General features: G+C 43.5%; 5 protein-coding genes across 5 annotated transcripts; 1 reads left to right on the top strand and 4 right to left on the bottom strand.

Moving 5' to 3' along the window:
- Positions 1 to 3,054: 3,054 nt before the first annotated feature.
- Positions 3,055 to 3,878, bottom strand: PtA15_10A251 (uncharacterized protein; the record flags this gene model as incomplete). The annotated part of the gene is made up of 2 exons (XM_053160409.1): positions 3,055 to 3,178; positions 3,802 to 3,878. 2 exons carry the CDS (start codon positions 3,876 to 3,878, stop codon positions 3,055 to 3,057), a joined length of 201 nt encoding a protein of 66 aa, XP_053024386.1.
- A 50,964-nt stretch (positions 3,879 to 54,842) lies between these two features.
- On the bottom strand, positions 54,843 to 55,507 carry PtA15_10A250 (uncharacterized protein; the record flags this gene model as incomplete). Its single annotated transcript, XM_053160408.1, has 2 exons — positions 54,843 to 55,380; positions 55,452 to 55,507. The coding sequence occupies 2 exons, from the start codon at positions 55,505 to 55,507 to the stop codon at positions 54,843 to 54,845; spliced, it is 594 nt and encodes a 197-aa protein (XP_053024385.1).
- Positions 55,508 to 56,203: 696 nt separating this feature from the next.
- PtA15_10A249 (uncharacterized protein) lies at positions 56,204 to 56,674 on the bottom strand (the record flags this gene model as incomplete). Its single annotated transcript, XM_053160406.1, has 1 exon — positions 56,204 to 56,674. The coding sequence occupies one exon, from the start codon at positions 56,672 to 56,674 to the stop codon at positions 56,204 to 56,206; it is 471 nt and encodes a 156-aa protein (XP_053024384.1).
- Positions 56,675 to 65,269: 8,595 nt separating this feature from the next.
- PtA15_10A248 (uncharacterized protein) lies at positions 65,270 to 69,356 on the top strand (the record flags this gene model as incomplete). The annotated part of the gene is made up of 6 exons (XM_053160405.1): positions 65,270 to 65,515; positions 65,591 to 67,336; positions 67,411 to 67,620; positions 67,685 to 68,024; positions 68,102 to 68,733; positions 68,829 to 69,356. The coding sequence occupies 6 exons, from the start codon at positions 65,270 to 65,272 to the stop codon at positions 69,354 to 69,356; spliced, it is 3,702 nt and encodes a 1,233-aa protein (XP_053024383.1).
- Positions 69,357 to 70,009: 653 nt separating this feature from the next.
- PtA15_10A247 (uncharacterized protein) lies at positions 70,010 to 70,480 on the bottom strand (the record flags this gene model as incomplete). Its single annotated transcript, XM_053160404.1, has 1 exon — positions 70,010 to 70,480. One exon carries the CDS (start codon positions 70,478 to 70,480, stop codon positions 70,010 to 70,012), a length of 471 nt encoding a protein of 156 aa, XP_053024382.1.
- Positions 70,481 to 72,089: the final 1,609 nt, after the last annotated feature.

Below are 72,089 nucleotides of genomic sequence, written 5' to 3'. Positions count from 1 at the left end.
TCATCAGCAGCATTGTCCATTCATGGGGATTAGTGCATGACATGCAATGATTTCTGATATTTTGCAAGACTGGGGCAGTAAGAATCTGTAAGATTTGTCCTTCACAGTTTTTGGTGGCCCTCCAAAATTGACAAAATTGTCTTTGGGCCATAGGTATAGGTGTCCCGGGGAGTACAGGGAGACTCGAGTTGCAGTTGGTGTGCAAATACAGGAGTGGCTGTGTACAATTTATGCAAGGGGTGCGTGCACGAGTGAGGCTGTGCTTAATTTATGCAAGGAGGTGCATAAATGAGGCGGGGAACAATGGGGTTGCAGGGCACAGCCGCAGGGGCAGTGCTACATGATGTAATGCAGATGGCAAACAAATACAAACTAATATATGCATTGGAGCTAGAGTGTAGCAGGGAAAATATGGGTGTGTATGTGTATAGTGAGGGAAAGGTGACTTGAGATGTGTCACAGGGGTTTGATGGGATGCTACAGGTTGTCCAAAGGGCTAACTTCCAGTGTAGTGGGGTTCTGGCTACGCTTCCAGTGGGGACTAGGGGTAATTTGGCCGTAGATTCCATTTCTGGGGTCCATCTGGTTGTACCGTGAGGCATTCTATGACTAATTATGCAAATGGAAGAAAAACTTTTGATTTTTCCCATTTTGTATACCACACTGGGTTGTCCTGTTTATCATCATCGTCTTCATTCTCCTCCAGAGAAGTTGGCAGTTTTGAAAATTAATGAAATATTCTTGCATCAAATACTTTTTTTTCATTGGTTGAGAGAGCAGCCCAAGAGTGGCCAAGGTGGACATTCCTTTCATCCCATCCCAACGATGTTCCTCTTGGAGGAACTAAAATCATGAATTATCAACAAGCTGTTCCATAAAATGAAATTTTAATTACATGCCCCCACCTGGTGTGATCGAACTTTCTCTGCTGAAAGCTACATATTGATTCCAATTGCTTTTTTGTCTTGGGGGCTGATCTTTTCCTCTGAGTAGATGTTTGATCAGTATCTTTGGAAACTTGGAGGTCAATGCAAGCAAACTTACAAGAAAGAATTGACCTTCTTCTCCGTAATCTTCCCAATCAAAGCAAGCATCAATTTTGTCTTGATGTAGCTCTTTTTGTGGAATAGGAGTACTTCTTGAATTTGAGTCGTGATTTTGTTAGAGAGTCTAGTTTGTTTTGCCATCACCTGGCGGAGTTGGTTCTTATTCCAAGAGGGTAGGTGGCTCTTGAAGTTCTCTAGTGTCAAATCATTCAGATTGTAATCTCCCCCCTCCTCTTCATCTGAAGAATTGCGTTCAGCCGGACCGCCACCACCTCCAGCACGACCACTGCCACCAGCTCCTCCACCACAACAACTGCCACAACCTCTACTGTCACCACGACCACTGTAACTTCCGCCACGACCGCCACGACCGCCATGACCGCCACCACAACCACCACAACTGCGACCTCCGCGACTGCAATTTACTGATTCGCCAGTTCCGGATTGAACTTGGCAACTTGATTGGGTTTGAGGCATGGTTGTATTTGAAATAAATGTGGGATGAATCAGATTTGGTGAGAGTTTTGAGTTGATTGGTGAGGTGATTTGCCGTTTGGTTCAGGTGAATTTGGGTGAGCCTAGGGGGTTTTTGGATTGAGTTGGTTGGTTTTGCTTTGAGGTTTGAGCACCAACTTGGAGTGTGACTTGAAGTTTGCCCCCCATCTTGAGCTCATTTTCCAAACCCCCTGGGCTTCTGTGTGAGAAATAAACCCCTTTATCAAGTGTAACATGGGGTGCAAACAAAGCCTTACTGCCAATTAAGGCAAGTTTAACCCAACATCTGCATGGATTTCATGCATTTGGTTCACAAATACATAAAATACACTCCAAATGATGTTACAGGACCTACCAACACAGCAAAGGCTACCCTGTGTTCAGCGTAGCGTAGCAAAAGCTCAGCGGATTTGGGACCGGCGCTATTAATAGCTGGCGGATTGCTACGCTTTTTACTAATGGGTTTGAGAAAGAAAAACCCAAAGGTTTGTAGCCAGCTATAGCTGACCGCTGAAATAGCAGATAATCACGCTGCTTTTCGTTAAGCAGCAATATTTGGTGGCTACATGTGCCTAGCGCCAAAAAGCGGAAATCATGCTGAGCTGAGAGCTGAAGAGCTGCAATTCTTGCTTATCCTGCTCTTCAGTGCACCAAAGCTCTGGTGTTCTCTGCGCTCTGGACCCCATTCTCAGGAAAGAGGGACCTGGTGCCCAATATTACTGCGGCACAGTGCACTATTAGCACTATTCTCAGTTAAAATTTGCTCAAAGCAGAGTTCAGCAGCAAAAAGAGTAGCGCCGCAGGGCGCTATTCACGCTATTTCAGCAAAAAGACGCTAAAAACCTTAAAAAGCTGGTCCAGCCGCTATCCTGCTTTTGCTGCGCTATTTTGTAGCAAAAGCAGAAAAAAATTGCTCAGCTTGCCAGAGGTCAATATTTGTGTAGCAACTTGTTCACTACGCTAGCGCTAAAAATAGCGGTCCCCTGCTACAGCTATTGCTAATTGGCTTGAGGAAGAGCAGAGCGCACTGCACTATAGCTAATTGGCTTGAGGGGTGCCCGGCTACACTACGCTATTTTGCCGCATTTTGTAGTGTAGCGTAGCACTTGCGGTGTTGTTACTACTAACTGCCATTTGATTGGCACATTTTTTTCCAAAGCTGTTATGATACTTCATTGCTTGGATGAAACCTTTGGCATGAGCTGGAAGATCTGGGATGGTGTGTGGCAGGTGGAGCTGGAAGAGCTGGTAATCTTGCCTTGGGCAAGAGCTGGAAGGGCTGGGATAGTGTGTGGTGGGTGGAGCTGGCTATCTTGCCTTGGGCCAGAGCTGGAAGATCTGGGATGGTGTGTGGCAGGTGAAGCTGGAAGAGCTGGCTATCTTGCCTTGGGCAAGAGCTGGAAGAGCTGGGATGGTGTGTGGCAGGTGGAGCTGGAAAGAGCTGGCAATCTTGCGTTGGGCAAGAGCTGGAAGAGCTGGGATGGTGTGTGGCAGGTGAAGATGGAAGAGCTGGCTATCTTGCCTTGGGCAAGAGCTGGAAGAGCTGGGATGGTGTGTGGCAGGTGGAGCTGGAAAGAGCTGGCAATCTTGCGTTGGGCAAGAGCTGGAAGAGCTGGGATGGTGTGTGGCAGGTGGAGCTAGAAGAGCTGGAAATTTTGTCTTGGGCAAGAGCTGGAAGAGCTGGGATGGTGAAGAGCTGGAAGAGCTGGGATGGTGAAGAGCTGGAAGAGCTGGGATGGTGTGTGGCAGGTGAAGATGGAAGAGCTGGCTATCTTGCCTTGGGCAAGAGCTGGAAGAGCTGGGATGGTGTGTGGCAGGTGGAGCTGGAAAGAGCTGGCAATCTTGCGTTGGGCAAGAGCTGGAAGAGCTGGGATGGTCTGTGGCGGGAGGAGCTGGAAGAGCTGGCTATCTTGCCTTGGGCGAAAGCTGGAAGAGCTGGGATGGTGTGTGGCAGGTGGAGCTAGAAGAGCTGGAAATTTTTTCTTGGGCAAGAGCTGGAAGAGCTGGGATGATGTGTGGCAGGTGGAGCTGGGAGAGCTGGCAATCTTGCCTTGGGCCAGAGCTGGAAGAGCTGGGATGGTGTGTGGCAGGTGGAGCTGGAAGAGCTGGCTATCTTGCCTTGGGCAAGAGCTAGAAGAGCTGGGATGGTGTGTGTGTGGCAGGTGGAGCTGGGAGAGCTGGCAATCTTGCCTTGGGCCAGAGCTGGAAGAGCTGGGATGGTGTGTGTGTGTGGCAGGTGGAGCTGGAAGTGCTGGCTTACTTGCCTTGGGCTAGAGCTGGAAGAGCTGGGATGGTGTGGGGTGGGTGGAGCTGGTGGAACTGACTCAGTGACTGCATTGGGTGAGCTGGACCAGCCATTAGGTCAGTGCTGGTGAGCCAGCCTCCCCAGCTCAGCAATGAATACGGTCCCAAACCGTAGATGAGTCCTTTTTTTTCTTGGTTTGGGACTGAAGAATGTGGATGCCAAAACTCATCAGATAGGTCATCTGCATCTGACTCTACTTCTATATTGTTGATGCGTTTATGGGGTTTGGGTCAATCAGGTCTCTTATGGCCTTTCTCTCCACAATTATAACACTCAATACTAGTTGGTCTTCTAGCAGGCACTTCTGCATTCTTTCTTTCTACAGCTGTGTTTTCTCCAGGAGCTTGATTACGCCTTTCTTTGTACGTCTTGGGTTGTCCAATTTCTTGGCCACAATAATTATTTCTATTGTGGCTACTAATTCAGACAAGTCCAGTCTGCATCTTTCAACCTGCACATTACATCATGTTCTAAGGAATTAGGGCACTTTTTCAAGATTTTCTTAGTGACAAATTTCTGAGCTGGTTGGTTATAGATACAATCAATCCTTTTCTTCTGACTCAGACACCATTTTTATGGATCATCTTTAGTAGGATCAAAGAAATCATTCTCATATGTGGCTAGCATTTTATCCTCCCAGACATCTGTACCAAACTGTTTGTGGATCAATTTTTTCCACTTTTCCCAGCTTACTTTTCCAACAGATTTCTTTTTTCTGACAAACCAGTCTAAATCTACGCCTTCAAATAACCTTGGCAATCTGGAAGTTACTACTTCATCAGTAGCTTTTTAGCACTCAAGGAGATGATCTACGTAGTCTATGAAGTAGATATGATCATATTCTCCTTCTCCGGAAAATTTAGGCCATTCTTTCATTGGCAGCATCAGTTTGCATTTGTTTACTGGGTCTAAACTATTCAAGAAAGAAGTAGTCTGTCTTGGTTGTTCCTGGTAAGGTTGGGAATCACTGGCCGCGTTTGGGCGTGGCAACCTGATTGGTTCCTCTTCTTTAGGAGGTAGAGACCTTTCTTGGCGTTGAAACACTCCGTTCCTGTTATTTAGTAAAGGATTGTTAAACCTGACTTCTTCTGTCTGAGCAGATTTGGGGTTATGACTCAGGTGCAGTGGAGTCTGTATTCCGGCTACATTTTGTTTAAGAGTTTTTATCTCTTGTTTCAGAGAGCTAATTTGCTCCGCCGTGGAGATGTTGATTTTATTTACCATTTACCATCTCCTTCATGTTATCTTCCTGATGACTCACTAATTCTATCAAAATTTGTAACTGGGCAGATTGATAGTCTTCACGCTCTCTGTTTTCTTTGATAACCTCAGTTTTCAAAGTAGACAACATTTGGCTTTTAAAGTCTGCCATATCAATGTCAATATCCGTAAGTTTGTCTTGTAGACTTTGATTTGTATCATCTATATTCTCAAGTCTATTTGTTATCTCACTTGTTTTACTCTTAATTTCTCCAATGTCTTGGCAAAACTCAGAGATTTTAACAAAATGTTCTTGAGACATTTCTATGGCACGACCAACAGCAGATTCAAGAGTGTTAATAATAGAAGTATGACATTCCACAATTTTCTTGTTTGTAAACTTATATTGGTTACTAGAGTTACTATACAATGAAGAAAAATTTCCATACAAGTTATCAAACATATGGAAAATAAAATCTCTATCAACTACATCTGGTTGTAGGCTTGTTCCAAGGTGTTCGCTGCCTTCATGACTTGAGCCCATCTGCCGCGGTCTTTGCGGAGCTGGTTGTTTTGATTGGTTGGAGGAGCTTTTTGTTTTTTCAAAGTCCTTGCTGGAGGGTTGATCTGTTTCTTCACCGTCCAGGGGTTCCAACCCTCCACAAAGGCCTCTAACTCCTTTTGAGAGAGAAACTTCTGAGCCACTTTTTGGCTCTCTTGAGCTGCGCGTAGAGCGGCTTTGAGCTCCTCCAGAGATCCTTGAGCCTGGAGAGAGATGCATTTTCTCCAGTTGGCTTGGTGGGCGTACACCAAATTCTGGATCATCTTGATCTGCTCCTCCTCCAGCTCTCTGGGAGTTTTTACCGGAGCTTTGGCTTTTGAGGTGCTCGGAGCTGGGTCCGTTTTCTTCTTGAACCAAAGCGGGACCTCGAAGTCCGCCGGATCCTCCGCCAACTGATCCTCCGACGACAGATCCTCTGATGGCGGACCCTTTGCGGCTGACTCTTTTCAGAGTGGCGAGGGGTCCTTCAAGGTCAGGTCTGGAAGAGCGGCTAGACATGTGTTATTAGTGTTTTTAATGTTTGTTAAGGGGTCAGTTTTTTCTTGTGAAAGAAATGGACTAACTTTTGACTTCCGGTTTGGAGTCGCTGACGTCAATGTCTGCTAGGTTCTCGGCGGGAGCTGGGTCTATTTCAGCTGCGTAGAGCGGAGAAATTGGTCAGTGATGCAGTTTTTATCTGCGAGTGATTTCGCAGGAGAGAGTTACTTACGGTGTCTCTTGGGTGGCGTATAGTACCGGCAATGTAGTTTGGTTTAGGAACTGGCACTAGTTACAGGGGCGCGGTTGTTAGCGCTGTGGATTTTTTTAGGAAGAAAGAAAGAAAATAGAGCTTACTCGTTGGCTTCTTTAATGGGACGTCTACCTCATAGAGGTCACTAAGTTTCCTTTGGACTGAGTTTTCCTAACCACTGTATAAAAAGGATTAGGATTAGCGCGTCTTATCAAGGGTAGCTAAGAAAAATCGGAATTTCAAGCTCACTTTTCCGTTCTAGACAAGCTTTAATAGCTTTGCGAGCGTGATGTTCTCATCAGAAGAGTTGAAATCAAATTTTTCCTTTGATGCTTTCTTTTTGTTTGCGTTCAATTTGGTTGGTAGCAATCTTGAGCTGCTCTGCTTACAAAAGTTTTTCCCAGGTGGTAGGGACATAGTTCCGGGCACGTTCTTCTTTCTGTTCTTTAAGATAATGGAGGTAATACTGAATCAGTCCGGGGTTTCTCTGTAACTCCACTGAAAAAAATGCAGAAAAAGGAGGTTTTGTCAGAAAAATTTTGTGATATTTCTGCGGTGAAAAGGTTATGTTCAGAAGGATTAATGGCTTCTGGAGATACGCGCAAAAAACGTGGTTTTGGTAGCGGCATGGAGCAAGGTTTAGTGACGCAAGAGAGTGCGGGGTTAGTTTTGCGTGAAGTAGCGCAAGTGGTCCACTACAGGGAGCAGGTAGAGCGCGTGTGAGTGCGCTGAAGGTTGCGGCTTAAGTTGCGCGAAGTAGAGTGTCTTTGGTTTGCACTAGGTAGCGCGGGTGGTGCGCTATAGAGAGCGGGTAGGGAGTGGTTACTAAAATTAATAGATTAAGTTTAAAGGGCTTATATTGCCTACTGCGCTTGGAGGGCAGGGGTTTAGACTTAACGTAAGAGTTAAGTAAGCTAAATTAAGCTTAAGAGTAGGTTTTGTCAGGTTTTAATTGTTGGATAAACAAAAAACTGAGTTTTTTTTTTATGGTTTTATGGGTTTAAAAGGGTAAGTTCCCGGCCAGACCCCCACCCCCAATTGTCAGGCGCGGTGATGCCAAGAATGGAGGACTTCCCTTCGATTTACACGGCCGTGTAAAGTCAGATCTGGCACTTGTAAAGCCAGATTTTTACACCCTGGTTTTACACGCACTTTTCAGCGGCTAGATCAAACCAGAACACCCCTCTCAATGGCCGGTACAGACCCGTCATCGAGAGGATTCAACCCTCTCGTAGCTGTCCGTACCGGCCATCCAGAGTACACAACCTCTTGATGACCGGTACAGACCAATCATCAAGAGGATTTAACCCTCTCAATGCCCGGTAGAGACCGGCCATTGAGAGTACGCAACCCTCTTGATGCCCGGTCTGTACCGGTCATTGAGAGGATTCAACCCTCTCAATGGTTGGCACAGACCGGTCATTGAGAGGATTCAACCCTCTCGATGGTTGGCACAGACCGGTCATTGAGACGATTCAACCCTCTCAATGGTTGGCACAGACCGGTCATTGAGAGGACAAAGCCCTCCCGATGACCGGCATGTGCCTCAAGATCTGTACAGGGTATCAAGAGGACGCTGTACCCTCTTGATGACTGGCCCGTACCGGCCATCAAGAGGGGTGTGTACTCTCAATGACCAGTCTGTACCGGCCATCGAGAGGGTTGTGTCCTCTCGATGACCGGCACAGATCTGACATCGGAAGGGGGGTGCCCTCTCTCTCAATGGCCGGTCTGTACAGGCCATTGAGAGGAATAGTCCTCTTGATGACCGGTCTATACCGGCCATCAAGAGGGATGGTCCTCTCGATGACTGGTCTATACCGGCCATCGCGAGGGTTGTGTACTCTTGATGACCGGTCTGCACCGGCCATCAAGAGGGTTGTGTCCTCTTGATGACCGGCACAAATCTGACATCGAGAGGGTGGTGCCCGGCCATTGAGAGAGATGAGGCCCGAGTTGCTGGAATACCTGGGGTTGTAAATCTGGCATCTCAAGCCTGCGGAAAAGCTTCTAAAGCTAAAAAATACAAGGTGAGTCAGATCTGGCTTTACAAGTGCCAGATCTGACTTTACACGGCCGTGTAAATCAAAGGGGAGTCCTCCAATATATGTATTCTTCTAGCTACACCGGTGACTGCGCAGCGGTGCGGTGGTGCGCGCGGTAAAAGCGCGGTAACAAGTGCAAAATGACTTTAAAGTTATTTTTAATGAACCCAAAAAGGGATTTAACAGAGGGGCCAGGAGCGCCTGGGGTATTTAAGTGCCCTCCGAAAATCTTACAGGTCCTGTGCACGAGATGCGCAGGGGTTCTTTTAGAACCTGTGACGTCTGGGGCCCAGTTAAGGGTGTTTTTTGAACGTTTAAAACGTTTCCCAGGAGATAGTAGGGATAGAATCCCAATAGAGAAAGGAAAACAGTGGACTTACTTGTTGAGGAAGTCCACAACAAAAACAAGCAACTCAAAAAACAAACCGAAGTCCAAAAGACGGGCAGGCTGGCGGACAGGTTGGCTAGACAAGAGCGAGGCTGGTGGTGTTCGCGAAGTGGTTGGTATGAATCTGGGGAGGCTTCTACTCACTCAGAAGCCTTCCTTTATATAATCTTGCGGCAACTGGTCGGGTCGCTGTTCCTATTACAAATTCCTTGCGGCTTCTCGGCCGGGGACATAGCTAGTTCGGACAGGAGTGATCTAGATTTCTACTACTCTGACCACTCCTGTTCATTCTTCTCATTGTTGAGTGTAGCTCTTCCTTGGTCCAAGGAATATTTTTACATTCAGGACGCTGTGGTGATCCAGATCTGTTGCGCACAACAAAACTGCCAAAACCTCAACTCACAGCCTAAAATACTTGCATATGATAGAATATTACTAGAGAAATAGATTCTACATACAAACTTAACCCTAGTCACTCACTTCAACTACCCAGCTAGCTCTTTTAGTATAAAAGTTAGTTACAATTATAGGTTTAGTACAGGCCATACCCAGGTGGAAAGTCATATAAATCATAAAAAGCATGCATATAGAGAAGAGTATAGTTAGATTTACTAGTTAGGCAGGCCTCCACTATTAGCTACAGATCACCTCACGCAACCTGCGCGTTGGAGACTGCATTAACTAGGCCTCCACTCAACAACTCAACAGATTTGCGCGGACCTTACATTGATGCATGCGGTCAGAAAGCCTCCACTTTGGCAGTGCAACCAACCTATGCGGCCGTTGCCTTAAAAAGTACAAATCACACATTGTCATGCAGAACATCAGTTTAAGTTATGCACCCCTTGCAGAAGGCAGTGCAATCCACAGGGTCACCACCAGCAGAAATGCCTCGAGTGCAGCCCTCACCAGCAAAAATAACTCAGAAAAGAATATATAAGGAGGCCCTCCTCCCACCATTTTTCCAGCATCACCCAGGCACCCCAGCTCAGTGGTCACCAGTCATCATTTTTGCCATCATCACGGAAGACACAGTAATCATACATTAACATAGAAATCTCATACCACACTCCATCATCACTTCCCTCTGCTGAAACCATCAAAACCCCAACAAAACATATTCTCACTTGATTATATTCTTTGCCCATCTTGCCATATAGAGGTTGTATACGCATCTTGTACTTGTTAAAACTGATCTAGGTCTGATAGAGACTACTACATACAAGTTTTCTCCGTCATAAAAGTCACGCCACAACAATAAATAAATTTGTTGTCAGAATTCTGTAGTATAATAGAGGGGCAGGTCTTTCAAACCACCCGTAACAGTAGTATTACTTAGCTGGAATATCATATTGTTATTTCCCCCTCAAAGGACTGCCAACCCATCCCAAAGGAGTTCTCACATCTGGTGTCCCAACAGTGGCTGTCAACTTTCAGAAAGATCAGCAACAGATTAAAAAAACCCCAGCAGAAACAACTCACATCCTGGATCAGAATCAGGAAGATTCCCCTCCAGCACATTCAAGCGAGCAGCATTACGGCCAGTCTGCCATTGGCGACAGAAGGAACACAGCAAGCAAACAGAGAAGGATTTGGTTCAACGGCAGTCTTACGGAACAAGAAATCGAATCACTTGAGGAGGTCGTGGAGAAGATTGAACAGGATCAGAAGCAGAGTATCAACATGTCTAATCACAAAGAATCAACTATGGATCAGTCAAATATAATTCAAGAGCAAAGGGAGCAGATTTCGAGGATGGAAAATTCGGTAGCTGAGTTAAGAGATCTGGTACAGACTCTTCTTGGACAGGACAGAGCCCCACGAAATGTACCTTTACCGGAGACACCGGTGCACAGACCGACAGCTTTGCGATTTGTAACTTCGACACCGTACACTAGGGGAACCCCAGGAGGGGACACTACCATTGGGGCAGGATTCAACTCTGTTTTGAATTCGGTTGCTCAGTCCCCAGCAATTGAGCAGTCCAGGCAAAGATTTGATATCAGTCTCCCAAACGAGCAGAAAGGAGTGGTCCTGGACACCAAAAAGACCAACTTACAATTTGATGGTACCGAGGTTGAATTATTTATCAAGCGGGTAGAGAAGGTGGCCTTTCTACAAAAAGCAGGAGGGATAGATGTTGCAGTCCAGCTACCATTGATAATTCATAACCAAAAAATCAGCGAAACCATTGAACAGATGGAAGGACATGAGAGTGGTGACTGGGAACTCCTCAAGAAGGAAATGATTAGGAAATGGGGTCGGGCTACTCCATTAAGAGGCTATAAGGAGGACGCAATACCAACACTGGTGCAGATGGCTCAAGCAAATGGCGGAATCAGTACCCGACAAGAGTATAAGAAATTTATTGGCACTTACGAAGAAATCATGGACTACTTTACAAGGATGGAATATAGAAACCTGAACTTGGAAAGTGGGGACCCCTTATGGAAGGCACTTTCCACAGAGCTGAAGAAGGAGGTTACTAAGGAGTTAGCCCACGCAAAGGAGCTGCATACAACAAAAGATGGGAGGAATATTGTTCCAAACCTAAAAACCCTTAAGCACTATGTGGAACTAGCACTGGTTATTGTGGATTTTGACGGCGACAATGAGGCATCGGTTCCCAAAGACAATGCAAAAAAGACGGTAAAAATACAGGAGCCCTCCTCCTCCAGAGAAGAACTTGAGGAGAAAATTACAAAGTTAACCATAGCATTGGAGAACCAGAAGCGGCAAGTTCCTCCACATTTTGGCAGACCATCATCACCAGGACTTCCCGAAGGGAGGGCAAGATTGGGTCCTTTAGAGTGTTTTTATTGTAAAGAAAAACACTTGGTAACTCAGTGTGAATACCTTCAGCAAGACCTGAAAGTTCGGAATGTATACAAACACCAAGGAACATACTACTATCCCAACAACTAGCCAATAATAATGGATAAAGACTCCTCAGTGAGGGATTTGGTCAGGCGGTTCGAGGAAGAACAGAAGAAACCTTCTTCAGAGACAGGTAAGGGAGAGAAGGCGGCAACCTCAGCAATAGCGGAAGTCAAAGAATGGGGATCATGGTTTCCACCACAGTTTAATGTGGGGGAGGACGATCTGGAGAATAATTTAGGATTTGGCCTCCGGAAGTCACAGCAACTACAGGAAAAAAATGGGACTTCTGGAAGCCAGCCTGTTGAAAACAAGGATGCAGAGAGGGAAAGTCAACCCAAAGCCAAAGCGCAAGAAGCTCAAAAAGAACCCAGTAGGCGGAAAAGCTTTCCTGGATTGTGGATGGAGGAAAACAAGGATGAGAGTGTCATTGTCCCTGTCAGGTCTAAACCAGTCACAGAACCATTGGCAAAGACCAAGAATCTCCGGCCAGAAAGCCCAAGAGAGCAACCAGAACTACAAATGGACAGGTCAATCCGAAACAAATTATTTTGTCAGACGTACACGCTTACACTGGAGGAGATTTTGAAGATTGCCCCTCACTTTCTCAAAACGCTTGGTGAAGGTCAAGCGGACCCAGCAGAGAAGGGGGTAAACAACGTCAAATTTAATGGTTCCACAAGTTTGGAAATGGAAGAGGATGATAAAGACTCAAGGCTCACGTATGCTTGTCCCGTCGGCATGGTGGACATGTCCATTAACAACCGGAAAATCAGAACTTCAGTTGATACTGGTGCAGAGATGAATATTATTCCTGACCATCTTGCAGACCAGCTAGGCCTTTTAACTACGGAAGTATTTATGCGATTACGAGGAATAGGAGGGCATTTCACACCAATCATTGGAATCGCGGAAAATATACCTGTAACGGTATTTCCAGGATATGTGCACTTGGCAAACTTCTTTAATGTCAAAGGTTTGGTGCATACCGTGTTAGGAAGGCCTTTTCTAGCGGATCATAACATCAGACTGGAGCTCTCCAACCAGAAGGGAGAAATCTTAAGCTTTATGGACTCAGAACAACGAAGGCTTTGCATCCCTATATGTTTACCAAATGCTCCCGGATGGCACAAGGAGCCACCCAAGTTAAGACAAGTTTGTGCGTTACAAGTAACAAACTGGGAGGCAGAGGAACCGAAAAATGAGGAGGAATCTATGCAAAGTCGAATGGAGCATTATCAGTCATTGCTTCCCTTTGAAATGATGGATGGGGATATGTGGAACATAACATTACCAGAACCAGTGGATTGGGCATTGGAGCTTGGAGCAGCACAGCTGGATGACAGCTCTTGGAACACTTATCATCAGATTAACTCAGTAGAGTGGGGAACAAATCTGGACCCGGAAGAGGACGCTTGGGGCTGCTACATAGCAGAAACACGAATAAAGCCACGATTCAAGGAAGTTTTCACGTGGTACGGGCAGCAAAGGGTCTTTAAAAGACTACCCGCCTGGTTGAAGGAATTGCCCGGAGGCGGGTTAGATCCTTTAGATTTTCTGCAAATTCTGACATCAAAAGGCGGAGCACAATACTTGAAGGTTGGTCCCTGGAGATCAAGATACGGGCCGGTCAGCTTGGCTATCCGGTACAAGTTGTATGGTGGGGGCGCGAAGAAGTGGTATAAAAAACATGTGTTAAAGAATCCTCAATACCAAGTTAACGCCTTGTATGGCAGGGCGCGGGTCTTCATCTGAAAAATGCACCCAAATTCACCCAAGTATTTTCTTTGCTTATCATCTCTTTCAACTATTTCGGGATTACTATACCAGAATTTTTCTGTGGCTCTCAAAGGTATTGAGACAGCACTTGTATACTAACGTCACTCTCCATTAAGAAGGGACTAGGGAAATCGCGGCTGCGCCGCGGCACAACAGTAAAATATGTAGAGCCAGAGCAGGAATACTTGACAAATGCGAATCAAATGATTCCGCAGAGCTTTGATGAGTGATAACCTCACCAGATAAAACAGCCGGAAAGCTGTAATGGTAATGGGTGGAATCTCCATATCTGTGTGAGGAATTGCGATGGAAGAGGTGAGCTGTTGTTGCAGGTTGCAATAGAGCTCATTGCACTATTGGTATTGATGTCGGGAGAGGAGGAGCTTAGAGAGTTTTCAAGATTAAGGTGTGGAGGGGCTGGAATAGATTGGCAAGAGAGAGAATTGGGAACGGCACGGGAGATTTGGAGGAAGAAGCCGTGGAAAATAGTTTCCAGTCCCGGTCTTGAATGAGGGACGTTATGAAGTAGGAACAAAGGAATTACTATGATTGGCAGGAATTGTAAAGAGGAGAAGATATAGAGCCGAGGAAACTTGAGCATGGCTTGCAAGAGTTCCGATACCGCTTTTTCAGGGAGGAGAATGATTTGGGAGGCGTCGAATTGCTGTGGCGAGCTGGAATCATAAGCGTGAGAGGTTCAAATGTCCGGATGAGGGATGTGCAACCTGTTGTTTTTATCAATATGAGGTACCTTCGGAGACCGGGAAAGGAAAGGAGTAGATTTTTTAGCGTTGCGGAAATGTTGCATCAGGGAATAGCGATTAGAAGAGGACTTGGAAAACTATAAATCAGGTAAAATGTGTGATAGAAGACACAATTTTGTGTCCGAATCAGATCGGGGCATTGTGAAGATGAACAATAATCAAACAATAATGTGAATATAGAGAACAATAAACATGAACAATAGTCTGAGAGGTACACAATAGGAGTGACGGAACAATAACGTGTGCGGCGGCGGTGTGTTCTGAAAGGTATAAATACAGGCTCTTGATGTGAGGAGATGGAGCAAGGCTCCGGAGTTTCAGGCTTGCTATGGAAGCCTTCAGCGGGGGGAAATGCTGCAGAAATTTTTCCAGAAACTGGGAAATCTCTGATTGGGATACAGCAATTTCATTTTATTTTTTTTCTCTGAGGTTCAGTTTCTATATAGGTAATCAATAACCAGAGAGAGGAAAGAATATACCAGTACAATGGTAGCAGAAGCCATTGTTGCTGACAGGGGTTTTTTTTAGCTAACACTAACATTTATAAGTAGAAAGCTGATAGTTTTTTTTGTTTCCACAAGATTTCTAGCCAGACGGGGAACAGGGTTTTTTTTTAATTATCAACACCATTTCTAAAGGAGTAAAAGAAAGGGTAAAACCAAAGTCAACATTCCACTTAACAAAAAAAAAAAAAAAAAAAAAAAAAAAACAAACAAACTCAAAAGCTTGGTATACATAATACCAGTCATTGGCAGCGTTCAAAATGAACTCAACAGAGTTAAGTTCATTATAGACGGTATGTCCTTGAGCAGTGCGAGTTAAAAGATTGTCAAGGCGGATAGTTAAATCACGTAAGGATGCCTCAAACATTTGGTGAGGTAACATGGGGGGTCTCGCCGGGGGGAAGGTGGGAAGCTGATGTCGCGGAAATAAACAAAAAGGGTTGTAACGGAGGCGGGGATCTACCAGCGTCTCTACAGTGAAATCTGCATAATTATAACGCGGGAACCCGCGGGGAGACCCCGGATAAGTTTGATAAGGTTGGACATCCGGGGAGGAGTCGCGCGTCTTGTCGAGGGGAGGAACTGACGTCAAATGAAAGAAGGGATATAGCAGATTATAGATAAGCAACGCATGCGTATCAGGGGATAGTCTAAGATAGGAAACCTACCCGGGATGTCAGATTGTTCGGAAGCGCCGCTATCAGATTTGTCAACATCCTGGTCACTAGACTCTAGCATGTCTGAGTCAAGATTATTAAAGTGGTCGTTAATTGCTGCATGGGCGGCCAGGACATCGAGGTCTATGTATGGAAATGCAAAGACTCAACAGCTGACACAACAGGTACAAAGATAAAATCACAGCGTACCTTGATCATCATCATCAGAGCGGATATCTTTGTCGCTGGCCTCGTCGGACAAGGCCATAAAAACGTTATGGTAGGAATACGGATCGTCATCATCAGATACTGGGGATGGGGTGTCCGCGACATGAGGAGCATCAAGAGAGATGTTCGACGCGGAGTCATCAGAGGAGATAATATAGTGTTCAGGGTGGTCAGCCATCTTGTGAAGCGATAGCGGAGTGAAGAGGGAAGAACCAGCGCACCAGGGTTGCTTTTATGTCCAGCTGGACAGCAGGGTAGGCAACAACTAGTCGGGTGGGGCACACCGGTAGCAGAAGTTTGGAGGCGACGTTGTTCAGAGTTCGTACAGGAGGATGGTTGAATTAGCACGCGGTGGAACCAACAGTCGGTCCCAGAAGGCGTGAACGTACGTGATCAGGCAGAGCCGAGGGAGCGAACAACCAAAGGAGGTAGAAGGTCGAGTGGAGGGGCCGTTAACCGTTTGTGCCATGTCGTATGGTGGTTCAGAATCAAGACATCAGGAGGTAGCTCTGCCAAGTAGCAGCAGAACCAGGAGGAACTCACCGAGGACCTGGAGAAGTCGCATGATTATCGAGGCCGTTAATTCATATGACATGCAAGAATACATTCGACATTAGCTAAACCGATCGGAGCCTGAGAAAGAACAAAGGAAAGTAACATTAGCAACATGAGAAACAAGGCGAGCACAGCGTCAATATCTACCAAAAACAGCAACGGAAAGCTGGAAGCGATGCAAGTACTAGAGAGCCTCGGCTTCGCAGTTTCGGCCGGCGGAGAGAGGGCACAGCGGCGGAGAGAGATTGGGCGGGCTTGTGGAGCTTGGAGCGGGCTTACGCCGACGGGCCGACGCAGCTCGCTTGACACCTCATCTCTGTGAAAGCTGCACACAAGAGGATCCGGGCGCGCGGCGCAGGTTAAGTCACAAGTTTTGATTGGAAGCAGAGAAAAGAAAAAGAAAAGAAACCATGGGGTTAGGATTTTTTATGGTCCTGTATGACCAAAAACTGCAAACCAGCCTTTCAGCTGAATCAAGACTATAACTACAAAAACTTTCATCAAAAATTGATATACCATACACACCATCACTGCAAGAAAAACTCTAGAAACTGCTTGCAGTTGAGATGCAGCAAGCTTGAATCAAGCCTCAGCTCAATCTGGAGTTAAGCACCCAAATTCCATGCTGGCTCACCTTGAGTGTGTACCTTGTTCAGCATCTCAATGCTGAACATGCAGTAGGCTGAGGCAAATGTTCAACCTTGCAAATGAGCATACCCCTGAGCAACCTTTTATTTGCTTTTAGTAAACACTCCATCTGCCATTGAATCCAGCCAGAATAGCATAAAAGGGGTATGTACACATGCAAGGGATATCTACATATGAAAGGAATATGTATGCATGAAAGGGAAATATGATAAGGTGTATTAACACATAAAAGACACAAATGATTAAAGGGGTATGTATGCATGAAAGGGGTATGTGCAGTAAGGGGTCTTTGCACATGAAAGGGATATGTAAACATCACCTGAATGATGAAAGGGGTATTGAAAGGGATGTAAAAAACTGAAAGGGGACATTTAAACATCAAAGGGTCATGAATGCATGATGAAAAGGGTATGTACACATTGTGAAAGGGATACATGCACATGAAAGGGATACACACACATGAAAGGGGTATGTGCACATAAAGGGGTATGGACACATTATGAAAGGGGTGAACGCATAAAAAAGGGACATGTGCACATGAAAGGGGTATGTGCACATGAAAGGGGAATTTTCACATGAAAGGGGAATTTGCACAGGTATCAACTCAGTATTTTGGAGCCTGCATGCACTCAGTTTTTTGTACATCAGACTCACTCTTGCATAAATTATGTGATGTGCATGGAATCAACCAGTGCTTGATTCTTGCATGAGGCACAGCTTGCTTTGAGCTCTTGCATCTCAACTGCAGGCAGTTTCTAGAGTTTTTCTTGCAGTGCATGGCAGAATTATCAGCGCACGCTGCCAAATATAAAACAATAGACAAGAAAATTAGGCCAGTAAATCAGCCTATGCCCCAAGATATCAACCCCCCATTACAGAGACCTCCGCTTTCAAGGGATCCTTATAAAACACCGCTGACACCACACCCACCAGAATTTGCCCCCACGGCACAAATAACAGAAGAAAGATTGAAAGTGGTAAACTTCGGCCCAGCTAAATGGCTCATGGAAGAGGAAATTAAATTATTAAAACACGTCATTGTTATACGAGAAAAATCAATAGCTTTTTGTGAGGAGGAACGAGGTATCCTGAAACATAGCTATGGGCAGCCATATCAAATACCGGTGGTAGCGCATGAACCCTGGCAGAAAAAGCCCATCCCAATACCTAAACCTATCCTACCAGAGTTTGTAAATCTAGTCAGGGAAAGAATTGCGACAGGCCTTTACGAGCAGTCAACATCAAGTTACTCAAGTCCGGTCTTTTGTGTTACAAAATCCAATGGAAAACTCCGGATTGTACACGACCTTCAGCCATTGCATAAGGTGACTATTAAGGATGCAGGATTACCTCCAAAAATTGAGGAATTTGTTGAATCCTTTTCTGGGAGAGCGTGTTATGGACTGGGGGATATCATGGGAGGATATGATGAAAGAGAACTCGCACCAGTGTCAAGACCTCTTACTAATTTTGAAACAGTACTAGGGAGGCTCCAGTTGACACAATTACCCCAAGGCGCTACTAATTCAGTTGCTGTTTACCAAGCTCAAATGATATGGATATTACAAGAAGAGATTCCGGAGAATGTGGGTATATTTGTTGACAATGGAGGGATCAAGGGGCCACGATCCACGTACAATAATGAAACAATTGCGGAGAATCCAGGAATTAGGAAGTTTGTATGGGAATACGCAGTCACTTTGGAAAGGGTCTTGTTTTGTATCGGGGAAGCTGGTCTTACAATTTCTGGCGAAAAATTTGCTTGCTGTGTACCTGCTTTAGATATAGTTGGTCATGTGGTGTCACATGATGGCCAACTGGTGGCAAAGAAGAAAGTTAACAAAATCCAAAGTTGGCCAAGGCCGGTAAATAAGAAGGATGTCCAAAGCTTTCTGGGAATATGTGTTTACGTTAGGATGTTCATCCAAAATTTTTCTGCGCTGGCGGCACCACTGAGGAGGTTGACACGACTGCATGTAGAATATGAATGGACAAAAGAATGTGAAGAAACCTTCCAATGTTTAAAAGAAATAATTGGAGAAGAGATAGTATTGCACAAACTAAACTATGAGAAGGATGCGTGAAAAATCACTCTGGCGGTAGACTCAAGCTACATTGCAGCCGGGGCAGTGCTTATGCAAAAAGACAAAGACAGCAAAGATCGACCTGTGTTATACGAATCGGTGGGATTTTCAAGGACAGAATCAGGATATGCTCAATCAAAACTGGAATTATGTGGAGTAACCAAAATCCTAAAGAAACTTCAAACAACATTATGGGGGCAACATTTTGAGTTACAAGTGGACGCAAAAGCATTAATAGAAATGATCAACACACCAAGATTGCCCTGCGCACCAATGACGAGATGGGTAGCATTCATTCAACTCTTTTCTTTTGATTTAGTCCACAAGCCGGGAAAAACTTTCACAATGCCTGACAGTCTGTCAAGACGCCCATTGGATGATGAAGAGGAAGGGAAAGATTTTGACAAGGATGAAGAATGGGTTAAACCACACCCAGGACTGGGTGTTAAGCCGCTAAATGTGTCGTTTATAAAAGTTGCAGATGTAGACAACAGTCAGTGCGGTATCTGGAATAAGATAGCTTTATATCTGCAGGACTTACGACGACCTCCAAACTGTTCAGACCAGGAGTTTCAGAAAATTAAGCGGCGGTCACATAACTACTTTCTTGAAGAGAATCAATTAAAGAAAAGAGCATTACCACATGCACAAGTTGTGATATGAAATCCTAAAAATCAACAACGGGTGATGAGAGCATTACACGAGGAACTTGGTCATAGAGGGATTGCGGAAACATATAAACGGATAAAATTACGATTTTGGTGGGAAGGGATGAAGAAGATGATACGAAATTGGGTTCAATTGTGTGAGCCATGTCAAAAGAGAAGCAAAAATCTTCCTAAGGAAATTGGTCAAGCAACATCCACATCAACCTTGTTTGAGCGGGTCAGCATGGATGCAGTACATGTTAAAGCAGGAAAATGGAAACATATCATAATCGCCAGGGATGACTTTTCGGGATGGGCAGAGACTACAGGATTGACTAATCTAAAATCAAAAACTATAGCTGATTGGTTTGTCTCAGAATGGGTTTGTCGGTATGGAGTTCCAAAAGAGGTGACTGTAGATGGAGGCGCTGAATTTAAAAAGGAACTTCAAAGCGCAATGAAGAAAGTAGGAACAAAACTAAGAACAGTAACACCCTATTACCCGGAGGCTCAAGGAATGATTGAAAGGGGGCACAAAGAGATTAAAGATGCACTTATTAAATTATGCGGGGAAAATGGAAGCAAGTGGAAAGAGTATTTGCCCCTGGTCACCCTGGCGGATCGAATATCAACAAAGAGGACAACCGGCTTCACACCATTTGAACTGCAGTTTGGACAGCCAGCAGTCTTGCCTATTGATATAGAACTCAGGAGTTACTTAACGGTAGAATGGGACAAGTTCAGAACAACTAGTGATTTGTTAGCAGCAAGAGCAGAACAACTGGCACAAAGAGAAGAGAACATTAGTGAAGCAACGGAAAGGTTGTACCAAGCTAGGAAGCAATCTGTGAAGTACTGGGACCAGAGATTGGCTCATCGCATGAGAGCACCTTGAAAGCCAGGAGATTTGGTGTTAGTTTATAACAAATCATTGGAAAATCAATGGGGCCTACTTTTTAAGAACAGGTGGAATGGTCCATATAGGGTAATACACCAAATTAAAAATGGTCCATACAAACTCAAAGAACTGGATGGAACCAGGCTAAGTCGCCGGTACCCTGCCAACCATATCAAGCGTTATTATGTCCGGGCAGCACCTATTACAGAAGAAGACGAGGAAGAGGATGAAGAAGGCACACATGAACATACCGACAAAATTAGCAGCACAAGTAAGGAGGATGAAGTAGATGAGGAGGGTACAAACAAAGATACAGGTAGTAGTTCTAGTACTAGCAATAGTGAGGAATATGCAGAAGATTTTGGCGAACAAAGCGAGTTCAGGACTGGATAGGAAATTTTAGAAAATGGATGAAGAAGAAGGAAATTGTGTTTTATACAGACTATCCTAGCTCGATTTTCTGGAGTAAGAATCAAATGGAAGGACGTGGAAACATAGGGAAGAATTTTAAACGGGTGTAATATTGGACGACATCACCCTTTCTTTAGTAGAGAAAATAGAAGTATAGTTAGGCCTTAAAAGGAGTACGATGTGATGGAAGGAAAGAGTTATTTAGAAATACATAGGAATACGGGAAACCAGTTGGAGGGAAGTTAATCAAACGGGTTTAACTCATCAACTGGGGGACGTATGTTATACTTTCATCAGGGAATCGTCAACCACATCCCTTTTCTTTGGGTCAACGACAGGAGTACAGAGTATACTTGTAGAGCGTTAGGATTCTTTGATTCGGGAGTGACAGGGGGAATAGGTTTACATAGGACATACATATACTAGATTTTGAGATAGAAAAAGGATGTATAGATTGGAAGATACAATACCGATTTGGAGTTGACTCAATGCAACACAAGTAGCCAATTGGAAAAACACAAGGAACAGGAAAGAAGGCACGGAACTTGTACAAAATTGTCAAGGACTTACGACAACATCAGTGGACTAGAAATTTCTTAGTAGGAAGGACTCAACAGTTTTGTTGCTTGCTTAGGAATGCTGTGGACAGCATTAATTTGGGGGGGGGATGTGGTGATCCAGATCTGTTGCGCACAACAAAACTGCCAAAACCTCAACTCACAGCCTAAAATACTTGCATATGATAGAATATTACTAGAGAAATAGATTCTACATACAAACTTAACCCTAGTCACTCACTTCAACTACCCAGCTAGCTCTTTTAGTGTAAAAGTTAGTTACAATTATAGGTTTAGTACAGGCCATACCCAGGTGGAAAGTCATATAAATCATAAAAAGCATGCATATAGAGAAGAGTATAGTTAGATTTACTAGTTAGGCAGGCCTCCACTATTAGCTACAGATCACCTCACGCAACCTGCGCGTTGGAGACTGCATTAACTAGGCCTCCACTCAACAACTCAACAGATTTGCGCGGACCTTACATTGATGCATGCGGTCAGAAAGCCTCCACTTTGGCAGTGCAACCAACCTATGCGGCCGTTGCCTTAAAAAGTACAAATCACACATTGTCATGCAGAACATCAGTTTAAGTTATGCACCCCTTGCAGAAGGCAGTGCAATCCACAGGGTCACCACCAGCAGAAATGCCTCGAGTGCAGCCCTCACCAGCAAAAATAACTCAGAAAAGAATATATAAGGAGGCCCTCCTCCCACCATTTTTCCAGCATCACCCAGGCACCCCAGCTCAGTGGTCACCAGTCATCATTTTTGCCATCATCACGGAAGACACAGTAATCATAAATTAACATAGAAATCTCATACCACACTCCATCATCACTTCCCTCTGCTGAAACCATCAAAACCCCAACAAAACATATTCTCACTTGATTATATTCTTTGCCCATCTTGCCATATAGAGGTTGTATACGCATTTTGTACTTGTTAAAACTGATCTAGGTCTGATAGAGACTACTACATACAAGTTTTCTCCGTCATAAAAGTCACGCCACAACAATAAATAAATTTGTTGTCAGAATTCTGTAGTATAATAGAGGGGCAGGTCTTTCAAACCACCCGTAACAGTAGTATTACTTAGCTGGAATATCATATTGTTATTTCCCCCTCAAAGGACTGCCAACCCATCCCAAAGGAGTTCTCACAATGCTGTTCTCGTTTGATTGCTTTAGGCCGGGGGAGAAAAGGCCGTTCACTTTATTGCTATTCTCCTCCAGCCGTTTCCAATCAATCTGTTTTATTGTCACTCCTTAGAACAAGAGGACAGGAGAATCTCTAGCACTTGTTCTCTTGACTTGAGAAAGTTTTTGTATCCTGTTCTCTTGGTATGAGAACGGGTTTTACTCATAAATACATTCCTTCTCCGGCCAATACCTGCGGCGGAAGTTTTGACACTCTCTCCTTGACTCTATCCATTGTTTGAGGGTAGGCATCTTGCATATACCTAAATTGCTATTTCTTATGCGCGGCACTCTGCAACGCCATTAGTATTCAATAATGAATATGTTTTTCATCTTATGCGCGGCGCTCTGCGCCGCAATAAATATGTATAGTTAATACTTGGGTATGTCCGTTAGCTGGGCTCTACCTTATTATAGTAGCCCGGCTGACAAAGACCATCTGCTAAGACCATCCACATTTTTATGGATATTTCCAGCTCTGTGGATGATAGTCATGCTTCCTCTCCAGATTTGAATAGCAATTTGCCATCTAAGCATATGTCTATTGGGATTTTTCATACCTAAGAGACTTTGAAGGGCTATACAATCAGTAATGACTTCAAAGTCACATCCATCCAAGTAGTAATATAATTTCTCTAATGCCCATACTAGACAAAGACATTCTAGCTGGCTAGCTCCATATCTTTTTTCACTGTCTTTCAAGGTGCGGGAAATGTAGCATATGAATCCTTCTCTGGGACCTTCAAAATCCTGTATCTGATGTAATGCAGCGCCCAATCCTTCCATGCTGGCATCTACATATAATCTGTAACGTTTATGGGGATCAGGCATGAACAGTATTGGTGCTGATGTAAGTTTTTCTCTCATTACATTAAAAGCATCCACTCTAGTGGCTGTCATTTCAAATGCAGTATTGGGACTACTGAGTTGATAAAGTGGGCCACTTATTTTTGCAAAATCCTTAATGTGTTGCCTATAGTAACTTGCAAAACCTAAGAATGACTGTACTTCCTTCAGGTTAGTTGGCATAGATTTGAGCAAAACAGCTGCTACTTTATTCATGTCTATAGCTATACTGAGTCCTGATACTATATGTCCTAGAGCTTTAAGTTCTTGAAATCCAAACTGGCATTTACTCATTGATATTTTCATATTCATTTTAATTACTCTTTCTAAGACTATGTTCAACTTCTTGAGGTGTTCTTCCCAGTCTTGGCTGGATATGATAATGTCATCAATGAAAATTATAAGCCATCCTTCACGTAACTCTCTGTGGAATTCAGTATCCATCATTCTCTGGAAGTGGGATGGTGCATTCTGAATTCCAAAGGGAATTCTGAGATATTCATAAATACCCATATGTAATATAATGCGTAACAAATGTCTACTGTCTTCATGAATTACATTTTGATGGAATCCTTTTAGTACATCCATGCATGTAATAAATTTAGCATTCTTGAGTTGCGTGATTGCTTCACTAATCTTGGGCATAGGATATCTGTCAGGAATAGTGTATGTATTGAGGGCTCTAAAATCACCAACAATCCTGGACTTATCATTATGCCACGCAATGACCACAGGTGTTGTAACTTCCACATTCTCATTTGCGCAGAACTTTCATTCTGACTAATTCATTAACATGTTGTTGTAAAGCTTCTCTGCTTCTAGGGGATGCTGGGTAAGAGGCTTTTCTTAAAGCTGGTGGATAAGGTCTGGAAGTATTAAGGTTGATTCTTACTTCATGTCCTTTAATACATCCAAAGGGTTCATCAGCTGTAGCAAAGGCCAATTTATGTTTATGCAGTAATGAAACTAATTTGTCTGTTTGCTCTGGTGTCAGATCTGGTGAAATTCTGGCGTCAGATATGGTGTTAGAGAATTTTGAGGCTTCCACAGCATTACATTCTAGTTGCTCTAATGTAAATTTTTCCGTAATTCCTAGTTCAAATTTAGTCAAGAGATCTCCATTCATTGTAAAGTATCTGCCATTACTATTAATGACATCAATACCATAATTAATAATGTAATCATTACCAAGGATGATGTATTTCATCTTGAAATCTGCCATTACTGCCAGTTCAACTGTAATTTGTACACTAGATCTTGTGTGAGGGAAAATGATGTCTAGATTAATGATACCTAGTGGGGACAATTTGCTATTGCAGCTGTAGAATTTCTCCTTCTTGACTGGGGATAGTTTGGTCTTCCAGTCAGGCATAATAGTGTCTAATAATTTGGGGCTAATTATTGAACTGAATGCTCCGCCATCAATGAGACATTTGATTTTATACTTGTTACATATTATATTAGTAGTGTTGGTTCCTCCTGTAGTGTGCATATTACCTACTTTGTCAGGTTTAACTACTGGTAACTTCCTAATATTATGTGGGGCTTTATCCTCTGGGATCCTGGAAATATTAAATATAAGTCTGTCTGCTTTACATGTTATGGCTTGATTAGAATTGCTTGCTGATTCATCATCTGAGTCATTAGAATTACTAGGAAGGGATTCTCCTGAGGAAATGCTAATAGTGTCACATGGTAATTGGTTATCTTTACTCTGGATCACTGATATTTTCTTGCTGGTCTTCTTGGGACATTTGGTAGACTCATGCCCAGTCTTACCACATTCATAGCATGTAATTTCTTTAGTAGGAGCTGCTGGTTCTTTGGTCTTGGGTCTCTTATCCTTGTAATTGTCTCTTCTGTTTGTTTTGCTTCTAGCTTTGTCTTTCTTACAAACATTCACTATACTTTCAAGCTGGTTAATGAATTCTGAAGTGTCATCATTAGTTCTGATAGCTAGGTGTTGAAACTTCGTCTCTGTCTTTTACTCACCCCAAATTCCTAGATCCTTTAACACCCTACTGCTCTTTGTTTCTTTCACTCATCATAGTCTGTACAATGTCTAGTTATGTATGTCTGTCCACATGTCTTGTAGTCTTTGAACCCTGACATCCCTGACTTATCAACTCTCTAGCATGTCTTATCTTTTTGTGTGACATTCACTCATGAGCCTTGGTTATTTTTTGCATATTCATTTTCATCTCACCCACAGTTTGACCACATGTACATAGTCTACTTATACCGTACTAGCTACATGTGAATCAAATCATCGGTTCTCCTCCATCTTTTTCTGTACCCCAAACAGAGCCGCATCCAGTGAGAGATTCATCCTCACTGTCCCTTACTCTCTCGAGCCACAGAGCTCACTCCTTCTTTTCTCTTGTGATTGTCGCGGAAAAGTTGTAACTTCAACACTAGGCGCATTTTGTACTCAGTTTTGGGGTCAAGTTGAGACAGTAATTTATCATTGATAGATTGATCCAAGTGTCTTTCCACAGCTTGTATCCTGTTAACTTGGCTGGTAACCCATTCAGAAGGTTCAGTCTCACCATACACATCAAATTTAGATCTTCTAAAGGCATCTCTGACTTTTCTTTTCCATTCAGGGGAGCTATATTTCTTAATGATTTCTGCTTTCCAGAAGGCCCAATCTTTTGGTCCTTGAACTTCTTTCTTTCTATTGTTGTACCATATGTTTGCTGGTCCTGTAAATGATGAATTGAGTTTAGAACAAATGATTTGATCTGGTGCATTTGTATCATCCCGTAAGCTGTCAATCCATTCTATAAATTTGTAATGGTCATATTCTCCTTTGCCAGAAAATGTGGCCCATTCACTTATTTTGGGTAAATTGGCTAATACTAATTTATGAATGGCTTTGTCTTCTTCATTTGTTGGAAAATTACGTGGAGTAGAAGATGTTGTTCTTCTGTTGGGAGCTGGTGGTGGAATGTCTACATCACTATCATCTGAATCTGAATTTTCTGCCTTGTGAGGTGGAGAGTTCACATTGGGTGTTCTGTCAGATTTCACTCTTGTTGAACTGCTGTTGTCCTGCATATGGGGTGGAGTATCTTTATTCATGCTCTCTTTCACCGGGGGATTAGGTGATGAGTGTCCAATATTGTTAATAGAATTTATCACTTGTAATATTATAGTTTCCAATTTATCTTGTTTTGATGCTGTGTCTTTGGTTTGTTTCTCAAACCTGTTTAATACATCTTCAAATGTGGTAAATTGTGATGTAATTTTATCTTTAGTATCATTCTGCAGGGTTCTGAAGCGTGATTCCAACAAATTCAGTTTCTTTAATATTTCTTGGTTGGTATTTTCTTGATCTTCAACCAGTTCTTCAGTTCTAGCCAGGGATCTAGTAACTTGGGTACTCAATATCTCAAGAGCAGAGGGCACTTCATCAAGCTTCTTATCCATACTCTCCAATTTATTCAAGATGACAGTGAAGGCATCATCTTCAGAATTTACCTGCTCATCTACACGCTGTGTAACTTTGTGGCACAATTTCTTAAGATCTGAAGACAATTCTTTGTTACTTTGCGTAATTCTTTCTACAACAAGATTAAGATTTTCTGTGTACACATGTAAAGCAGTTCTGAATGGAGTATCTGGATTGTTAACAACATTTGGAATATCTGGGACATTTGATGTGTGTTTGGAACCAGAGTTACTATTACTACTAAAGAAGTGGGAGCTATTTAAGGATCTAGGTCCATCTGATGCTCTTGGCGGGCTATTTTGCCTTGCTCCAGATGTTGATAAGTGCCTTGGAGGGATCTTCCCAGGCGTATCATTTCTTTGTAGATTTGACTGCGCCATTGTTGATTGCACCCAGTATTCCGCGGGTGTCTGGAATTCACATTTCTCCCCCTGCGTGACTGGGGTCTTGAAGCAGGTATGTGGCGCTGCGGGATTCTTAATGGAGAGCGGTTTTGTCTGTGGGACAGCTGTAGAACTAGCAGGGATTCTGAGCTTATCTCCATTGGATTCCAGTCTTTTGTCCTCTTCAAGGTGGTTGTTAAACCTTTGAGATCTATCATTGCCTGGAAATCCGCCCGGCAGTAACTTGAGATGCACTATATTTATTGCCGCGTGGCTGCTGATAAATTCAGACTAAATAAAATCAATTTCAGTAAAAACAAAAATAAAATAGAAAACAATGATGATGAATTTTTACCTAAATAAAACAGGAACAGGGATGAGATGAGAACACAGGAGAACCTAAACCACCATACAACTAGGACTTTTAGGGCTAAGACAATAAATAAAATAGTTAGATAATAATGGTCAACAGGATAGATAAGTAAAGAAAGAAGGATAAATATAAACCTAAGAATTGAGCCGCCTAGACTAGTGACCTCGACAAGCAACAGCGCTTCGATTTGATGTTTGATTGACTTAGTCGCCGGTTGAAGGAAGATGTCGAGATGAAGGAAAAAGAAAATTGGTGACTGTCTACTGGATCGAGGAGTAGCGGTCAACTGCTTCCGATTTGAAGTTTACACACTCGTTAACGTCATTGAAAACTATAGTCACGAGCCGTGAGCCGTACCACTACGCACCGTGCGCCTCAGAGCGCCCGCGTATTCCAACACACCCCCATGCGCCAAAACCGTTAGGGAGGGAGCATACCAGCTCAAAGAACTCTGAGAACTTTAAAGATTTAAGCTCTGCCTATTGATTTTGTGAGGAAATTGGCAAGCATAAGGTGAGTTCTCTTGAAGACCAACATAATTGTCTCCCCGATGATTTTGGATCGCACAAAATGGAAGCGTAGATTCATATGCTTGGTCTTGAATGCTGAGTGATTGGCTTCATGGTTTGCAAGCATGATAGCGCCTTGATTTTCTTCATAGATTTTGAATGGTAAAGATATTTGGATCTTCAGAGCCGATTCGGTTACCATTTTAAGCCAGAGAAGCTCTTTTGTGACTTCCGTAATTGCGATATATTCGGATTCAGTTGATGAAAGAGAAATTGTTGATTGCTTCTGAGAACGCCATGAGATCAGATTGTTGTTCCACAAGATCAAATAGCCGGTCGTTGATTTACCAGCTGTTGGACAACTAGCCCAACTAGCGTCCACATAAGAGACAAAATCAAACTGGTTGACCGGAGTTTTTCAAAGAGTGATACCAAAATCTTTTGACCCTTTTAGGTAGCAAAGGCAATGCACCGCTGCTTTCCAGTGGAGAATACCTGGGGTCTTAAGGAATTGAGAGAGACAACCAACAGTAAAGGTAATGTTGGGTCGAGTAGTGACGCTTAAATAGTTTAACGCTCCAACAAGTCCCCTATAATGCACATTGAGGCTTTCAAGTTGTTTGATTTCAGTTGCAGAAGCCTTCACAAGATGCGAATTTGGTTTCATTGGTGTAGCAAGGGGAACTAGATTTTCACAGCCATACTTAGTTAGAGTTTCTTCAATGTAATTTGTTTGCGTAAGATGTACAGCTTCAGAGGATTGATTGACTTTCATTCCTAGGAAATGTTTAGCAACACCAAGATCTTTAATTTTAAAGCGTTTGCAAATTAGATTCTTGAAGACCTCGGGTTCTGGACTAAAGATGGCAATATTGTCCACGTGAACGTATAACCAAGTGTTGGATGACCAAAAGACACATGGTTCAGTGTAGCTGCGATTGAAACCAACAGATAAGAGCCACGAAGAGAGAGTTAGATGCCATTCTTTCGGGGGCTGCTTGAGTCCATAAAGTGCCTTTTTCAAAAGAAGCACTTTGCCAGGTGGAACGTCGAACCCGGGAGGTGGATTGAGTGTAATTCTCTCTTGTATTGGAGCGTTTAGAAAGGCACACTTAACATCAATTTGATGAAACTGAAAATTATGCTGAAGAGCAAACGAGATAAGTATTCGAAGAGAAACCAGTTTTCCCGTTGGAGCAAAGGTAAATCGATAATCTTTTCCAAAAATTTCTCGAAATCCCTGAACGCAAAGCCTAGCCTTATATTCCTCTGCTTGATTAGGCGATTCAGGTTCAATTTTAAAAACCCATGTACAATTGAGAGGTTTATTGTCTTGACTTTTATCGATAACATCCCAGACATTGTAACTTTCCATATTACTCTTTTCCTTATAGAGAGAAATGTTCCATTTTGCCTTATCAGCACGATTCATGACTTGATCGTAAGAAATTGTATCATTGTCGGATAATTCAGCGCTGAAGTTCTTGGGCACCCCCCTCCGACGATGAGTTAAGATTTTTTCAGAAGATACATCCCCAACAATTTCATTTGGAGCACGTAAAGGAGGTTCATCCGCAGGAGCAGGAGCGTTTTCTTGATGGGGAAAAGGCGGAAAGCTATTGATCTTTGCTTCATCTGTTTTGGGAAGAACTTCAAAGGGATTGAAAAAGAAACTTGATTGATCGATTGTTTCATTTGACAGAGAAGGGAAAATGTTTTTGTCAAATGTGACATTTCTGCTGGTACACAACGTTCTTGATTTCGTTCTTATAAATTGATACGTGGAAAAATCGTTGGTATAGCCTAGGAAAATTTCTTTCTCTGATCTCGGAAGGAGTTTGTTGACTCGCATAGCTTCAGGAATTAATATGTACGCAAGACAACCGAAGGGACGAAGTTTTGCAATGTCGCACTTCCTCTTGAAGAAAGACTCATAAGGTACTGCGAAATTTTGAGTACTGGAGGGCAAGAGATTGCACAAGTCTGTTGCTGTCATAACAGCTTGAGCCCAGTAACAAGGCGAAAGGTTTGCTTGCGCAAAAAGACATCGAGCCTTATCAAGAATTGCTTGATTAGAATGTTCGGCCATTCCATTGTTCTCAGGCGTGTAAGCAGGGGCAAACTGCTGAGTGATACTTCTGTTTCAACAGAAATCTTCAAAGAAAAGATTTTTGAATTCTCCTCCATTGTCGGAGATAACTCGTTTAACAGTTTGTCCTGTATGATTTTCCGCCCAAAGAACAAACTCCTTGAATTTGTTCAGCGTTTTCGACTTATGTTTTAACAGTTTAACAGTCTTCAGACCGGTATGTTGATCAACAATTGTTAAGAAATGTTGAGCTCCGCCAACTGATCGAGTTTGAAAAGGTCCGACTAAATCTAGATGAATCGCCTCAAGGATCTCAGTTGTTGGCGAGAATTTTCCTTTGAAATATGGATTCTTGACCCCCTTGCACATCTTACATGTCTTGCAGTCAACCTCCTCACAATTGGGTACGACGCGCTTGAGGTAAGGAAAGCTAGGGTGTCCAAACCTCGCGTTGTGGGGACTCCAAAGGGATGGATGAGTGGTAATCGAAGTTCTGTTGAGGGGGAGATAAGTTGTGAATAAGTTGAAAGCCTATTACAATTTTACGGGTGGTTTGAAAGACCTGCCCCTCTGATGGTACTATGCAAATAACCAAGAGTCTTGTAATCAATATTTAAATGGTGTGGCTGATTCCAAAGATAGCTCTTACTTTTGTATAGTAATCTCTATCTGACCTAGATCACTTGCATCAATAGTTTTGGTAAATCTTTTGTAACTTGGTTTAACGTGGTGGGTGCGATGAAGTTTGATATATGTTGTAAAAATTTGTGATGTTGAATTGCTGACACTATGTGGTTATAATAATCTGTTACAAAGTAAGTATAGATATATATATATGGGTTGGATGTTGGTTGCTGGTTGGTTGGTTGTTGGTTCTACTACTGATCTTAACACACACTACAGTTCTCTACACTAATCCACTACTAATAACCACAATAAACAGACCTGCCTAGGCTGCTACAAACTAAAAACTAACCACAGTGACCAAACCTCTATAGGCTGATGGGGAAAAAGAAAAATTATAGTGGGGAGAGGCCCTCCTTTTATGTTGGAGGATGAGGGATTTCTGCTGCAGGAAGCTCCTTGTGAGGGATTTCTGCTGCAGAGGTTCTCACCTACACAGCCTTTATACACAGCCACAAATACAAATAACACAGCTTTGCTGTGCTAGATACACTTTAAATCCACAGCCAAACATCAAACAACTACACAGCCTTCAGATAGATACCTTCTAACTCCACCTCCAAACAACACAGCCTCCTGATAGAATCTTCCCTGAACAAACAAATACAAAGACTCCAGCCAAAGATGCTGTGCAGCCTGTTTTAGATACCTTCTAACTCCACTTCCCAAACAACACAGCCTCCTGATAGAATTTTCCTTGAGCAAACAAATACAAAGACTCCAGCCAAAGATGCTGTACTGCAGCCTGTGTTAGATACCTTCTATCTCCACCTCCCAAACAACACAGCCTCCGGATAGATACCTTCTAAATCCACCTCCAAACAACACAGCCTCCTAATAGATACCTTCTAACTCCACCTCCAAACAACACAGCCTCCTGATAGAATCTTCCTTGAGCAAGCAGATGTATAGATTGCAACTATCCGTGACCATTCTGGATTCTGGGGGTCTTGGCCTCTCCTCCTCTTCCTCCTATTCCTTCCTCCCTTCCTTCTTCCTTTGCGCTCCTTCCTTCTGTTCCTGGTTGAGACTATTCCTTACTACAAATCCTTCTTTGGTTCGTATGTGCCTTAACTGTTGGTGTGATACTATCTCCTCCTCTTGTATGATGACTGTACTGTCTCCACCCTCTGTTGTATCCTCTTTGGCATTGACACAGGCACAGAACACCACATCCCCCCCCAACTTAATGCTGTCCGCAGCATTACTGTGGCAATGCCAAAAAACTCTCCTTCCTTGAAAAATTTGAAGAAAGACTAGTCCTCCTGTTCTTCTGTATCGCTAATCTCCTCCTCTTCTTCTGTGTCCTGATATTTTTCGCCCTTTTCCAAGCTTTTACCCCTTGGATAAAACCTCTTTATGTGACTTGCTGCATATCTCCGAGTCAGTATTGTTCCATCCAATTCTGACAAAACGTATGGTCCTTCGTGTATCTGTCTAACCACCTTATATGGCCCATGCCACTTACTAGCAAACAATTTTCCCCATTGTGTTTCCAGGGCCTTATTATAAACAAGAACCAAATCTCCTGAACTTAGTGGTTCCCTTAGTCGATGTGCCAATTGTTTATCCCAATATTGCACGGAAACTTCCCGTGATTTCTTCATCTTGTTGTAGGCTTCCTCTATTTTATCCTCCCTTTCTTCCAGCTGTTCTGCGCGCGCTTCAAGAAGCTCTGCTGTTGTCCGGACCCTGTCCCAATCCACTGTAAGAAAGCTTCCTAATTCACGGTCAATAGGTAAAATTGCTACCTGCCCGAATTGTAACTCATAAGGTGAGTACCCAGTGGTACGTTTAGTTGATATCCGATCTGCAAAAGTCACTAATGGTAAGAAATCCTTCCACTTACGCCTGTCCTCCCCACACATCTTTGTCAAAGCATCTTTTATTTCCTTATGTCCTCTTTCTACCATTCCTTGAGCTTCCGGATAGTATGGCGTGATGGTTCTGAGTTTGGTGCCAACTTTCTTCATTGCTGACTGCAGCTCCTTTTTGAATTCCGCCCCCCCATCTACAGTTACCTCCTTTGGAACCCCGTATCGATATATCCATTCTGTTGTAAACCATTCGGCAATCTTGCTTGACTTTAGACTTGTCAATCCTACTGTTTCTGCCCATCCCGAAAAATCAACCCTAGCCACAACTAAATATTTCCACTTCCCAGCCTTGATGTGCACCGCGTCCATACTGACCCGTTCGAAAAGAGTAGTTGTACAAGTTGCCTTTCCCGTCTCCTTTTGAAGTATTTGACTCCGCCTCTGGCAGCTTTCACAGGATTGAACCCATCGCTTAATGCTTTTCTTCATCCCTTCCCACCAATACCTTAGTTTTATCCGCCTGTATGTTTCGCCCATTCCCCGGTGCCCTAAATCCTCATGTAGCGCCTTCATTATCTTTTCCTGTACCTTTGGGTCAGTGACGATCAGTTGGCTGTAGGGGTTGTTTCTTTTCTTTAGTTGTCCATTCTCAACAAAATAGTTGGGCGAACGCCTCTTAAGTTTCTGAAATTCCATGTCAGAAGATCCTGCTGGTCTCTTCAAGGTCCCCAGATATTCCTTCATGCGTTGCCAGAACCCTGTCAAATTGTTTTCAATCTCCTCATTCTTATTTTCCGCAGCTCCAACCACCTTTGTTCCAAACCCTGGATGAGGTTTTACCCAGTTTTCTTTGTCATTGAACTCCTTTAGAACTTCATCCTTGTCCACTTCGCGCCTTGATAGTCCGTCTGGCATGGTAAATGTTTTTCCTGGCTTGTGTTGAAGATCAAATGAGAATAATTGAATAAACGCCACCCACCGTGTCATGGGTGCATCCGGTAGACTAGGAGAATTTATCATCTGGATTAGTGCATTGGCGTCCACTTGTAATTCGAAATGTTGTCCCCAAAGTGTTGTTTGAAGTTTCTTCAGGATTTTTGCCACTCCGCACAGTTCCAGCTTGGATTGCGCATAGTCAGCCTCTGTGCGCGTGAACCCTACTGACTCGTAAGATACTGGTCTAGCCAAGCCTTCCTTATCTTCTTGCATAAGTACAGCTCCTGCAGCAATAAAACTTGAGTCTACTGCCAATATGATTTTTCCTGCCGCACTACCATAGTCAAGTTTTATCAACACAATTTCTTCCCCCACAATTCTTTTTAGATCCTGAAATGCCGTTTCACATGCTTCGTCCCACCTGAATTCCACATCTAATCTTGTCAACCGCCGTAAAGGTGCCGCAATTGTTGAGAAATCCATAATGAACATTCTGACATAGACGCAAAGCCCCAGGAAGCTGCGCACGTCCTTTTTGCTCCTTAGAGGTGGCCAACTCTGTACCTTGTTAATTTTCTTGGCTGAAATGGTCCTACCTTGATTTGAAACTACATGTCCTACTATATCCAATGCTGGTACACAACAAGCAAATTTTTCCCCTGAGATTGTCAAGCTGCCCTCTTCTATTTGAAATAGAATACGCTCTAGAGTGATTGCATATTCCCAGATGAACTTTTGTATTTTAGGATTTTCTGTCAATGGGGCCCCACCATAATCCGTTCGGGGTCCTTTAATCCCTCCATCATCAATGAATATGCCCACGTTTTCTGGAAGTTCTGATTGCAAAATCCATGTCATTTGTGCTTGATAAACTGCTACTGAATTGGTTGCTCCCTGTGGTAACCGGGTAAGCTGCAGCCGTCCTAAAGGTGTTTCAAATGTAGTTAGAGGCCTTGAAGCTGGGTCCAATTCCCGTTTGTCATACCCTCCCATAATATCTCCCAATCCATAACATGCTCTCCCGGCAAATGATTCAACAAATTCTTCAATATTTGGTGGTAATCCAGCGTCCTTAATTGTAACCTTATTGAGCTTCTGTAAATCATGCACTATTCTTAGCTTCCTGTTTGATTTAGTAACACAGAAAACTGGGCTAGAGTAACTTGATGTCAATTGTTCATAGAGCCCCGTCCGAATTCCTTGCCGTACTAACTCAATAAAATCTCCTATAATTGCTTTTGGGATAGGAATGGGCCGTTGCTGCCAGGGTTCGTGAGGAATGACCGGAATCTTATAGGGCTGCCCATATTCATGCTTGAGTATCCCTCTTTCTTCTTCTTTAAATGCTATTGCTCTTTCCCATATTACGACAACATGTTTTAGTAGTTGCAATTCCTTGTCTTGAAGCCATCCCGGGGGTCCAAAGTTGACGGACTCAAGTCTTTTTGCCGTAATTCTTGCTGTCTCTCTAAATACCGGTGGAAATGGAGTGAGAGGTGTTTTGTAGGGGTCTCTTGATAAAGCAGGTCGTCCAAGTGGGGGATTCAGGTCTCATGTGGCATTGGCTGATTCACCGGTCTAATTTTCTTGTCCACACCTTTGTATTTGGCTGCACTAATTCTTCTCTCCATCTTGCCTGCAAGCCTAAAAATGTTAGCTACCCTTCTGCTTAATTCTGTATAAAAAAAATGAGGTCAGTTAATTTGATTTTTGATCTGCTTAAATAATCTGTAAATGGAGTTTTAATCAGCTGTTAAACCATTTCACTTAAGCGCATATTCTTTCCTTCTTATATCTGTACTTAACTTCATGAATTTATTGATGTTACCCACCCTAACCCTTGGCACACAAACCTAATTGCTGCCTACACGTCACATTTTTTTTTTTCTTTATTCTTTTATTATTACTTTTTTTTTCTTCTTTATTTATTCATTTATTATATATATATATATATACTTGCCTCTGTCCTAGCCTATCAGTCTAATCCATCGCCTTGGTGCCAGGTAACAGTGCGCAGGCGCCGCGCGGCGTTGCTCCGGGGCTCAAACCCCTTACTGATACTCGATCCCCAAGCCTTCTGCCCTCCGGGGTCCCGCACTGTCTCTTTCAATCCGTCTGCTTACCCTTTGATCCGACTGTTTGAATGCTCCGGTCCTACTATTCGCGTCGCCCAGCTTCTCCTCTTCTCCGATTGGCGATATACATGTAATTATGGAAATAAAGCCGACCAATTGATTGAGCCTCGGCTCCACCACACCAGTGAAGCCTCGACTGCGAAGGCGCCAAATGCCGCTCGATGCCGTGCCGCACGCCACGAGATCTGATTCAAATACCTTTGTCACACTCGCTATTGCGCCGTCCTTTTGAATTTCAAGGGTAAAGTCATCCATGCAACCTTCTTCGCGCCATACTTATTCTGATTTGCAATATTCTCTTCTTTAGTTTAGTAGAAACAGCATGTCTACTCGTCCTCGGCTATGGACTCCGAGTCGGCAGCATACTCCCTCCTCATCAATAGTGGGTCTATTTGTTTTCTTTTTCCCTACACCGCCTTGAGTAGACTCTCCTCAGCTGCAAGACTCCTCCTCAAACAATAAGTAGCTTACGCGCTACTTCGCCTGCACCTTGATCTTCTTCAGTTGTTTTCCAACCATGAACAATTCTCGTCAGGCATCCGCTAGACCAAATGATAACGCAGCTCGCCGTCCCCCCGTAAGCTTTGTGCTTAATCAAAGACCAGAGATGTTCTCTATTCGCTAAAAAAAACCCCGTTCCTTTACTTTTGTTACTTTTATTTATGCAACTTAACGATGGGCCAGCCTATCGTGACTAATTGGGTTCCTGAGGTTGGCCCTGATGCTGATCCTCCTCCTCCCTACTCGGCGTTGGCCGTCCCTTCAAGACCTAGTCTCCAAGCTACCCCTCGCGTCCGTTCGGGCTCGGTCGCCACCCCAGGCGCTCGGCGATGGCCTCCGACCCCTGCTTTTGCCATGCAGTCCCCCCCAGCCCCTCATCCTTACTGGGCTACTGCCCCGATCGCTTGTCGATCCTCTCAGCTAGCTAATCGTCCTTGTCGTGACAATGCTCCTCCTTTCAATACTGGTCGCCTTCCACCTACGCCGACCCGAGTAGCTATGCCGCAAGTACAGCATGACTTTGGTTTTATACAGCATGACTTTGGATTCAATAGCGCTTTTGGTCCTACCCCCATGGTCACCGATCCTCCTACCCGTCCTGATCCTCCTGCCCGAACCGATGCACAATACAGCGCTGCCTTCTTGATCGCTAACTTCTCGGGTTTTCTCACCTCCCTTAACTTATTGCTTGCGTCCTTCCCGCCCAACCATCCGGATGCCATACATCATCAAACGCTGCGCGAGGACGCTCGACTCCTAGAGGCCTGGTTCTCCTCTCACCGTGAAAATTTGTAAGCTCCTTTTTCTTGTTGCTGACCTTACTTAAACCCTTATCTGATTTTCAATCTGCCCTGCCTAGCCCTGACCATAATCTTTCTTCTTAGGGAGGAACTTTACGCTGTTCCTAATCCTGACTCCCAACCTTTCCTTGTGTATCGCTTCCTCCTATCCTGCATACTTTGCCTTGATAGAATTGAAACTACCCACACTGGCTATGACCCGACCGCTCCTGCTTATTAGATTCTCCCTTCTTCCCTGTTTTACAATGCTCAAACCATACAAAAACAATCAATAGCTAAAGTATCATCAAAAGAACCAAAGAAAAAAATCAGTCTGTTCTATTTTTACCTTATTTTATTTTATTTTTCTTACATATAGACCTACATGAGAGAGAAACAAATTGCACTTATACTACCTTAGCCCACCTACTGTTACTCTTTTCCCTGAAAAAAACTATTGTACACAGAGGACTCTTCCCAGCACTGAATAAAACAATTTGGTCCAAACTTTGAGATGAAATTTAAGTCATTCAGTGATAACTGAATACTCCCAATCCTTCCAAAAGGTGATGTACCCCGCACCACGTTGCGCCTGCTCATCTCTTAAGGCCCATTTAAATAAGTCCCAGTCAAATCTAACAAACAGAAGTACCATTTTTGCTATGGTTTCTGCCAAGAATGCCTCTTCCTCCTCCCGCCTATCCTGCCAGTTATAGTAGGTTTCTTGCTCTGCCGTAATGACTTTACCTACTGTATTTCCCCAGTACATATCCTGTCAATCATCTAAGGTAATCCACCAGGATTCTGGCCAAATATTGTCATTCCTCAAGTATCCTAGGGTTCCTTCGTGATTTAGCAACATCATGAATCCTATCCAACCTGTCCAGTATCCAGGTAGCTCATCCCAACAGTTTCCTGCAATGGAGCTATACGTTTCCGGAAACATTCGCAAAAATTCCTTGACCGGGTATCCTTGGTCTATATAATCAGCTTTAATTGGGAATAACCGGGGTTCCGGGCCTACCGGGCTTTTCATGAATTCTGGCAACTTGTTCCAACTAGTATCCCACTTAACCTTGCTGTCCAGTTCATCCTTAGAGATCCATGTTTTGCTCTCAATGGGTGCCGGTTCAGAGTTATTCAGGCCCGTCCTTTCCAGGTAATCTTCACCACCACCCATTTTCCCATCGTCCTGATAGCGGTATGCTTCTGCGGAATCCCCTAACGTAATCTCTCCTTGTTCTTGAATTTTGTACTCTGGTCCTTGCTTGTTGTTCTCTACCACTAGCACCCCATTGCTTCTTACATTGCCGTCCTTTTCACTTATGGATTGAACATCGTTCCCTGAGCATGCACTCTTGCCTGTCAAATACCCATCTCCATCCAATAACACCACACCGATGTCTTCCCCACCTGATGTTTTGTTGATTGTTGGCTGTCCATTATTATCCTCGTATGTCTCAGTTTGAATACTAAAACATTTACCCGCTATTCTTCGTGGAGGTTCCATTTCCCATCCTGGAATTTCTGGTGCGCAGATTGGTATACACAATCTCTCTCCATCCAACATCTCATAGCTCAAAATTTCTCCTCGTGCTTTTGACAACTCTAGTCGCACTTTGTGATCCGCCAAGAAAGGTCTTCCCAGCACCGTATATACCTTGCCTCGAACAATAAAAAAATTTGCTGCTTTGTTGTCCTCCACGTCTATATGGAACGGAATAGATTCTGCTAGGCCCACAATGGGTGAAGAATGACCGCCAATACCCGTAATATTCATACTGATTTCCCTGGTAGGTAGTTGCAACTGCAGAGCAACAGTTTCTGGCATGATATTCAATTCCGCCCCACTATCAACTAACGCCTTAATTTTTTGTCCATTAATATTAATATTGACAAATCCTAACGGGCATGCATATGTCAGAGGAGCAGCTAGGTGAAGTGGTTGACCCCGACAGTCAAATTCTTCCGCAAAGTTGTCCCGGTTACATCTTCCTGAATTCTGTTGTCGATTTGCCATCTTAACCTCACCTGCCGGCAGGTTATTCAAATCTTGTAGAAATTTTGGGGCAATTAACAAGAGTTCCTCTAAGGTGAGTGTGAAACTTTGCTTCAGTATTTTCTTCCTTAATCCCCCCCCCAACTTTGACTCTATCCACATTCTTCTCCGTTGATTCTTTTGCTGATTCCTCCTCTTTGCTTTCCACTTCTTTCTCCGCTAGCTGCTCCTGTTCCTGGTTTTCCTCACCTTCGCTGCTTCCGTCATCCGATGTTCCTTCCACCCATGCTCCAGGATAACTTGACCTCCTCTTACGTCCTGCTGCTGGCCTCTTATTGGCTTCTTGATTTGGTGCTGGGGGCTTAGGTGCAGTTTCCTTGGGTTTTTCCGCTTTCTCAGGTTTGGATTGAGTTGGCTGACTTTCTTTTTCCTTCTCCTTTTCGGCATTCCTTGGAGATCTTTGTAGGCCAAAACCAATCTGAATTTCCTCGTCCTCCTCGCCGTAATGCATCTCTGGTGGACTCCACATCTCCCATCGATTGGTTGAAATCATTGTTGCCGTTGGTTCCTGTAAGTTCACTGGTCCCATGTTTCCTGCGGCCATATTTGCTCTCATTTCTGCTCCTTCCTTGCTTAACTCAACCCGCTCTGCGTATCGCCGTACCAGTTCCCAAATAGAATCCCCTGTGTCCGATGGAATTGGTTCCTTGTTGGGATAGTAATAGTTTGGACCTGACTTGAATACTGCCCGCTTGGTTATGTCTTCACTCAGATGTGAGCAAAACATGACTGTATGGTCCATCTCCTTACAATAAAAACACTGAATTGGTGGCCGTGGGAACAGTGGTCCTCCTGATCCTGCTGGTCTAAACCCTGGTGCTGACTGTCTTGGTGCTGCTAAATGAGGTGGGAAAGGTCTAGAATTTGGGTTAGTATTCAAGTTAGTATTCAAGTTAGTATTCAAATCTGTACGTAATTTCTTAATTTCCTCCTCTAATGCCTTTACCTTATCATTCCCCGCCTCTGACTGGGGTTTTGCTTGAACTTCCTCATTGGTTTCTGGATCCTTGCTGACATTCTTACCTTTTGTAGTACCCACATCCATATCCAATACCGCCAATGATGCCTCCACGTATTCCTTCAACTGTTCCAGCTTAGGTACCAGTGCCTTTCCGTCCTTGGTCTTGCGTAATTTCTTATCATGCGCCATATCACGTGCCACGTCTCGCCGTATCTCTGTTGAAATTGCCTTCCAAAGTGGTTCCCCACTCTCCATGTTAACGTCCTCGTATCCCATCTTCTTCAAGTATGCCAGTATTTCCTCAAGATCACCTATAAACGACCGGTACTCCTCCTTTGTTTGGATGCCACCCTTGTCTGCATACTTTCCAACCAAGGTGCCTATTGATCCCTCATTGAATCGCCTTTTTGGTGTTGCCCTTCCCCATTTTCGAATGAGTTCCGTCTTCAGCAGCTCCCAATCCCGGTTCTCATGACCCTCCATGTTCTTGTCAGCTGGCAAGTAAAACCCTTCTACCCCTTAGATTGCCAGATCAGCTTTTACTACACCATCTGCACTCCTTACAAGTTTCACATCTGTTTCACTTTCATTTCCCTTGTTATTGACATATGATTTATGCTTCTACCTAGTGATACTTGTAGATGGAAGCTCATAAGTTGTACTCGCTGGATTCTATTGTTCGCCAGACTTTCAGAAGAGAAGAACATAATAAACATCTTTTATTCATTCCTCTTTATTTGAAGATACATCAACACATCACTACTTCAAATAGCCAGTTTCCCTCATATCAACAAATCACTGTCCGGAAACTCAAGCCTGACTGTCTCAAATACTTATCACCGGCTGGGCGTAAACTCTTTGGATCAGATTCAACCCCATCTACGACTCGGAGCCACTGGATTATCCCAGTAAACTTCCATCGAGTGGATTCACATCTTCCCCGCAGTAACCCACCGCTGACAGTTCTCAATACATTCACTAATCTTCCGTTCCCTTACCAGGAATGGCAATTGTAAGGCCACATCTTGCCCACCAGCTTTTTGCATTGAAGCTATCTTTTCCACACGCTGAATGAACAACTCCACTTCAGTCCCATCAAAATGTAAGTTCATCTTCTTGGTATCTAGTAAAACACCCTTTTCCTCGTCCACTAACTTGACCTCTGCTCGTGATCTGAACTGACTAGAGTTTGGTGATGATCCAGGTGTTTCCCCCATGCTATCCGTAATTCCTTGAATTGTTGTGTCCATACCCACTGGTCTTGGTGTGAACGGAGTTGAAGTTGCAAATTGAAGTGAGGGTCCTTGTTGAACTGGGGTTTCTGGTATAGGTACATTCTGTGGTGCCTTCTGCTGGTCAAAAAAAGCTGCCATCCTTTCCTCCATCCTTTTCAAAGCTGCTCGCTGTTCTTGAATAATTGCTGACTGCTCTTGAATAATAGCTGACTGTTCTTGAAGTATAGCTGTCTGATAGTGAATTGGTGGATCCATGATGGGTAATCGCTGATATCCAAGCAGTTGCTCTTCCAAATCTTCTGACTTCTTCCTGGTGACTTGATCACAGTATTCACTCAGAAATTCTCTCTCTTGCTCGGTCAAATCCCCGTATTCCCACTCCCTGGTGTTGTAATCCAGACTTAGATCCAAATCCCGCCACGTACGCCAAATCCTATCCCTTCAGTCACTTGCTGATGATATCCTATCCTCGTCTTGATCCTCGCCGTCTACTTCTGAAATCCCGTTCTTGCCGTTATCCGTTCCTGAAATCCTGTCCTTGCCGCCGTCCAACTATCTTGATCCCCCGTTAGTTGAAGTTACTGATGATCTGCTTAAATCGGTTGATGACTTGATGATCTTTCCAAAGGTAATGGCCACTGTTGGGACACCAGATGTAGGGACTCCAAAGGGATGGATGAGTGGTAATCAAAGTTCCGTTGAGGGGGAGATAAGTTGTGAATAAGTTGAAAGCCTATTACAATTTTACGGGTGGTTTGAAAGACCTGCCCCTCTGATGGTACTATGCAAATAACCAAGAGTCTTGTAATCAATATTTAAATGGTGTGGCTGATTCCAAAGATAGCTCTTACTTTTGTATAGTAATCTCTATCTGACCTAGATCACTTGCATCAATAGTTTTGGTAAATCTTTTGTAACTTGGTTTAACGTGGTGGGTGCGATGAAGTTTGATATATGTTGTAAAAATTTGTGATGTTGAATTGCTGACACTATGTGGTTATAATAATCTGTTACAAAGTAAATATAGATATATATATATGGGTTGGATGTTGGTTGCTGGTTGGTTGGTTGTTGGTTCTACTACTGATCTTAACACACACTACAGTTCTCTACACTAATCCACTACTAATAACCACAATAAACAGACCTGCCTAGGCTGCTACAAACTAAAAACTAACCACAGTGACCAAACCTCTATAGGCTGATGGGGAAAAAGAAAAATTATAGTGGGGAGAGGCCCTCCTTTTATGTTGGAGGATGAGGGATTTCTGCTCCAGGAAGCTCCTTGTGAGGGATTTCTGCTGCAGAGGTTCTCACCTACACAGCCTTTATACACAGCCACAAATACAAATAACACAGCTTTGCTGTGCTAGATACACTTTAAATCCACAGCCAAACATCAAACAACTACACAGCCTTCAGATAGATACCTTCTAACTCCACCTCCAAACAACACAGCCTCCTGATAGAATCTTCCCTGAACAAACAAATACAAAGACTCCAGCCAAAGATGCTGTGCAGCCTGTTTTAGATACCTTCTAACTCCACTTCCCAAACAACACAGCCTCCTGATAGAATTTTCCTTGAGCAAACAAATACAAAGACTCTAGCCAAAGATGCTGTACTGCAGCCTGTGTTAGATACCTTCTATCTCCACCTCCCAAACAACACAGCCTCCGGATAGATACCTTCTAAATCCACCTCCAAACAACACAGCCTCCTAATAGATACCTTCTAACTCCACCTCCAAACAACACAGCCTCCTGATAGAATCTTCCTTGAGCAAGCAGATGTATAGATTGCAACTATCCGTTGAGGGACTCCTGTCCGTACAAGCGGAGGCAGTCGTGTGAGGGGATGGGTGCTGTTTAGGCTGCCCTCGTGGCTGGGTCGTCCGTGGTGATGAGCGCTGAAAATGGGGGGGATCAGGGATAGCTATTGGGTTTTGGGTGGTTTTGAGAAGTTCGCCGGGGGTTTGGATCCTTGGCGGCGGTTGTTTTGTTTGAGGGGAAGGGAGATGTGATCTTAAGGAAGAGGAAGGAAAAAGATCCGGAAAACTCTGATGAAGGATGATCGGCGGGCGGAGCCCGTAAGTTGAAACTCTGAAGATAGGATCTATAAGCTCAGTGATGGTCCGTATTCTGGGGATCAGAATGCCATGGCCACCCATCATCCAAGTTCGAGCTGAACTTGGACTCCGGGTGACATGTCACATACATTTCATCACATCCTCCGCGCGCTACACGCGCACACACTCACAACAAACAAGAGAAGCAGGAAAAGAGAACATAACACAAAGAAACAAGAAAAGCACAGTGAGATGAGGCAGAAAGAAAAGAGCCAGAGAGAAGAAAGGAAGAAAGAAAAGAGGAGACAGAAAACACTCAAGACAGGCAAAAACAAACAGAAAGAGACAGAAACCAGAAACAAAACAAGGAAATAAACCCACAGCACATGCTGTGTTAGGACCAAGAAAAATGAAAGAGTTAGATGGCAGGGGACAGGGGAAGTGAAAGAGGGGAAGGAGTATGGAAGAGAAGGGGGTGGAAGATGAGGAGAGGGAAAAGGAAGGGAAAAGGGGAAGATCTTGAGAAGGGAGCCAGTTGAAAGTGGGAAGGTGGAAAGTGGGAAGGTGGAAAGTGGGAAGGTGGAAAGTGGGAAGATGATGGAAAGAGGGTGAATTCTTGAAGGTCTTGAGGATATTGATGAGTCTTGAGGAGTGAGAAGCGAGTGGAGTCTTGGTCTTGATGTTGCTGGCGGCGGTGATGCTCCTGAATAGCTGGCCACGAGAGGGGCCACCACACCGTGACCATTCTGGATTCTGGGGGTCTTGGCCTCTCCTCCTCTTCCTCCTATTCCTTCCTCCCTTCCTTCTTCCTTTGCGCTCCTTCCTTCTGTTCCTGGTTGAGACTATTCCTTACTACAAATCCTTCTTTGGTTCGTATGTGCCTTAACTGTTGGTGTGATACTATCTCCTCCTCTTGTATGATGACTGTACTGTCTCCACCCTCTGTTGTATCCTCTTTGGCATTGACACAGGCACAGAACACCACAGCGTGCCAGTCTATAGAGTTAGACGCTAGGTGATACGAGGAAATGGAGGATTTAATTTCAAAGGAGTTAGATAGTTCTAAAATATTGTTTTTAACAATACCAGATAAACTAAATTTTTCATTGAAGTCAACTTTAAAAGAACTCGAGTTCTTAGAAAGCGAGGGGATTTTACTGAACAATTGATTCATAGAGATAAGAGGTCTGTGAAGGCTGGGAGCGTATAAGATGTCTTTGAGCTTGATTTGTGCTCCAGAGTCGTCCAAGATAACTATTTCGCCGATAGCTGTCGTGAAAACACGTTGATTTGGATTACCGGTGTAGATTTTAATATTCACATCTTTTAATTTGGTGAATATAGTTTGATCGTTAACCATGTGATGTGAAGCACCCGAATCAAGAACAGGAGAGGTTCCGCTGTTAATCGAGCTAATAGTGAAAGCAGAAGCTTTGACGACATCGTATTCGTCTTTGTCATCATCTAAGACTTTGGCTGAGACTGAGTGGGCTTCAGGATTGGCAGGACGTAACGCATCTCGTTCAGTAGCGGTTAAGTTAAAGCAACGCCACGTGGGATGATAAGCTAAAGGATTATTTTTACCCGCTGAACATGGATGAGCTGGTTTGGGTCTTTTAGGCTTTTCGGCTTCGGATTTGTAGGCAGTGGCAGTGTCCTTTTCGATTTTTAAATTGGACTCGGTCTTGGAGGTAGAAGCTACTACTCGAGTTTCCTTCATGTAGACGAGTTCTTGAAGTTTTCAAAGAGTGCGGCTTGGAAAGAAGATAATTGACTCATTCATGATGACGTTGTTAACGACGTTCCAATAGTCCTTCGATAATTTAGCAAGAACTGAGATAGAAATGATGTCGTTGGGAATACCGAGTTGAACGATTGCAAAATCTCTGATCATTTTCTGGCAGTCAACCAGATAGCTTTTAAGGTCGCCGCTGTATTCATAACGCATGAATTTAAGCCAAATTCAAGCCTTATTGTTAATCTAGGCCGAAGCATATCAATCAACAATCGCGTTCCAAATTTCATTCGGCTTTTCTTTGTTTTCAACGGTAACAACGGCTTCCAGGGCGATTTTGCTCAGGTGACTGATCAGAATGTTTGCAGTCGTTTTCACTTTCTTCTTGGCCGGATTAGCCACTTCTCCCAAGCAGATTTCCCAAAGATCTTTGCTCTTGAGGTACATTCTCATTCGAATTGACCACGACGGAAAGTTGAGGTCGTCAAGTTTACCGATCGAGGATCGGCTTGATTTATCTTCGACGTCAACATCCGACATTTCGTGGTTGTTCCTGTTTGGAAGCTACCGTACTGATAATGTGATAAATTCAGACTAAATAAAATTGATTTCAGTAAAAACAAAAATAAAATAGAAAACAATGATGATGAATTTTTACCTAAATAAAACAGGAACAGGGATGAGATGAGAACACAGGAGAACCTAAACCACCATACAACTAGGACTTTTAGGGCTAAGACAATAAATAAAATAGTTAGATAATCATGGTCAACAGGATAGATAAGTAAAGAAAGAAGGATAAATATAAACCTAAGAATTGAGCCGCCTAGACTAGTGACCTCGACAAGCAACCGCACTTTGATTCAATGTTTGATTGACTTAGTCGCCGGTTGAAGGAAGATGTCAAGATGAAGGAAAAAGAAAATTGGTGACCGTTGTGGTGGTCAAAACTGTAGCCAATCGTCAAGATCAACCTTCAAGATCAAGACCCCGGTTCCAGGATGCTCAAGACTCAAGATTCCCTTCTCAAGTTCTCTCAGTTCCCTCCTCCTCCATCCTATTTTTCATTTCCAATCCACTCTCCTCATTCTCACGTCCCCTTCCTTCCCCTTCTTCTCTTTCTTGGTCCTAACACAGATTTGTTTGTGGATTTATTTCTAGTTGTTTCCTCCTCTTTCTGGTTTTGCTGCTCTTTTGTCCTTCTCACTCATGTTTTCTTCCATTTATTCTTGGTTCTTTCTTCCTCAGCCCTTGGTTTCATCTCACTGTCTTCCTTTTCTTTGTGTTGTCTGTTTTCTCTTCTTTTCTCTGTTGTTGTCTGTGTTGTGTGCGCGCGCACGGCGCGCGAGGAGATGATGACATGCTTGTGACAGGCCTCCAGGAATCCAAGTTCCGGGCGAACTTGGAGGATAGGAGGCCATAGCATCTGCTCTGATCCAAGGCGGCTATCAAGAAATTTATTCGATCCTCGATTTTTTTTTCCGATCCATTTCCCGATTCCTTGCGCAATACAAATTCCAACAACAACCACCAACGAAGATCCAACCTTTGTTGAACCCTCTAAAAAAAAAACCACTTCCCAGCTATCACTTCGGTTCCTTTGACTCTCTTTTCCGGACCACTCGAGAGGGCAGCCTCTTAGGCACTTTTTTCCCCTCCCAGCGCTGCCGCTGGCCTAGCACCGGACGGAGCTCCATACCGTCTACTGGATCAAGGAGTAGCGGTCAACTGCTTCCAATTTGAAGTTTACACACTCGTTGACGTCATTGAAAACCATAGTCACAAGCCGTGAGCCGTACCACTACGCACCGTGCACCTCAGAGCGCCCGCGTATTCCAACAGCTGCTGGGATTGCGCACGTCCTTGAGCCACGTCTTGTAACCTTTCATCCTGTAATAGTAGCGCTCGAACTTCTCTTCTGTTGAGACTATTAGCAGAAGATGTATTTTTAGTTTTTCTTTTCTTTGTAGCATAAATAATTCTTTCTGCTACAGGTTGTTTAGCAGGATGAAGAACTGACGCAGGTGGAAATCCTCTGCCTGGGTCTGATGTGCGGGTTCTTCCATTATAACCTTGAGTTCTGAGAGAAGGAGGAGACATAATAGAATATTTCTGTTTCAGTAGGTATTTTTGTTTTTATTTGAGGTATTACTTAAGGTATAAATGTACCTGAAGGTTTATCAGAAACAGCTGGGGAATCTGCGCGCTGATTAGTATCAGTGGTTTCCTCTCTAGCCTCAAGGGGTTGCGTGTTTTTTTCCGTAACTCCAAGGGATTGAAGTTCTGGGGTGAGGGTATCAACGTTGGTGGACACTGTACACAATCAAAAACACGAAAATATTAGCATTAAAAAATATCAATCTGACAGGAAAAGGGTAAGGAAAAAGATGTACTTTTCAGATTTGGGATTTTCTGAGTACTTTTAAAGTTATCGTGATTTTGCCAGAAAATCAGTGTAGGAATTTTTTCCTGTCAATGGAAAAGTTTGAATTTTGGTTGGATGAAAGCTAAGATGGTGGCACATAATTGTATAAGCTTGGTTTGTTGATTGCTCAAACAGCGTGGAGTGGAGCTCCTTTTAAACTCTTGGAACAGTGGTTCTACAAGAGGGGGGGAAGTAGTGATGCGCTTGTACAGCGCTTTTGGGATCTGTAGGCTAGGTATATTACTTCTAGTCTGATCCGCTAGGCTCGCGCGGTTCAATTGGCGGTCTAAGATCGTCTGTAGCTGCTCTAGATCAGGAGCTACATGTGTTTCAGTGATCCTGCTCGAGGGTTGCGGCTCGAGGAGGGTATGTCCTGTAGGTATGCGCCTGTATGCGCTCTCTAATTGAGTTAGATGGAGTGCGTCTAGCGTTTAAATCCCTGTAGATCCTTGCAGATCTGGGGTAATACAGTAGTACAACGTAATTGAACTGTAATTGAGTTATGTAGCTCCTGTATACACAGGATGCGCACGGTGTATGAAGCACCACTTAGTCCCGCAACCTAGTGCGCTCTCAAGTGGGAATGCAGTACAAATGCTTTCCTGCCGTAGGAATGGTAGAGTTTGGAGTCTCACAGAAAAACCTAGTAGTGTAAATCAACCCTTGCGGTTCGATTGGTCTACTCAGCATTTTCGTATCTCTTCTCCTTTTGGGGGGAACAAGCGTTCCGGTGTGTTTTGCGCAGAGAAAATGAATGAAATTCACTGGAATTTCACTGTGTAGAGTCAACCAAGTGTATATGATTCAATTTCTATGAGTTTTGGCAAAATAAAGACAATTTTTTCCAGTACAAAATAGATAGTCAACAGCAGGATAATTTTTTATGGATTTTTCCGGTTTTATAGAAGGAAACAGGGTGAAGAGTCTAGGAAAATGATGAGAAAATAAGGAAGAATCTAGGAAACAATCACAGGGAATGTAGTTAATTATTTGACTTCTCTTTCTGCGCGCTAGTTGCAGAGGAGGGCCATCAGAAGTGAAGGGGGGAAGCGTGGAGTAGGAGGTATGTTCTGTATAAGAGCAGTATTCTTTGTCAAAGGGAGGATATCCAAATGGTAGAGCTGTAAGTTGTGGTTTTCTAAGTTTAGTTTGTTCTTCTTCCACAAATTCTGATTCTTCAGTAGTATCAATAAGTGTACTGTCAGGATGATAGATACAAGTTATCCAAAGAGTACTGTAAGTTATCCAGGTACAGGTGTAGAATTGGTCCTCTCCAATCAATGTGTGGGTTTTTCTGACGTGTTCTTGGACTTCAAGGTTATTAGAGTCTTCCTTTGTGTATTTCTGTAATTTCAGCAGGTTGGAGTTGGGTTTGAAATCACAGATAATGGTAGTCATTTGTCTTTGAACAAGACATTTTGGTGTAAAAAATGGTAAGAAATAGGTATGTTAGTATGATTATCACGGTTTGGGAGTGAGAATCACGAATAAATAATAGGCCAGACCCCCAATTGTCAGCCTGTAGGTAACTAACCGTGTCTGAGAGGGTTGTTACTAGCAAGATGATAGTGTAATATGCCAAGGATGGGCCAATGGGTTTGTGGTAAGACCTGTAAAAGGTTTCACTCTATCAGTAATCTTGACTGAGAGGCTTGCTCAATTAAGGTGCATCCAGATCAACACAGGGTGTTAATAGGCATCCAAGGAATAACTCCACTTGGATTCGTGGTTTTACCTACAGAAAGGTAAGGGTAATCAAGAGTTGATGTTATTCCTGAATTGAAAGATGGGTGAGAATGAAGGCACTGTTTAACTATGTATGTGTTAAACCTTGCTCTAATAATATTCTGAGGGATAAAAAGTCCTGGGGGGCGTGTTTATATAGAAGGGAAAAGAGCAGGAGGGAACATGAGGCGCTTGGAGGCGCTTCAGGACCAAGGGGGAACTGGAAGCGGTCAATGGAAGCAGATCCTCAAGAGGATCAACATTGGAAATGATCATGGCAGTGTAATGATCAGTACTGATCCTAGATCATCAGTAGCTGTGCACACTAGTTGATCATAACCAATCAGTGATTCCATTCAGTGCTCTTTGAATTGGATTACATCATGTATTGTTTATGTATTTATATCATAACCAATATGTTATGTAAATAGAGACTGAGGCGTAACAGGGGATAAATGAGTGATGCCTGTCTTGGGGTATTTCACATGGACAGTAATATTACAATGTATTATAATCTTACTGTTTGCACGTTGTAAGACTCAAAAGTGGTTGTGAAACCCTTTTGCTGAATGGAGAAGGGGATGATGGAGGTGCAAACTCTGCCCTTCTATACTATCAGATAACAAGACCCACCAAGCTAAACTTGGCAAGTTTTAATCAAGTGATAGGTCTGGTCTAGTTCCAGATGAAGTTGTTTGATGACAGGTATGTGAGATTTGAGAGTGAGTTCAGTAGTTATTTGCAAATATAAGGGTTGTAGTGATGGGTGAAGGTGATGGTAAGTGTGAAGGGTGGTATGTAAATAACTGGGGAATACTGAGCTGAGGGAAAAACAACTGGGGGGGAGAGAGCTCCTTATATAGAAAAATGTGAGGGATTTTAGCTACAAGGGGGACCCTGGATGAGGGATTTTAGCTGGTGGGCTGCGTACAAGTGGTTTCAGAAGATACTAAATACAGGCAGAAAGTGGGGTGAGAAATGAAAGATGATGTCATACTGATGCAAGGACCACATAAACAAAGTGGGGAAATGTCAAATACAGAGGTACTTCATGCAAGGGGTGCATGAGTGGTGTCAGACTAATGCAAGGAGTGCAGAAATGGGGTCAGAAGACTGCATGCAGCTGCAAGGAGTGCTTAAATGAGGTGGGGACATGTCAAATACAGAAGAAATGGGGTTGGTCCCCTGCATAAGCAGTGGAGATAAGAGGGATAGAAAAGAGTATGTGTTTGGCTGGGGCTGAGTATGTTTATACCTGGGAAAGGGGACTTGAGGGTTGTGACAGGTTGATGACTGGGGCTGGCCGTGTCCATGAGGGTCCAAGAGGGTGTAACTTCCAATCCAGCGGGGTTCCAGTGACGCTTCCAGTGGTGAGTAGGGGTAAAATTGGCCGTAGAATCCATTTCTGAGGTCCATTTGGTGGTATCTTGAGGCATATTGTGAGTAATTATGTAGTATAGAAAAAAACTTTTGATTTTTCACTTTTCCGTCTACCACAACGTACCTTAACTCTCATAACAACAGTACATTATGGTAACTGTATTTAACTATGGTTATCTTTAATGTAATGTATAACAAGAGTACATTCTTAAGCTTGTATCTAATGATATACATATGCAATAAAAGGTGTAAAAGGAATGTACTGTAATGTGAACAATTGCAGGTACTTAGTACGTGTAAGGTACTGTGACATGTACTCTGTGGCTGACATAGTTGCTTGGTGTTTCTGCCACTATATCTCATCCCAGCATGGTAAATATTCTGCCATATGGTTATCAAAATGTTGAAATGCCCCCAAAGCTTCATTATGTACCTTTACTGACCACAAAACCCCCAAATGTAGCAGCTTAGTCTGATCAGTTCCCAAATATCACTACTTTGTTAGTTGCTTGATGTTTCTCCCACTATATCTCATACCAGCGTGGTAAATATTCTTCCATATGGTTACCAAAATGTTGAAATGCCCCGAAAGCTTTATTATGTACCGTTACTGACCATAAAACCCCCAAATGTAGCAGCTACAGTCTGATCAGTTCCCAAGTATCACTACTTTGGTAGTTTCTTGGTGTTTCTGCCACTATATCTCATCCCAGTGTGGTAAGTATTCTGTCACATGGTTACCAAAATGTTCACAAGCCCCCAAAGGTTTGTTATGTACCTTTACCAACCACAAAACCCCGGATGAGATATAGTGGCAGAAACACCCAGTCACTACCAAAGTAGTGATATTTGGAAACTTGTCAGACTGTAGCTGCTACATTTGGGGGTTTTGTGGTCAGTAAAGGTACATAATGAAACATTTTGGTAACCATATGGCAGAAGAATTCCCACGCTGGGATGAGATATAGTGGCAGAAAAACCAAGAAACTATCAAAGTAGTGATATTTGGAAACTGATCAGACTGTAGCTGCTACATTTGGGGGTTTTGTGGTCAGTAAAGGTACATAATGAAGCTTTGGTGGCTTTTCAACATTTTGGTAAAAATATCTCGGAAGAATTCCCACGCTGGGATGATATATAGTGGCAGAAACACCAAGAAACTACCAAAGTAGTGATATTTGGCAACTAATCAGATTGTAGCTGCTGCATAATGGATCTGACCCCAAACACAACATTTTGGATGTGACCCCAAACACAACATTTCTGGGTTTCATATGCAGAACAATTATCTGATGAAATTTTATGCTGAAATATTCCTCATTAATCTGTTGTTGATAACAAAAGTAGATAAAAAAAAGAACCTGACAAAAATATGCTAAACCATGGTAAACCAATTTCAAAAAGGCCATCTATGCATTTAGCATTTCAAGTATGATGTGCAATATCTTCAGGAAGTTCAACCAACCAAATTAACAATGTGTGCAGGATGGTATCATGAGAAAGGTCATAGGGTCAATGTTTTTCCTTTTTTTCAAAAAAAGTAGATTTGGAGACTTCTGACAACATCAATTGTTGAAGTAAAAAAAAACAAGAAAAAAAAATTGAGACCCCTCAGCCACCCTGGATTAATCCTGAAACTTGCAATTTCTCTTTTTCATGAAGAATTGCATGGTGTATGTAGAAATTTATGAAAGTTATCAGGCAAAAAAATAATTCCTGTGGCTTGAAGCTAACAAAGGGGGAAGGAGGGAGATTATAGAAGAGTATTAAGGAGACATGGAACACAGACATAGGTATCAAGAGGAATAAAAAAAAATGATCAATATACAACATTGAAAATTCATCCATCTTGGTAGTGGGGACTTTCCCAGGAAATAGTGATGGATAACAGCAATAACTGTTATTGTATCCTGTTAGTGGCAATAAAAGGCCTGTTATTGTTGTTATTGCTGTTATTTCCTGTTATTTTTTGTATGGATACTTGTATCTGAGATAACAAATAACATGAATTTGGGAGTCAATAAAATGGCTACACTAACTGTTATTGTCCAATAACGTTAGTGTAGTGCAGTGGCCCATTGCTGCTTTTAGAGAAAAAAACCACCAAACAAATCCAACCGTGACACTCAAGCAAGTCCGCATTGGATACAAGTCTCTCCCGGAATCTTGTGCGCTCAACAGAGAGGCTGTACAAGCTTGGAGAGAGAACTGAGTAGCAGTCTCTCTGAACCAGTGCAATCCAAACTACCCCCTTTGGTTGGTCCTAGAACTCCTCATTGCCCACTTCAAGCCCAGTTCCTGGTTCCTTTTGTCTTGACCAGTGAAGGGGATTCCCACCCCTTACAGGAGCCAACTGCAATCAATGCCAATGGCAATTCATCAATTTAAATCATTGACTACGCTCAAAATTCAGATGAGGATAATGCAAAGTTCCATTGTCTGGATAAAAAGAAAAACAATGAATTTGATGAAATTACGCTTTTCTTCAAGGCATCGGTTTACATTCAAATAGACGTAAGTAAAGAACCTGAGACTAAATTTCAAAGCAAAAGACCAAAAACTAAAAAGAACAAGAATGAGAAAAACATGATAAGATAAAGATAATTAAGATGACAAGAAAACAAACCCTGAGACAGATGGCTATCTGTAAAAGAACAACTGAGAATTGAAGGTGTGACGAGATGTTGTGTTGAGCTGAGTTGTTGAGATCAAGGATTAGTTGTGATAACCGAAGGGAAGATAAACAAGAAGAAAGAGAACAAACCCTGAGGATGGAAGAAGGACAACAGTACAAAACTAAGAAAAGGATAGCGCAAAGATCTGAAGACAACGACTGATGAAAGATAGAGTGTGTTAGTTGATTGAGGAGAAGAGAAAACAAAAATAGGATTTAGGAAATACAAGGCGCATTTCTCACCAAGTGGGAAGCTAAACAGGTGATCCTAGCTAAAGCTTTGCAGAGACTTGTTGACAAGGGGAACTTGAGAATGTCTTGATGTCTTGATCTTGAGTGAGGAGAGGCGCAGAGAGGATCGACAAATTTTGACGAGCTGAATCTGGAGTCAGATGAATAAGGTTGAGAAGTCAATGTGGAACGTGAGAGAGATCTCAAGGTGCAATACAGTACAGAGAATAGGTTTCAACCAATGAGATTGAGTTTGCGAGTAGCTGCGGATGTTGCGGCGCAGGATGGTGAGCGCGAGTAATAGCGCGTACAGAGTGCGCGGATTGTCAAAGGATGTCACAAGTTGAGGCAAGTTTCAACAGTAAGCCATAAAGAACCTGTGACTGAATTTCAGAGCAAATAAGACCAAAAACTAGAAAGAACAAGAATGTAAGAAAACAATAAAAGCTAAAGGATAGAAATGTTGATAGAGAAACAAACCCTGAGACAGATGGCTATCTGTAGAAGAACAACTGAATATAGAGATGGTGATGAGTTGTGGAGTTCAGCTGAGTAGTTGAGATTGAGGATTAGTTGAAGGATGCAAGTGGAAAAGAGACAACAAGTAAGAGAACAAACCCTGTAAGAAAGTGAGGACAACTGTATAAAACTAAAGAAGTGAGTGTGCAAAGATCTGAAGACTAACAACTGATGAGAGATGGAGTGGAGTTAGTATGTTGAGATATTCAAGGAGAAGATTTGGGAAATGCGGGGTCGCATTTCTCACCAATTGGGAAGCTAAACAGGTGGTCCTAGCTAAAGCTTCACAGAGACTTGTCAACGGGAATTTTGAAGAGGTCTTGAGGTCTTGATCTTGGTTGAGGAGAGGCGCAAAAAGGATCAACAAGGAGTTGAGTTGAGTGTGGGGTCAGATGAGTAAAGTTAAGAGTTGATAAGGAAACCAATGGCGATCTCAAAGAGTGAAATAAGCTGAGAGATTAGGTTTCATCTGATGAGATTGAGTTTGCGTAATTGCTACTATTGAGATAATTCAAAGGATGAGGATATCAAGACGTGTAAACGCTCCGTTCCTAGGCATGTAGGAACACTCATTACAAAGGGACCTACATTTGTGAAGCCAACTTGCAAAGAAAGAGTCCGAGGATGTGAAGATTACGTGCAATTTCCCTTCTTGCTTCGACATTTGGACGACAAACCTGAGGAACGTCTCTATTGCCTAGAAGATGGTTTGTTTGTCAGTACATACCTAGAAGATGGTTTGTTTGTCAGTACATAAAGATATCATTTGAACGGTCAATAAACAGACATACATCATCATTTATATCTTTAAAGCCATTCGCCTCTTCAATTACAAGAACAGGGGGTCTTCTCCCAGGACAAAACGACCATGGCTCAAGTTTTTGACCCATTTCTTCAAAGATTTTGCCGGCTATGTTTGAGGAGTGGATGAGTTCATTCCTGAACTTGAGGCGTAAATCGGGATACGAGATCACAGAGCCGCCGAGTAGTTCCTTCCAGAAGCGGGTAGGAGCTTTCTCATCGAGGCATTTGTTTACCAACGCTTCCATGAAGCTTCCCTTCAAATAGCCCACTGCGCGGAGATCGACGGTCAACGAATGAAACTCTGGGGTGTTGTCTGCTCGTTTTCGCGAGACAACGTGTTGAGTAAGGGCAGTTTTGCCGGAGCTAGGAGCGCCGAGTAGCACTGTGAAAGCCGGTTTGCCGTTCAATATATCAGAAAGATGTTTTACTTCTCGGGATCGGTTGTAGAACGACATTGACGGTGTGGCAGAATGAAACGTGCTAGAGGAGTAAGACTCAGTTTTTTTGAGATCTAGGAGGAAAACAACGCTTAGCGATCGGTGTTCACTCACGCCGTCCCGGTTCTAAGAGCATGCTTGATGTTGACACGAGAAGCCGAATGGAGCATGGTTTTGAGATGGGATGCGTTTGATGTTGAAGCTAAGGTTCCGATCCGGACCCCGCAGATCCGGTGGTATCCGGAGGCCCCGCAGACCGGATCCGGGTTCGGGAAGGGCCGCTGGGAATCCGGTATCCGGTCGGATATTTTAGTTCTCCCCATTGCAGACGTAGAGGCTGCAATGGGCTTTTTCAAAGGTTCTGACAAGGTTTCTTTGACACTTGTTTGTATACCAAAGTGTAAGGAAGGTGTCACATTGCATTTTTATGATGATGAGGCTAAAGACCTCATCGGAATAGAGAAAGAAAACATTAAGGCCCCGTTTGGCACCGATATAATTATAGGTGATATAATCGCTGATTAATTCAATAAAAAATACAAAATTCAACATAAAGCCTCCAATTTTTTTTTGTAGGCAACCTACAGTACTGGTCTCTTCAACTGTGAACCCAGAATCAACTTATCCAGCCATCTTCAGCACCATAATACCATTATATCACTTCATATTGGTCAAAAGTGATATAATGGTATTATGGTGCTGAAGATGGCTGAATCAGTTGAATCTGATTTCAAAGTTGAAGAGACCAGCACTGTAGGTTGCCTAGAAAAAAACTTGGAGGCTTTATGTTGAATTTTGTATTTTTTATTGAATTAATCAGCGATTATATCACCTATAATTATATCGGTGCCAAACGGGGCCTAATTCTATTTGAAATTTTCACTGTTGGAGATACTGATGACACCTTTGTCAATCCAGTTCTGTAAACAAATGATTGACTCGAGGGTTGTGGATTTCATTTGGTTTCGGCTGTAATCTTGAACATGTCGACCGACCGAGAACGCACGCTCGCAGGGAGTGCTGGAAGCCGAGGCTGCCAGGTATGTTTGAGCCATACTGGAAAGACTCGGAAACTTTTTTGAGTTCCATTTCCAATATTCTAGGGGCTCGCAAGCCTCTTCTTCACATTTGGATTCGAGGTATGACGTGATTTCTTCTTGAAGGCAAGTAATTTTGATCTTTTTCTTCTTAAATAGAGATGAGCTGATTGACGAGCTACTTTTGAGATCGTGCAACTTGTTTTTATTCAACGGCGAGTCTGTTTCCGCATACGTCGAATCGTTACTGAAACATTCCGCTGCATCTTTGAACATAGTGATGATTTCCTCCTTGCTCATGTTGACGGCATCGAGTAGGCTATTGTTAAAAAGGTTGGTCTTGATGCGAGGATCAAGCAAGGTCAAGCAGAGGTAAACGGGCTTCTTCACCGCGAGATTGAAGTACTGTTTGATTTTTGCAATCATAATTTTTGAAGCTGGGATCAATTCCCGAGAATTATACAAGCAAGCCTGACATCAGGAATGGATACAATGTCATTTGGATGGGTTAAAAGATAACAATGGAATGTATCTTTACCTCCTGTAGCTTTTCCATAATCCATGTATAAACCGGAGCGGCTAGCATCATTGAAGGAAATTTACTTTGAGACATCAATTTGGTTGCTTTGGATAGGGGCTCCAGAAAGTCACAAAGTTGTCGTATCTTTTCCCATTTGCAGTCCGAAAGATCGTACTTGTCAGATAGCAAGTTCCTTTCACAGAATAATTGGATGGTCGCACGGATCCTATATGCTCGGTCAAGCATCTCAAAAGTAGAGTTCCACCGAGTGAGATCTTTGAATGCAGCAGCTTTTTGCGATGACACCACGGATGTTTGCTCAGCACTTGCGTGCAAGTGCCATCACCCCTCTCTTTAGGAACCCTTTAAGATCTCTTTAAGGACTTGGCTCCAAGTGATGTGTAATTTTGTGCTGAATTTTTGCTGAAGTTATGCTGAATGTTTATGAAGTCATGTTGGAAAGGGTCTGATATCATATTGATACCAACTGCAACTTGACCGTATATATTACTTTAACTCTTTAAAAACATATGTACAACCACACTGCAATGAATTTATGGTGTTCAAAGTTGGATTGCATAATTTTATGCATGCATAAATCATAAAATCATAAAAATATTTTGGTGAAGAAATTTTGTATTACATAATCAGACAGTCATATCCCCTGCAAAAAAAAATTATGATTTTATGATTTATGCATGTATAAAATTATGCAAACCAACTTTGAACACCATAATTGTCAACTGCTTGGCAGAAACAATGGTTTCTTCTGTTGAAACTATATAATATATTTTGATTAATCATGGGTTTATACCAGGGGAGCTTTCTCAGCACTTGCATGCAATTTTAATTATTCAATGATTTCTTTTACCTTTTAAATTTACTGGCGGAACCCTACTAAGGAGACAGTGAATGTTGTGAATTTGGACATTATCAAGGATGGCATTTCAAGGCTTGCTTGATGCGGTGGAGCATAGATTTTGGTTAATTGTTTATGTGGTTCCATTGTGTTTGTTGTGTGGCACTTGGTTTGCAATTAAAACAAAGTTGTGTTGTGTTGGTTCATTTGAGGGTGTTGGTCCCCGGTGATACAGACCTGGTGTTTGGATATCTACCCGCTGATGGTGCTGAGCCTGGTAAAGGTGGTGTATGGGGTGCCGGTGATCATTTCCTGATTGGAAGCACAGCACAGCGGTGTGTTCCCCAATTCCATAAGAAATACATCAAGCATGTAGATCAACTTGATATATGATCTTGGAAAAGAGCATTCTGATAAAAAACTCTTCAGCAAAATTCCTGATGGATCTGTTTTCTAAAATAAATTCAAGTCTGAACACAAAGATTTGGTAGTAAATTTGAAACATTTGGATGTATTAAATATTTAACAGGGAATTCTTGGTGTGTCTTATTTAAAATTAAATTCCTCTCTAACAGTTCTTTTGGATTAAATCTTCATTACTCTCCATTTCAGTTTTCCAGTATGCATTCCCCAGGTTGGTTCTGCTTGAAATGTTAAGTGTATAATCTTGGCTATCAATTTCAATCTTATCATGTTATTCTTGCTCAAACTTCTGTTTCTCTCTGGGCTGATTTTATATTAAATCATCATATCTTTGATTGTTTCACAAATGATGTGCGGAGTAGTTTTTTGAAATATTTGCTATCAATTGAATGCGCATGATTTTCCATGCCAGTTTTCCCACCGGCAGATGCTATATTGGGTCTGCTTGAAATATTGAGTCAATGGCCTGCAAGCAATCAGCTCTACAAGAATTTCAAGAGCCTCAACTGTAGTTTTTTTGGCCAAAATCCAAACCTTGAGAAATTGAACATGTGAAGGAGCCTTTACAAAACAACACCAAAGATTGCACGGGTTTTCAGGAGCTTGGTAAAAAGAACAAATGAAAGAGGTGCAAGCAAAAAGATTACCATCAGGTTGCAAACATTCAGCATGCTTTATTACTCAAGGGAATTCAAGAAGAACAAAAGATCACCTTGGTTAACAAGGTATCCCCATGATATTTTTTGCTTGCAAGGTGAATGCCTGATTCTTCAAGGTCAGCTGTTACGTTAACAGATCATAGCAAAAATATCACAAGGCTTAGATCTAATTGGGCAAAATGTTTCAAGGATGATAATAAGGCAACTGAAAACTTGGCACCAAAATCCATGCAAGGAAACAAGCTGTGATTCATTTTCAAAAAGCAACCTGCCAGAAGTGATCTAGTTCAGCATTTGTGAGATTTTCAAAGTTTGAATCAACATAGGGCATGACTTATCTCTGCAAACCTACAAGAAGAAGAACCGTATAAGTCATGATGTTCACTTGGATTTGAGGAAATAATTTATCTAAGACTCAAAAATCTGGTTGTGATTGATTTATATGTTAGGTAGAAGAGGGAGTTTACGTGCAAGTTGATTTCAAATTCCAATTTTTCCTTTGATTGTGTCTGGCGGAATGGGGTTGTTGAATGGTGATGATGTTTCAAGATAGTATCTTTTATTATCTGGCTGGTAGTGGCTGAGCCCATGTTCAAATTGAAGCAGACCATTTGAAAATTTCAATAATTAAGTTCCAAAGAATATTTATTTGAGAATGATGTAGAAGTTGTGAATTTGTGTATTTCCAATCCCCAATTCAACCCATTTGAAATTATCTGGGATGTGAGATTCCTCTTCTAATTTATTGGCAGAAATCAGCCTTGGATATGAGGTGGAGTGGCTGTCCCATTGGCTGGCTGATTGTTGAAATGACAATGTATAAAATTACACCCTTGGAAACTGGTGGCGTAGCCACCTTGGAATATAGTGGGGAATTGTATTTGTGCTCTGTAAATGGCTCCCTGAAGTAAATTTTCTAAATTTTCTTTTTTTTGGTAGGGATTTAAGGGCAAGCCATGCACAAGTGAATTGGGGCATGTTGAATCACCCTGAATTCCAACTTCCACTGCACATGGAGCTTTCTGAAGGAGAATGTGGATCAATTCAATTCAGAATGAGAATTCACGATTTTCAAGATACTGAAGGCGTACATTTGGAATCCTTAAGTTGTTGTGTAGTGAATTAGATGCCAAGTTTATAAAAGAACTGTCTTTCTGGAAGGATCAAATTTTGTTCACATTTTTTCTGGTTTACTGCACCATTTTTGTCTCCCTGGTTCAAGAAGGATTTTTAAATAAATAAAAAAGTAACATTCTGATTTACAATCAACATTGATCCAAATATTTGATTCTAAACTACTGTTGATTGGTCTGGAATTTGGCAATTTCTGTCTTCCCAAGTTGTGTTACTACTTTTTTCCTCTTCATACTTCTTTCTATTTTAAAAATAGAGTGATTGAATTCATTTTTGAATTAAATTACTGGCTTCTTTTGGTTTTGAATCTTCTGATTTGAATTGGTCTCAATGACCAGTCTGTACCGGTCATTGAGGGGGGAGCACTTGGTCATTGAGTGGGGTACACATGTACTCCACTTGATAGCCATTGAGTGGCATTAAACCCCAGTATGGCGCTCGATGGCTGGTCATCGAGTGGCCTGCGCAGGACTCAATGGCTGGTCATCATTTGTGGAGTACACACCCCAGTTGATGGCCTGTCATTGGGTGGGATACATACTCCGCTTGATTGCCATTCATCGAGCAGAGTGTGTACTCCGCCCAGTGGTTGGCCATTGATTGTGAGGGGGCATGATGCGCCGTAGTGCCCCCTGGTGATCCCCATTGTCACACAAACGTACGGGCGTACGTTGGTGTGGCACACAGGAGTCACACCTCCCCTCAATGACCGGTCTGTACCGGTCATCAAGAGGTGGAAGTCCCCTTGATGACCAGTCAGTGCCGGTCATCGAGGGGAGGTGTTACTCCTCTCAATGACCGGTCTGTACCGGTCATCGAGAGGTGGAAGTCCCCTCGATGACCGGCACAGACTGGTCATTGAGGGGAGGTTTTACTCCTCTCAATGACCTGGACAGATTGGTCATCAAGGTGAGAGAGGAGTAACACCTCCTCCTGATGACCGGTCTGTACCGATCAGGGGAGGTGTTATTCCTCTTGATGACCGGTACAGACCGGTCATTGAGGGGAGATGTACTCCACTCGATGACCCGTACAGACCGGTCATTGGGGGGAATTACTCCTCTCGATGAACGGTACAGACCGGTCATCGAGGGGACTTCCACCTCTCAATGACCGGAACAGACCGGTCATCGAGGAGACTTTCGCCTCTTGATGACCGGTACAGACCGGTCATTGAGAGGAGTAACACCTCCCCTCGATGACCGGCACTGACTGGTCATCAAGGGGACTTCCACCTCTTGATGACCGGTACAGACCGGTCATCGAGAGGTGTGAGTCCCCTCAATGACCAATACAGACCAATCATCGAGAGGTGGTGAGTCCCATCAATGAGCGGTCTGTACCGGTCATTTGGGGGAATCACACCTCTCAATGACCGGTGTGTAAGGTCATTGAGAGGAGTATTTCCCCCAATGACTGGCACGGACCAGTCATCAAGAGGAGATGTGAATTATGTGGATCCACTCAAATTGAGATGCTTTTTTGCACCCGTGGTGTACCGGTGATCAAGAGGTGTCAGCTGGCATCCAGTGGGGTGTGTACATAGCCCACGGGATGGCCAGACAGGGTGTGTAGTATGTATACCCTGCTTGACTGGGGTTCAAGTATATGTACTCCAGCTCTGCCTGGAGTTCCCAGCTCTGCACTCCCCTTTTGGGGAGGAGAAATATCATGAATGGACTGGGGATATGCACTCCAATCTTATGGAGTGAGACTCATGGGCACTCATTACATTTGCCGGCCACTGGAGTTCTTCATGGTGCACTCAAAAGACTGAGTCCCCGGTTCTGCACTCTAGCCGACTTGGAGTATTCCACTCTGTACTCCAACAATTGTTGAAGTGCACACTCCATACACTCATTTTTGAAATGCTTTTGGGATTTTTTTGGAGTGCATTTAGGCTGACCAAAAAAAAATAAAAACATGCATCAGAGCGATCTACAGGCACCAGGAAAAAAAAATAATCACTTGATGACAAGTGACATCATGCCAGCTCCAGCGGGCTACCCACCATCTACCCACCATCTACCCACCATCTACCCACCATCTAACCAGTTTAAGAATTTCCACAGGAGATCCTCAGTTTTTGCTGGGCACCACTAATCCCCATTTCTGGTCAGCTGATACTCAGCTTTAGCTCCCAGCTTATGCTCAGCTTTGGTGCCCAGCTCATGCTCAGCTTTGTTGCCCAGATCAGAACCAGTCCTGGCCCAGCTTATTTTCAGCTTTATTCCAGTCATGGCTCAGCTTAGACTCAGATTAGGACTATCAATGGCCCAGCCAATGCTCAGCTTTGGACCAGTATTGGCTCAGCTGATTTTCAGCTTTGGATAAATCTCGGCCCAGCCAATGCTCAGATTCTGAGTCTGACCACTCCTGTAACAGCTTATGCTCATCTGCGGACCAGCCTTGGCTCAGCTTATGCTCATCTGCGGACCAGCCTTGGCTCAGCTGATGCTCAGCTGATGCTCAGCTGTGGACCAACCTTGGCTAAGACAATGCTCAGCTGTGGACCAGCCTTGGCTCAGCTGATGCTCAGCTGATGCTCAGCTGTGGACCAGCCTTGGCTCAGCTGATGCTCAGCTGTGGAACAGCCTTGGCTCAGGTGATATTAATCTTTTCAATAGTCTCAAAACATCTGATACTCAGATTTAGAACAGCCTTGGCTCAGCCAATGCTCAGCTTTGTACCAGCATTGGCTCAGCTGATGCTCAGCTTTTGAAAAGTTTTGGCCCAGCTGGTGTTAATCTTTGGAACAGTATTGTCCCAGCTGATCCTAAGCTCTGCACAAGCCTTTTCCAAGATGATGCTCAGCTTTGCACCATTGTTGGCTAAGTTGATGCTCAGATTTGGAATATTCTTGGTCCAGCTGATACTTGGATTTGTTTCAGGCTTGGAATATCCAATGCTCAGCTGTGGCCCAGGCTCAGCTAATGCTCAGCTTTGGCCCAGGCTCAGTCAATGCCTACTGCTCAGCTGTTCCTGGGAAAAAATTAGGATCAGCTGACTGTGCCACATTGAGTGCTCTGGTGCAGTACTGCAAGCTCTACAAGTGCTGGTGGAGCAGACTTGGAGCAGCGCTGGAGTAGCTCTGGAGCAGAAACCAAAGCTGCATCATGTCACTTGCCATCAAGTGACTATTTTTTTTTTCCTGGTGAGGGTATGGGTATGCACAGAGGTAAAAAATCAGGTCAAAACATTCATATATTTGGTCAACATCGTGGATTGAGTCCACCTGATCATGGTTGGGCTTAGTTTCAGTATAGGAATGGTGTATGTTCTACATGTACCTTCCACAATACATCTCATATAATTCCAGTTAGCATCCGGTTAGATTGCACCTGGCATTAACCATTCTTTGAACCAAGATCAGACCAACATCAAACCAACTTCGGACCAGTATCTAACCAGCATCGGACCAAATGTCGGCATGAATTGTGCAAAGGCACTCGCAAACAGGTGCTGAGCAAACGTCTGTGGTGTGATTGTTTCAAGTATGTTGTTAGCTTGCTGATTCAAGAAATGAGGCTAGACATATTGACTTGAGGAGGCGGGTCGCTGAGAATACCAGCAAATGCGCAAGGAGTATCAGATTCAGAAGGTACCTTCTTGGAGAAGGCCTTGATGCCAGCTTTGGCTGCCAAGTTGATGACATGCGGCATACATCCGAGCAAGTAGTTTGTGTAATCAAAATCAAAGAGATTGCTGAGTTCTTCTCCCATGGTCCCGTTATTTGACGCATTATCGGCCGTTATACAAAAGATGTTTCGTGATATTCCGTACGTTTTGAGGGTTTCAGTGAGATGAGAGGCTAGGTTTTTTCCAGAATGGGAACCATCAATGAGCTTTGTCGCCAATATGATTGATTTAAGCTCGTAGTTTTCAATCCAGTGAGCAGTGACTCCAAGTAGAGATTCATTGCTTGGTGAGGTCCAACCATCGCATGTCAAGCTAATTTTTGAGGGGACTTTCTGGAGTAAACTCTTGAGGGCTTGCTGACCATTCATAAACGTTGTGAGAATGAAATTACTCAACGTATCAGCCGAGGGGAAAAGGTTTTTTGTCTCTGGGTTGCACAATTCAAGCATTTTTTGAAAATCCGGGTGTTCAACGGTTTGGTAAGAGATATGGCATTGGACCACGTATCAAGCAACAGAACATAGCAAGCTCTCTCAATTAAGCTTTTCCAATGCGACATTTTTATTTTTGTCAAGGAACCGGACTAGAGAGCCAACCTCACGTGCGTTGTTCTTCTTTATTCTGTGTTTTTTGAGCAAGTGATTACTCATACTTTTGGTGGATCCACGTTTGTCGGGGGTGATTTTTGCATGGCAGACTGCAGTACTGTTAGGAATAAGCAAGGCCTGACAGACATTCCATCTTTTCCCATCAATATCCTGAGGCTTGAAGTATTTCCATACCCAAGAGCTGGCTACTGATTGACCATCCTTCGTTGGCTCGCACACATTGTCAGAGTCGGACTCTGAAGAAGGACTGGAATTTTTGAAGCTGGAACGTTGTCGGCGTTGAGCGGGCATGATTTCAAATCCCAGGAGCTTGAGAGGCTTGTTGAAATGTACTTGGGCAGTCCACAAGAGTCCCCTCACTCCTGGGGGCTTTGGTTGTTGATTCCGGAAGGTATCCGGAAGTATTCGGCCGGATTCCGGATACTACCAGGGTTTGGGTGCGGGATGGATGATATCCGGCTCCGAGGCACCGGATTGGAACCTTAGTTGAAGCCGGAGGGCTACAGGACTCGGGGCTATGACTGGGGCTACGGCTGCGGAGCACTAGGAAATACAATGTGCAATGCAAATGAAAAGCTAAAACAATGCTAAAGGCAAAACAAAGAGAGAGAAACCTAGGGTTTATATACCCAAAGGATGAACTCTAAAACAACAGAGAAGCGGAGAGCCGCATGGATTAGACCAACTGGTCTAGGCGAGTGAAACGCGTGGCTGAAACCAAGCCTCAGGGCGTGGCGTCGCAGCCTGGTCCAGGGGTCCAGGAAAGACGTCAGGGCCTTAAGTAGGCGGGGCGCTAGCGCCGGCTACAATGTGGTTCGAGCAACCCGGTTTAGCACCCGCGGTGGAGATGCTCCAAGGGACCGGTCCGGTGTGAATTTGTGCTTGAGCAATCCGGGGCCCCGCTCCCCGCGGGATCCCCGAGCGTCCTGCACACCCACAAGTTGGCTGGAATCTGAAAATCAACAAATTACAAGTCGACGACCAGGGCCCTTCCAGATCAATCGGACTCGAGTACTCTTATCCGCCAGAGTCTAGTTTTCGCTCCATCTCACGATGTCCGCTCAGATTATGTCACTGTTTGGCAGCTTATCCAGCTCGAATATAGACGAACGAGTCTCGGCCGCTACCTCGATAGTGCATCATCTTACTCAAGCCGAATCGGCTCGACACGACGTGGATTCCGAATCAAACGACTGCTCCAATTCACCTGACCTGAACTACACCCTAAAACGACTCGTGCGTGGATTAGCCAGCCCAACGCCAGGAGCTCGTCTTGGCTTCTCAAATGCCTTGTGTGAAGTAAGTCCGACTTCAACCCTCATTCCATTTCAGTTAGAATCTCCATCTGAATCTGTTCATATTTTTGTTCAACAGATTATCAACAGATTTCCTGGACTATCCCCTCTATCAATATTCGAGTTGATCCTATCGGCCACCCCTTTGCAGAGTAACATGAAGGCTAGTGAAGAACGTGATTCCCAGTTCGGAAGGCTGTTTGGCATCAAATGCATTACTCAGTCTGGCGCACTCCTCCGGAAACTTGACACACCCCAGGGGATACGGAAATCGACAAACGTCAATGAACAATCAACCCTCTTGAAACTCCTGCTTGAGGAACTCTGCGCGCTCGCTCGTCGAGCCCCATGGCTCTCAGAAAGCGTCGGCTCAGTCATTGTCTTGGACATTACCACTCAGATTTTAGAACATCCAGAGTCCAGTCTCTCTCAGTCTGGCGCCGTGAACCAAATCGCTGAAATGCTGCTCAAGAACGCGGAGACTTTGACGCTTGAACAAATATCATTGGCCATATTACTCCAGCAGCACTCTGTCAAACTCGATTGGCCATCGATCCTGTCACAAACTTTCACAAATAAGCAGATCCTGAGCGAAGACAACCATGAAAAGTTGTTTACTATCTTGATGAATGCTGATGGCATATCTTCATCCCATTCAGGAGCGAGTGAAGTAGATACCAAGACATCATCACACAATACCGACCTACCTATCTGCCCTCATTTTGTTCACGAAATCCTCATATCAGCCTCTCAGTCGGCGAGCAAGTTCAATTTGTCCAACTTCTACAATCAACTATTTGAACGCTACTACTTCGCTTCGAAATCCAGTCCTTCTCGTCGATCACACGGATTTCTTATCCTCAACAAGCTTCTAGCGTCTAAGTTCATTCCAGACCAGGAGAAACCCAATTTCCTCACATTGAATTGTGTCCATACTCTCAAGGTGCATCTGACCGCCACAGACCGTTTACTCCACAAGATGGCACAATCTGTCGCTTCAACTATGATCTCCCAAGTTGATACAAAGAACGCAAAAGGATCGGCTCTTGCGAAAAGTTTTGCAACTCGCATCAGAGCTCTCTCGCCTCATTTCGATCACAACACTCATCATCAATTGATCCGGTCGTTGGTGTCTCGGATGCTTTCTCCCGAGCTGGAACTGTGGACAGAAGAACTCATCTCGGCCTTCCAAAAAGGCTCGCCCACATGGTCTTGTCTTCAACTCGACTCGTCGAGTGAAGCACACGAATCTCAGTCTCCACCCGAAAGCTTCCGAGAGATGATGCTAACCCAACTTTGTAACGTCATCAACATCAACACGTCTGCCTCTACGATTGATTGTGCCACCTCGATTCTTCGTTGTCTTACCCTCTGTGCATTTTTCGGTGAAGTTGCATCCGACCAAAATGGGAAGTCCTCCGTACGAAGTGCTGCGCCCGCTGTACACTTCTCCCCCCAGCTACGAGAGCTATGCAAAGCCCGGCTGTACACCTGCTTGTTGGAACTGATTGATCGCACCAAGACGCACTCCTCAGACAGAAAGACACATCCGAAGACGAGTTCACTGCATGGCTTCAAACCTTCTGAAGTGATTATCGAGATTGTCAATTCTCATGGAAGCTCCCAGCCACATGAAGGACTCGAAACTTCGGAGTGCATCAAATCTATCAGAAAGAAATTGACGCAATTGCGTAGCCGAGCCGCCAGCACAGAGTCCCCAAAACTTCAAAGCAAGAAAGAGGCCCTCGTTTTGCTTTGCGACATTCTGTGTCTGATGACGTATGATGAGCAAGACGGATGGACTGAAGCATTACCATTGATTGAAGTGAGTTTGGGACTTGGCGCTGTACTCGGTAAACCCAATGAGTTTCTGACCATGATCATCTTTCTCCTATATAGAGGTTGAGAAAAGATATTAACACGCTATTACCACCCGATGGCGACTTTGCTCATCATTTGCAAGCCTTGTCACCAGCAGTGGCGAATCTTACAGGATGTCTTTTGTTCTTACTCTCCTGGCCGATTGCTCTTTTACGGCTGGTTGTGGAAATCAACTTTGATTCATTCTCTGATTGTGTTGGAGCCCAGAGCCTGCAGCTCCTGATTGATGTCAGCTTTCATCAATTTCAATGCCTCTGATAACGCTGCTGATAATTCTTATGGGCCCATTTAGCAAATCAATCCACCAGAAGAACTTCCAGAGGTTGAAGATAACGAAGACGACGAGGCCTCAGATTCGCAAGCCGAAGAAGACGATGACTCGACGGCCGGAGACTCCAGTGGCCTAGAAGATTCCGATTCGGGTGCTGAATCTGCTGATGATAGTGAATCAGTTGATGAACAATTCCGAAATGATGTTGCCATGGCCCTCGGCCATGCATTGAGTAAACCAGCTGCATCTGATGATGATTCTGGCGACGAGTCCGACTTGATGAACGACGATGAGATGCTTGCCTTGGACGCAAACTTGGCTGCCATATTCAAGCGACGTACCGGAAAAAAGCTGGCTCGAAGTATGTTCACCCACCCCTCAGATCTCAATGTGCATTTTCTCCCAGAATACTAATAACGCTATCAATCTGCTGAACAGTACATAATACTCAAGACCTTCACCTCCGCATGAAAATTCTAGAGCTCATTGGAAAATTTGTCAAACTTCATCCAGCACCAGCCACGCGTGCTCGCTTAATTAAGCCCCTTTTGGAACTCATTGGTAAAACCAACTCGAGCGAAGCAGTTATGAAAAAGAAAGTCATCAAAATCCTGGAAGATACCACACGACTGTCATGTAATCAGTCGGAGCGAAGTATCCCCGGAGAGCCTCTCTTGGCCGCTGAAGCATCTGAAATCATCGCGGCAGTACATCTGGTCGCACGAACTTCGCCTGCAGTGGACACCGCGGAATCCTGTGCGAAATGCAACTTGTGGCTAATCGAAATGATCCATTCCAGCACCAGTTCCTTCGTTTTGGAATCCGAACGTCAAGAAGTGCTGAACAAACTCGTCGAAGCTCACGAAGAGGGTTTGAGAAACTTTTGCTCGAAACGATCATCTAAACTTCGACCGACATTTTTTTCTGCGGTTTTTAAACGATTCCCAGCCTTCAGTTGGCTCTTGAGGGATGTCGCCCTTCTCATGCCTCTCGACTCGTCTACTGTCAACGCTTATCGCCGCGAGCAAGTACTAGATCTAGTGTCGATGCTGATAAACAGATATCCCAAGGTGAGTCCGATGACAAATGTTCTCGATAAAAGTATTTTCAGCGGTTATAACCTATAGCTAAATTTATTCCATTCCTGGCCTTCCCGAACCAAAAGTCGCCATCACTGCTAGATTTTGACGCCTACGTGTGTAAGCTCAAGGAGGCTATTCTCTCGCTCAAGGAAGTTATTGTTACAAGCAACTCTGAAGAAGAAATTTCAAAGGACCGCCAGGTAGCGCTGAAGAGCTTGTGCGACTTGATCAAGATTATGAACAGTGCACTCCGCAAGCGTCTGAAGATCGGTTCGAGTGAGACGGATAGTTCCACAATATGGTCTGACACAGACATCAAGGCATTGAGCGAACTTGCCGCCGAAATCCCGTCGGCTCCTCAGTCCAGCACTGTCATAAAACTGATAGAAGGACTTGTGCAGTTCGTGGAGAAATCGAAAAGCTCTCAAGTCAAACTACCTGACCAGCCGAAAGGGCTCAAGCGGAAGGAGGCCCCATCGACTGCCCCTGCCACCGAGGCTCAGCCGCTGACAAAGGAAGCCGAAACCACGGAGCTATCAGCCCCCGTGACAAATGGAAAACAAAGAAAAAAGAGCAAGAAGAATCGCAAGAAAGAAGCAACCAACGAGTGATCATCCCCTTATAAAACTTGACTTAACCCCTCCGCGTGTTTATTTTGTTTGTTATTTTGCTGTTTTGGATTTGGTTGGCTGCATGGTTCCAGATAGACAAATAGCATGGATACATCATCACACATTTTGGACTTTACTCCTTCCTCCTGTCCCAAATATTGAGTTTTGCTTCAATTTTTTGATTAATTCATCCATCTCAATGTTTTTTTACGCATTAAAATGAACACGTTCTACTGGTATGCACCTGTAGAGCTATAAGAGCATTCGCATTTGTTAGGTAGATTTTCAGGTTAAATAAGCCTGGATTAGCCTCAGGCTTGATTTCAGGCTAAGGGTTGCTAAATTTAGTGAGTGTTAAGCTGAAATCAAACTTCACACTAAGGTTCCGATCCGGACCCCGCAGATCCGGTGGTATCTGGAGTCCCCGCAGACCGGATCCGGGTTCGGGAAGGGCCGCTGGGAATCCGGTATCCGGTTGGATATTTTAGTTCTCCCCATTGCAGACGTAGAGGCTGCAATGGGCTTTTTCAAAGGTTCTGACAAGGTTTCTTTGACACTTGTTTGTATACCAAAGTGTAAGGAAGGTGTCACATTGCATTTTTATGATGATGAGGCTAAAGACCTCATCAGAATAGAGAAAGAAAACATTAATTCTATTTGAAATTTTCACTGTTGGAGATACTGATGACACCGTTGTCAATCCAGTTCTGTAAACAAATGATTGACTCGAGGGTTGTGGATTTCATTCGGTTGCGGCTGTAATCTTGAACATGTCGACCAACCAAGAACGCACGCTCGCAGGGGGTGCTGGAAGCCGAGGCTGCCAGGCATGTTTGAGCCATACTGGAAAGACTCGGAAACTTTTTTGAGTTCCATTTCCAATATTCTAGGGGCTCGCAAGCCTCTTCTTCACATTTGGATTCGAGGTATGACGTGATTTCTTCTTGAAGGCAAGTAATTTTGATCTTTTTCTTCTTAAATAGAGATGAGCTGATTGACGAGCTACTTTTGAGATCGTGCAACTTGTTTTTATTCAACGGCGAGTCTGTTTCCGCATACGTCGAATCGTTACTGAAACATTCCGCTGCATCCTTGAACATAGTGATGATCTCCTCCTTGCTCATGTTGACGGCATCAAGTAGGCTATTGTTAAAAAGGTTGGTCTTGATGCAAGGATCAAGCAAGGTCAAGCAGAGGTAAACGGGCTTCTTCACCGCGAGATCGAAGTACTGTTTGATTTTTGCAATCATAATTTTTGAAGCTGGGATCAATTCCCGAGAATTATACAAGCAAGCCTGACATCAGGAATGGATACAATGTCAGTTGGATGGGTTAAAAGATAACAATGGAATGTATCTTTACCTCCTGTAGCTTTTCCATAATCCATGTATAAACCGGAGCGGCTAGCATCATTGAAGGAAATTTACTTTGAGACATCAATTTGGTTGCTTCGGATAGGGGCTCCAGAAAGTCACAAAGTTGTCGTATCTTTTCCCATTTGCAGTCCAAAAGATTGTACTTGTCAGATAGCGAGTTCCTTTCACAGAATAATTGGATGGTCGCACGGATCCTATATGCTCGGTCAAGCATCTCAAAAGTAGAGTTCCACCGAGTAGACACATCGGCCACCATGACAAGAGGTTCACCGTTCAAAGCTTTGCTGAGATCTTTGAATGCAGCAGCTTTTTGCGATGATTGTTTCAAGTATGTTGTTAGCTTGCTGATTCAAGAAATGAGGCTAGACATATTGACTTGAGGAGGCGGGTCGCTGAGAATACCAGCAAATGCGCAAGGAGTATCAGATTCGGAAGGTACCTTCTCGGAGAAGGCCTTGATGCCAGCTTTGGCTGCCAAGTTGATGACATGCGGCATACATCCGAGCAAGTAGTTTGTGTAATCAAAATCAAAGAGATTGCTGAGTTCTTCTCCCATGGTCCCGTTATTTGACGCATTATCGGCCGTTATACAAAAGATTTTTTGTGATATTCCGTACGTTTTGAGGGCTTCAGTGAGATGAGAGGCTAGGTTTTTTCCAGAATGGGAACCATCGATGAGCTTTGTCGCCAATATGATTGATTTAAGCTCGTAGTTTTCAATCCAGTGAGCAGTGACTCCAAGTAGAGATTCATTGCTTGGTGAGGTCCAACCATTGCATGTCAAGTTAATTTTTGAGGGGACTTTCTGGAGTAAACTCTTGAGGGCTTGCTGACCATTCATAAACGTTGTGAGAATGAAATTACTCAACGTATCAGCCGAGGGGAAAAGGTTTTTTGTCTCTGGGTTGCACAATTCAAGCATTTTTTGAAAATCCGGGTGTTCAACGGTTTGGTAAGAGATATGGCATCGGACCACGTATCAAGCAACAGAACATAGCAAGCTCTCTCGATTAAGCTTTTCCAATGCGACATTTTTATTTTTGTCAAGGAACCGGACTAGAGAGCCAACCTCATGTGCGTTGTTCTTCTTTATTCTGTGTTTTTTGAGCAAGTGATTACTCATACTTTTGGTGGATCCACGTTTGTCGGGGGTGATTTTTGCATGGCAGACTGCAGTACTGTTAGGAATAAGCAAGGCCTGATAGACATTCCATCTTTTCCCATCAATATCCTGAGGCTTGAAGTATTTCCATACCCAAGAGCTGGCTACTGATTGACCATCCTTTGTTGGCTTGTCATTATTTGGCTGGCTTATTTTTTGACAACCCACACATTGTTGGAGTCGGACTCTGAAGAA

Source organism: Puccinia triticina, chromosome 10A (genome assembly GCF_026914185.1).
Source record: "Puccinia triticina chromosome 10A, complete sequence".
Classification (NCBI taxonomy): Eukaryota; Fungi; Basidiomycota; class Pucciniomycetes; order Pucciniales; family Pucciniaceae; genus Puccinia; species Puccinia triticina.
The sequence above is the reverse complement of the archived record's forward strand: the minus strand, read 5'-3'. Positions and strand labels throughout refer to the sequence as shown.